This window comes from Triticum urartu, chromosome 7A, assembly GCF_056163025.1.
Source record: "Triticum urartu cultivar PI428250 chromosome 7A, HENAU_Tu73, whole genome shotgun sequence".
NCBI classification, from domain to species: domain Eukaryota; kingdom Viridiplantae; phylum Streptophyta; class Magnoliopsida; order Poales; family Poaceae; genus Triticum; species Triticum urartu.
In genome coordinates, this window is record NC_141879.1 from 555,803,870 (window position 1) to 555,875,958 (window position 72,089).

A 72,089-nucleotide genomic window follows, 5' to 3' on the forward strand; every position below is an offset into this window, starting at 1 on the left:
ATATAATTTATTTATGAAATGATCGTCAGATTATCTCGAGTGAAGAATAACTTATTCTGCACACTGGTGATAAATAGACTTTCTATATTTCATATATATATAGTAACACTATATAGGTCATAAGACAAGAAAATTTGTAGTTTATGTGTATTTTAGACTATGTTTTTACGTTTGTAATTTTACATAACATAAAATATTTTTTACGGCGATTATATATTTTCTTACGGTCTCTTTTTACGTCGGAAATAAGACAAAACTTATGGAACGTAAAATTACGGTGCATTGATGGTAAAATAGAGGGGAGTGAAGAATAACTATTCCTCAACCAGGATGACGAATAGCGCGACCATATATATAAAGATTCCATGATATACACGTTCAAATTTGCAGCGGAACGTCTACATAGGCAAGTTCTATACTATCTCTTCTATATTTCAATATTATTTTGTAACTGCCAATTCAGCTGGCATTTTAACAGAATTCAAACAATTCATAATTGCAGTCCTAACATCTATTTTTCAAACGACTGTATTTCCAAACAACTAGTTTTCAAATGGCTATATTTTCAACAATTCATCCTCCTGGCGGCGTCCACATACGCGATGGTGGCGTGCCTCTTCCTGGTCTCGGCGGGAAGGAGAAACCTAGCCTTCGGTTCGGCTTTGGACAACGCCTTCACATCGCCCACCCGCGGACGTCACCAAGGCTGATTTGGACAGTGTGTAAATTCGCATGCCCATTTAGACCAGTTGTTGGACGCCAGTTTTTGGATCTCATCGTGCAAAACGGATATACACGTCCGTTTAGACGTGCTATTGGAGATGCTCTCACCGGCAAAGATTTTGCCTCCGTTTTGAGAATAAAATGAATATGTGTGTGACATTTTTTGTAGATGCGTACTTCAGAAATAGTGTCTGGGTATCAAAATAGCTATACTATTAATTTCATGGGATGAGGCTTCGGGTCGACATTGCTTGAGTGGCAGTGTCGTCGATTGTCGATGCATCCCTGAGGGTGCTAGGGGCGGCGGCCCCGACGTGTTGGCACGACGACAATATGAGCAGCCTGCTACCTATATGAGCATGCATTATGTAATGAGGGGTTGCTGCCATAAATTCATCGTGGTGATAATATGAAGCCTGATAACTACAAAAACTAAAATAGTTTGTAGCTAAAAATCGGACTACGGTTACATACATGTTCATGCTACCAGCATGATAACTACAAAATTCAAAATAGTTTTTAACCACTATTTTCGCCGGACGAACACCCATTACGTACATGCGTTAAATTTTTTGCACCATCACTCATTATATACATGCATTAAACGTCCTCCTCAGTTTTAAAAATTCAAAATAGTTTGGTGCTCAAATCGTTGATCCAATTAAAAAATCCATTTTCATCATTAATTTCGTCACAGACAGGACCTCGAAAAGTAGATCCATGTTGCTATGTTCCGCGATTTTTTTAAGGTTAAAAATAATCAAGCTGCAGTATGTAGGTTACTACAACAAGTTTTGACCGGCTCCAGTAAGGGAGGGTCGATGACAGCGGCGCGCCTTCGGCTCGTTTCAGTACTTGTAGTCGTCGTTAGGTGATCCATGAATCTGAATATAATTTTTATTATTTCTGATGTTCATTGTATTGTCATGATTGAAGATTAAAAAATCAAAAACTTTCCCATAAAATAAAAAAGTTACAGGCATTGTCCTGGAACACAATTCGGGACCATGTCCTCGTGTTCCAACATTAAGAACCGATCCCGCTGCTAGGCACCTAGTATTGGACTTAGGACCGATCGACCAGGAACCAGATGGTCCTGATCCCAGACAAAAAGTGAACACGATAAAGGAGTTTCATAGTAGGCAACTAAGGCCCTGTTCGGCAGCCCTTCGCTCCGCAGCCTAATTTTTCAGAATTGGCAAACTGGCGCTCCGTGCGCTCCCGTATTCTACGGAGCCGGATGACTGCCGAAGGGGCTCTAACTGTCCATGCCCGAGACAAAAAGCTCCCTAGTGTACTGTACCACTCCGTCACAAGCAAGGCTAGTACTAGTAGAGTAGACAAAAAGGGTAGTATAGTACGTAATCACGTTGAGGAAACTGCAGGGCGCCGTCCTGTTGCGGCCCCGCGCTGTCTGCCGCGTAACAAGCAGGAAGACAGAGGGTTGAGAACGAAACAAAAACGGCAGAGCACGAACGCGGACGGACGGAGGAACTGCGCACGTCCAAGAGTTCGGCCCCGGCACGGTGGATCGGCGGGCCGCGGGTCGGGCGCGATCCTGTCGGCGCCGGTGCGCGTCGCCGTCGCGGGACGAGGCCGGTCGACGCTTGCCCCGGCCGGCCGGGAGGTTTCGTGCGGATCCGTCTCGATGGCGTCGCGCGCTGATTCGGCTGCGCCTCGACGCACGCACGCGCGCGCGCGTTCGCTGTATCTGGTGGTAGTTGCAACGGCATCCGGGCCTTAACCAGACCGACCGCGGCGATTTGGCACGCGGTGACGCAGAGCTGGCACACGGCAACGTGCATACAGGTTACGTACGCCGTCGGTGGCAACCACGCGTGAACCGTGCGCCCGCCAATAAACATGTCCGGCGAACTGACCTCCGTATATATATATTTAAAACCGGAGTACGATAAATTCCATTGTTATTGACGGGTAGAAACACACGTGCTCCTTCCAACCAGATTGCACCTTCAGCTAGCTGCGCCTATGTTGGAACACGTAACTATGTCCCAGTTACATGTTCAAAAAGAGAGAATGTTACATTGGCCTTACGTACGTGTGGGGTCATCATGTATGAACCAATTCTTTCGTAATAAACAAATAAATAAAATGTATGCTCGCCTCAAGTGGCAAGAGCATCTACAGACAACCTCCTCAAACGCCTCTATATGTTCGAGCGAATGACTCGGTCAGCGACCGGTCACAAAAAACGTGACCGAGCCGGGCGCCTCAAAACGATCATATACGTCTGGGCAGACCGGCACCACTCATATCCAGGGATGGATATGAGGAGGCCCGAACGCGTCTGTAACTTCAAACTAACATGCGGGACCCACACGGACACCCGTCGAAACCAAAAGCGGTCCAGTGAGAACGCCGCTCCAGCGCGCTGCCCGAGGTGCCAAATTCGGATATTTAAGTTGGAAGGCGGCACCCCAATCCTAGCCCGCTCCACTTCCCTCCCCCTTCCCCGGTGCCGCCATCGTCCAATCCGCTCGCCCTCTGTCGGTAGTCATGGCTCAGTGGTGAATCTCCATTTATGTCATGCTCACCTCGAAGCGGCGGTTGGAGCTGCTGGAAGAGATCCGGGCCAGGTGCGAAGCTCGGATGCAGTCGGACTGCCTCCAGACTCGTCGGAGGAGAAGCAGGTGCGAGATGCGGCCATGAAGGACGCGGAGCCGGAGGAGGAAGAGGATGCAGGCGAGGTGATTCCGGCACCTCCGGCCGCGAGCTTCGCCATGACCGACGCGCTGGTGGAGTACGAGGTCGCCCAAACGGAGGTGGCGACTAAGCAGCAAGACATCCTCGAGTCCATTCAGTTGGAGCTCTAGGTGGAGACTAACTGCCGTTTTCTTAGTCAGGCAGTCGCGGAGCGCGACGAAGTCTTTACGGCTGTGGATGAGATGGCCACCGAGCAGGAAGCTGGTCCATCCGGCACAGATGTCGTCTACATCTCCGACGACGAGTAGTACTAGTAGTCTAGTTCATATATCTATGTAGTGGTACATGAGTTATTTTGTACTCTGAGTCACTTATTTTGGGACGAGGGGAGTAGTATATATGGATTGGAGGGTGTAAATTTATGGTATGTGATTGTGGTGGATGGAATATGAGGGGTGACCTCGCCTCGTCCGAAGACATGCCCACAGACATATAAGAGCAACTCTAGCAGACCCCGCAAAACGCCCCGGCCCGCAAAATAACCGCCAAATTGCGGGTCGGGGCCAGAAAATCTGCACGAGCAGACCCCGCATCCCGCCCCGCCCCGCAAATTTTTTTGCGGGGCGCGGCAAATCTTCTCCCCGAACCTCTATCTTCACGGGCTGGGAGGCCGACCCGAGCTCAACCCCTATCCCGTGCGAGATTTGGCGGGAGGGACATTTTCGCGTGGCCCTTCCCGCTCCCCGCACCCTCTGCCACCATTGCCCCCACTCCGCAAGCTCCGGTTGATCTTCTCCGGCCGTCCGTCGCCGCCATGGACGACCCCCTGCTGTCCCCCGTCACCGTCGAGGTCGACCACGCCCCTTCCGCTCGGGCGGATCTCGTCGCCGGCCAAGTTGGCCCCGCCGCCGTCGCCCAAGCCCAAGCCGCGCCTGCCCGCAAGCGGCAGGGCAACGTTGTCGTGCTGGGCGGGAATCTGGCCGCCCCCGCCACGATGGCCCGCGCTCCGGGCGCCAACGCGACAGCGTGATCCCGGTCAGTGGCGGAGAAGGTCGGTAAAGTCGCGGGTGTAAAGCGGAGGAAGGTTCCAGCTTCAAAGAAGCCACCTTCTTCAACCTCTCGCTCCATCCCGCCGCAAGGAGGTGCTTCGGCGATGCCGTTCAACAGTGCCGCTCCCCCCGCGAGCGAGGTGTTCGACGAAATGGCCAGAAGGTATGCGCCTTCGGTCTTGGCGATCCCCCTTTCATTTTTCGCCATTATTCTCGATAGTGCGTGACTTGTTATCGTTCGCTACAGTGGTGGTTCGAACAATGGAACAACCGAGTTCATGAACTTGTTGGACACGAACGCGGTTGACATTGATCAAGCCCCTTTTGAACCATTCGAGTACAATGAAACGGAGGCCGGCGTGGATGATCATGGTTGTGCGGACGAATTGGAGGAGATCAAAGCGGAAGCGTTTGAGCAATCGCAAGCAAAAACTGGGAAAAGCATAAGATCGAAGAACTACACGATCTTGGAAGATCAAGCTTTGATTCAAGCATGGAGTGCGGTGTTTCTTGATGCATGCACGGGTACATCTCAAACTTCCAAGAGATATTGGCAAAGGATCGAAGATCAATACTTCCGCATTATGGCAAAGTATCCCAATAGGACTCCACGCACATTTCGGTCGCTTCAAGGGCATTGGGAGAACATCAAGCCTATGTGCAGCCGTTGGGCAGTTTTCTTGGAGCAAGTACGCAATGCACCTCCAAGTGGCACCGTGGAGTCCGACTATGTGAGTTTGTTTTGCCTTTGTTCAAATTGTGCATCATCATATTGCATCATGAGAAGTGATTGGATCACTTTGTTCACATTGTGTAGGAAAAGATTGCTCAACATAGATACAAGGCACATGGAAGCTTCGGAAGGCAAAATTTTCAAACTAGAGCATTGCTGGGAGTTGCTCCAAAAATGCGAGAAGTGGAAGTTGATCGACAAAGAATCCCCACCAAAGAGAGGCTCACTTACAAACATGGATAAAGATGAGGATGATGATGGCCCAAGAAATTTGCACAAGCCTGATGGTGACAAGAAGACCAAGGAGAAGATGAAGAGAGAGCAAGAAGCATCAAGCTTGAGGGAGAAGATTGATGCCATGTTGCAATCCAACGAGTCGATGTTGTTGAAATTGTTGGAGATCAAGAAAGAGTTGGCCGAGAAGAAGGCGAAGGAGAAGCAAGAAAAGTGGTAGTTGCTCAAGGAAGAGGGGCTGCGCAAAGCTGCCATCGTGGAGAGAAGAGCACGAGCCGCCGAAAACAAATCTATGTCCATGTTGCTCGCCGAAGAGAACAAGATCATGTCAATGAACCGCAATGACATGAACGACCTCACCAAAACATGGCATGATATGGCAAGGAGGGAAATCTTGAAGATAAGAATGGTGGCGTCGGCCGGTTCGTGCTACAGTTCCGGTGATGTTTTCTCCGCTCCATATGGTGGCAATGTGGATGATTTCGGTGCGGGAGTTGGAACTGTTGGGGAACGTAGTAATTTCAAAATTTTCCTACGCACACGCAAGATCATGGTGATGCATAGCAACGAGAGAGGAGAGTGTTGTCTACGTACCCTCGTAGACCGAAAGCGGAAGCGTTAGCACAACACGGTTGATGTAGTCGTACATCTTCATGGCCCGACCGATCAAGCACCGAAACTACGACACCTCTGAGTTCTAGCACACGTTCAGCTCGATGACGATCCTCGGATTCTGATCCAGCAGAATGTCGGGAAAGAGTTCCGTCAGCACGACGGCGTGGTGATGATCTTGATGTTCTACTGTCGCAGGGCTTCGCCTAAGCACCGCTACAATATTATCGAGGATTATGGTGGAGGGGGGCACCGCACACGGCTAAGAGATCAATGATCAATTGTTGTGTCTATGGGGTGCCCCCCTGCCCCTGTATATAAATGAGCAACGGGGAGGAAGTGCAGCCAGGCAAGGGGCGCGCCAGGAGGAGTCCTACTCCCACCGGGAGTAGGACTCCACCCTTTCCATGTTGGACTAGGACTTGGGGGGGAAGGAGAGAAAGATGGGAAAGGAAAAGGGGGGGCGCCGCCCCCCTCCTTGTCCAATTCGGACATGGGGGGGAGGGCGCGCGGCTGCCCCTTGGCCTCCTCTCTACTTCCTCCACTAGACCCATTAAGGCCCATTAGGTTATCGGGGGGTTCCGGTAACCTCCCGGTACTCCGGTAAAATGCCGATTTCATCCGGAACACTTCCGATGTCCAAACATAGGCTTCCAATATATCAATCTTTATGTATCGACCATTTTGAGACTCCTCGTCATGTCCGTGATCACATCTGGGACTCCAAACAACCTTCAGTACATCAAAACATATAAACTCATAATGAAACTATCATCGTAACGTTAAGCGTGCGGACCCTACGGGTTCGAGAACAATGTAGACATGACCGAGACACGTCTCCGGTCAATAACCAATAGCGGAACCTAGATGCTCATATTGGCTCCTACATATTCTATGAAGATCTTTATCGGTCAGACCGCATAATAACACACGATGTTCCCTTTGTCATCGGTATGTTACTTGCCCGAGATTCAATCGTCGGTATCTTAATACCTAGTTCAATCTTGTTACCGGCAAGTCTCTTTACTCGTTCTATAATACATCATCCCGCAACTAACTCATTAGATGCAATGCTTGCAAGGCTTTAAGTGATGCGCATTACCGAGAGGGCCCAGAGATACCTCTCCGACAATCGGAGTGACAAATCCTAATCTCGAAATACGCCAACCCAACAAGTACCTTCGGAGACACCTGTAGAGCACCTTTATAATCACCCAGTTACGTTCTGACGTTTGGTAGCACACAAAGTGTTCCTTCGGTAAACGGGAGTTGCATAATCTCATACTCATAGGAACATGTATAAGTCATGAAGAAAGCAATAGCAACAAACTAAACGATCAAGTGCTATGCTAACGGAATGGGTCAAGTCAATCACATCATTCTCCTATGATGTGATCCCGTTAATCAAATGACAACTCATGTCTATGGTTAGGAAACATAACCATCTTTGATCAACGAGCTAGTCAAGTAGAGGCATACTAGTGACACTCTGTTTGTCTATGTATTCACACATGTATTATGTTTCCGGTTAATACAATTCTAGCATGAATAATAAACATTTATCATGATACAAGGAAATAAATAATAACTTTATTATTGCCTCTAGGGCATATTACCTTCAGTCTCCCACTTGCACTAGAGTCAATAATCTAGATTACACAGTAATTATCTAACACCCATGGAGCCTTAGTGCTGATCATGTTTTGCTCGTGGAAGAAGCTTAGTCAGCGGGTCTGCAACATTCATATCTGTATGTATCTTGCAAATTTCTATGTCTCCCACTTGGACTAAATCCCGAATGGAATTGAAACGTCTCTTGATGTGCTTGGTTCTCTTGTGAAATCTGGATTCCTTTGCCAAGGCAATTGCACCAGTATTGTCACAAAAGATTTTCATTGGACCCGATGCACTAGGTATGACACCTAGATCGGATATGAACTCCTTCATCCAGACTCCTTCATTTGCTGCTTTCGAAGCAGCTATGTACTCCGCTTCACATGTAGACCCCGCCACGACGCTTTGTTTAGAACATCACCAACTGACAGCTCCACCGTTTAATGTAAACACATATCCGGTTTGCGATTTAGAATCGTCCGGATCAGTGTCAAAGCTTGCATCAACGTAACCATTTACGATGAGCTCTTTGTCACCTCCATATATGAGAAACATATCCTTAGTTCTTTTCAGGTACTTCAGGATGTTCTTGACTGTTGTCTAGTGATCCACTCCTGGATTACTTTAGTACCTCCCTGCTAGACTTATAGCAAGGCACACATCAGGTCTGGTACACAGCATTGCATACATGATAGAGCCTATGGCTGAAGCATAGGGAACATCTTTCATTTTCTCTCTATCTTCTGCAGTGGTCGGACATTGAGTCTTACTCAACTTCACACCTTGTAACACAGGCAAGAACCCTTTCTTTGCTTGATCCATTTTGAACTTCTTCAAAACTTTGTCAAGGTATGTGCTTTGTGAAAGTCCAATTAAGCGTCTTGATCTATCTCTATAGATCTTAATGCCCAATATGTAAGCAGCTTCACCGAGGTCTTTCATTGAAAAACTCTTATTCAAGTATCCCTTTATGCTATCCAGAAATTCTATATTATTTCCAATCAATAATATGTCATCCACATATAATATCAGAAATGCTACAGAGCTCCCACTCACTTTCTTGTAAATACAGGCTTCTCCAAAAGTCTGTATAAAACCAAATGCTTTGATCACACTATCAAAGCGTTTATTCCAACTCCGAGAGGCTTGCACCAGTCCATAAATGGATCGCTGGAGCTTGCACACTTTGTTAGCTCCGTTTGGATCGACAAAACCTTCTGGTTGCATCATATACAACTCTCCCGAACATCTCGGGCAAGTATAATACCGCTAGACAAAGGGAATTGTATACGGGATTGATTAAGTCCTTGACATCGTGGTTCATCCGATGAGATCATCGTGGAACATGTGGGAGCCAACATGGGTATCCAGATCCCGTTGTTGGTTATTGACCGGAGAACGTCTCGGTCATGTCTGCATGTCTCCCGAACCCGTAGGGTCTACACACTTAAGGTTCGATGACGCTAGGGTTATAAAGGAAGCTTGTATGTGGTTACCAAATGTTGTTCGGAGTCCCGGATGAGATCCCGGATGTCACGAGGAGTTCCGGAATGGTCCGGAGGTAAAGATTTATATATATGAAGTCCTATTTCGGCCATCGGGACAAGTTTCGGGGTCATCGGTATTGTACCGGGACCACCGGAAGGGTCCCGGGGGCCCACCGGGTGGGGCCACCTATCTCGAAGGGTCCCATGGGCTGAAGTGGGAAGGGATCCAGCCCAAAGTGGGCTGGGGCGCCACTTCCCTTATGGCCCATGCGCCTAGGGTGAAGGGGGAACCCTAAGGAAGAGTCCCAAGGAGGGAAGGCACCTCCTAGGTGCCTTGGGGGGGAGGGAAACCTCCCCTGGCCGCCCCCCCCTAGGAGATTGGATCTCCTAGGGCTGGCGCACCCCCCCTTGGGCTCCCTATATATAGTGAGGGTAGGAGGGCCTCTTGAGACACACCTTATGCCTTTGGTGCAGCCCCTCCCTCTCTCCTAAGTCCTTCTCCTCTCCCGTGGTGCTTGGCGAAGCCCTGCAGGATTACCACGCTCCTCCATCACCACCACGCCGTTGTGCTGCTGTTGGATGGAGTCTTCCTCAACCTCTCCCTCTCTCCTTGCTGGATCAAGGCATGGGAGACGTCACCGGGCTGTACGTGTGTTGAACGCGGAGGTGCCGTGCGTTCGGCACTTGGTCATCGGTGATTTGAATCACGACGAGTATGACTCCATCAACCCCGTTCACTTGAACGCTTCCGCTTAGCGATCTACAAGGGTATGTAGATTCACTCTCCTTCCCCTCGTTGCTGGTCTCTCCATAGATAGATCTTAGTGACACGTAGGAAAATTTTGAATTTCTGCTACGTTCCCCAACAGTGGCATCATGAGCTAGGTCTATTGCGTAGATTCTATGCACGAGTAGAACACAAAGTAGTTGTGGGCGTTGATTTTGTTCAATATGCTTGCCGTTACTAGTCTTATCTTGATTCGGCGGCATCGTGGGATGAAGCGGCCCGGACCAACCTTACACATATGCTTACGTGAGACCGGTTCCACCAACTGACATGCACTAGCTGCATAAGGTGGCTAGCGGATGTCTGTCTCTCCCACTTTAGTCGGATCGGATTCGATGAAAAGGGTCCTTATGAAGGGTAAATAGCAATTGGCATATCACGTTGTGGTCTTTGCGTAGGTAAGAAATGTTCTTGCTAGAAACCCTTAGCAGCCACGTAAAACATGCAAACAACAATTAGAGGACATCTAACTTGTTTTTGCAGGGTATGCTATGTGATGTGATATGGCCCAAAGGATGTGATGAATGATATATGTGATGTATGAGATTGATCATGTTCTTGTAATAGGAATCACGACTTGCATGTCGATGAGTATGACAACCGGCAGGAGCCATAGGAGTTGTCTTTATTTATTTATGACCTGTGTGTCAACTTAAACGTCATGTAATTACTTTACTTTATTGCTAACCGTTAGCTGTAGTAGTAGAAGTAATAGATGACGTGACAATTTCAAGAAGACACGATGATGGAGATCATGGTGTCATGCCGGTGACAAGATGATCATGGAGTCCCAAGATGGAGATCAAAGGAGCTATATGATATTGGCCATATCATGTCACTATTTGATTGCATGTGATGTTTATCATGTTTATACATCTTATTTGCTTAGAACGACGGTAGTAAATAAGATGATCCCTCATTAAAATTTCAAGAAGTGTTCTCCCCTAACTGTGCACCGTTGCTACAGTTCGTCGTTTCGAAGCACGCCGTGATGATCGGGTGTGATAGATCCTTATGTTCACATACAACGGGTGTAAGACAGTTTTACACATGCAAAACACTTAGGGTTAACTTGACGAGCCTAGCATGTACAGACATGGCCTCGGAACACAGAAGACCGAAAGGTCGAGCATGAGTCGTATAGAAGATACGATCAACATGAAGATGTTCACCAATGTTGACTAGTCCGTCTCACGTGATGATCGGACACGGCCTATTTGACTCGGATCATGTAATCACTTAGATGACTAGAGGGATGTCTATCTGAGTGGGATTTCATAAGATGAACTTAATTATCCTGAACATAGTCAAAAGGATTTTGCAAATTATGTCGTAGCTCGCGCTTTAGTTCTACTGTTTAGATATGTTCCTAGAGAAAAATTAGTTGAAAGTTGAAAGTAGCAATTATGCGGACTAGGTCCGTAAACTGAGGATTGTCCTCATTGTTTCTTAGAAGGCTTATGTCCTTAATGCACCGCTTAGTGTGCTGAACCTCGAACGTCGTCTGTGGATGTTGCGAACATCTGACATACACGTTTCGATAACTACGTGATAGTTCAGTTAAACGGTTTAGAGTTGAGGCACCGAAGACGTTTTGAAACGTCACGAAACATATGAGATGTTTTGAGGGCTGAAATTGGGATTTCAGGCTCGTGCCCACGTCAAGAGGTATAAGACCTCCGACGATTTTCTTAGCCTGCAAACTAAGGGAGAAAAGCTCAATTGTTGAGCTTGTGCTTAGATTGTCTGAGTACAACAATCATTTGAATCGAGTGGGAGTTGATCTTCCAGATGAGATAGTGATGTTTCTCCGAAGTCATTACCACCAAGCTGCTAGAGCTTCGTGATGAACTATAATATATCAGGGACATATATGATGATCCTTGAGATATTCGCAATGTTTGACACCACGAAAGTAGAAATCAAGCAGGAGCATCAATTGTTGATGGTTGATGAAACCACTAGTTTCAAGAAGGGCAAGGGAACAAAGGGATACTTCATGAAACGGCAATTCAGCTGCTGCTCTAGTGAAGAAACCCAAGGTTGAACCCAAACCCGAGACCGAGTGCTTCTGTAATAAGGGGAACAACCACTGGAGCAGAATTATCCTAGATACTTGGTAGATGAGAAGGCTGGCAAGGTCGATAGAAGTATATTGGATATACATTGTGTTGATGTGTACTTTACTAGTACTCCTAGTAGCACCAGGGTATTAGATACCGGTTCGGTTGCTAAGTGTTAGTAACTCGAAATAAAAGCTACGGAATAAACGGAGACTAGCTAAAGGTGAGCTAACGATATGTGTTGGAAGTGTTTCCAATGTTGATATGATCGAATATCGTACGCTCCCTCTACCATCGAGATTGGTGTTTGCGTTGAGCATAGACATGATTGGATTATGTCTATCGCAATACGGTTATTCATTTAAGGAGAATAATGGTTACTCTGTTTATTTGAATAATACCTTCAATGGTCTTGCACCTAAAATGAATGGTTTATTGAATCTCGATCATAGTGATACACATGTTCATGACAAAAGATAGTAATGATAGTACCACCTACTTGTGGCACTGCCACTTAAGTCATATCGGTATAAAACGCATGAAGAAGCTCCATGTAGATGGATCTTTGGACTCACTCATTTTTGAAAAGTTTGAGACATGCGAACCATGTCTGTTGGTGTATATGCATGAAGAAACTCCATGCAAATGGACCGTTCGGACTCACTTGATTTTGAATCACTTGAGACATGCAAATCATACCACATGGGCAAGATGACTGAAAGCCTCGGTTTCAGTAAAATGGAACTAGAAAGCAACTTGTTGGAAGTAATACATTCTGATGTGTGCAGTCCAATGAGTGCTGAGGCATGTAGTGGATATCGTTATGTTCTTACTTCACAGATGATTTGAGTAGATGTTGAGTATATTTACTTGATGAATCACGAGTCTGAATTATTGAAAGGTTCAAGTAATTTCAGGGTGAAGTTGAAAGATCGTCGTGACAAGAGGATAAAATATCTATGATATGATCATAGAGATGAATATCTGAATTACGAGTTTGGCACAGAATTAAGACATTGTGGAAATTGTTTCACAACTAATACAGCCTGGAACACCATAGTGTGATGGTGTGTCCAAACATCATAACTGCACCCTATTGGATATGATGCATACCATGATGTCTCTTATCGAATTGCCACGATAGTTTATGGGTTAGGCATTAGAGACAACCACATTCACTTTAAAAGGGGCACCACGTAATTCCGATGAGATGACACCGTATGAACTATGGTTTAGAGAAACCTAAGCTGTCATTTCTTAAAAGTTTGGGGCTGCGACACTTATGTGAAAAAGTTTCAGGCTGATAAGCTCGAACCCAAAGCGGATAAATGCATCTTCATAGGGCACCCAAAACAGTTGGGTATACCTCCTGTCTCAGATTCGAAAGCAATAAGGGATTGTTTCTAGAATCGGGTCCTTTCTCGAGGAAAAGTTTCTCTTGAAAGAATTGAGTGGGAGGATGGTGGAGACTTGATGAGGTTATTGAACCGTCTCTTCAACTAGTGTGTGGCAGGGCACAGGAAGTTGTTCCTGTGGAACCTACACCAATTGAAGTGGAAGCTTATGATAGTGATCATGAAACTTCAGATCAAGTCACTCCCAAACCTTGTAGGACGACAAGGATGCGTACTACTTCAGAGTGGTGCGTAATCCTGTCTTGGAAGTCATGTTGCTAGACAACAATGAACCTACGAGCTATGGAGAAGCGATGGTGGGCCGGGATTCCGATAAATGGCTCGAGGCCATAAAATCCGAGAGAGGATCCATGTATGGAAACAAAGTGTAGACTTTGGCAGAACGGCTCGATGGTCGTAAGGCTATTGAGTACAGATGGATTTTAAAAGGAAGATGGACAATGATGGTAAATGTCACCATTAAGAAAGCTCGACTTGTCGTTAAGAAGTTTCCCGACAAGTTCAAGGAGTTGACTGCGGTGAGACTTTCTCACTCGTAGCGATGCTAAGAGTCTGTTGGAATTATATTAGCAATTACTGCATTATTTATGAAATCTTGCAGATAGGATGTCAAAACATTGTTTCCTCAACGATTTTCTTGAGGAAAGGTTGTATGTGATACAACCAGAAGGTTTTGTCAATCCTGAGAGATGCTAATAAGTATGCAAAGCTCCAGCAATCCTTCTAAGGACTGAAGTAAGCATCTCAGAGTTGGAATGTATGCTTTGATGATGATCAAAGATTTTGGGTGTATACAAAGTTTATGAGAAACTTGTAGTTCCAAAGAAGTGAGTGGGAGCACTATAGAATTTCTGATAAATATATGTTGTTGACATATTATGGATCAGAAATGACGTAGAATTTCTAGAAAGCATATAGGGTTATTTGGAAAGTGTTTTCAATGGAGAGCCTGGATTAAGCTACTTGAACATTGAGCATCAAGATCTATAAGGATAGATCAAAACGCTTAATGGTACTTTAAAATGAGCACATACCTTTACATGATCTTGAAGGTGTTCAAGATGGATCAGTCAAAGAAGGAGTTCTTGCCTGAGTTGTAAGGTATGAAGTTAAGACTTAAAGCTCGACCACGGCAGAATAGAGAGATAGGACGAAGGTCGTCCCCTATGCTTAAGACGTAGGCTCTACAGTATGCTATGCTATGTACCGCACCTGAAGTGTGCCTTGCCATGAGTCAGTCAAGGGGTACAAGAGTGATCCAAGAATGGATCACGGGACAGCGGTCAAAGTTATCCTTAGTAACTAGTGGACTAAGGAATTTTCTCGATTATGGAGATGGTAAAAGAGTTCGTCGTAAAGAGTTACGTCGATGCAAGCTTAACACCCATCCGGATAGCTCTGAGTAGAGATACCGGATACATATAATGGAGCAACAATTTAGAATAGCTCCAAGTAGAACAGTTATTTGGATTAGCTTCAAATAGAACGTGGTAGCTACATCTAGGAGATGACATAGAGATTTGTAAAGCACACACAGATCTGAAAGGTTCAGACCCGTTGACTAAAACCTCTCTCACAAGCAACATGATCAAACCTAGAACTCATTGAGTGTTAATCACATAGTGATGTGAACTAGACTACTGACTCTAGTAAACTCTTGGGTGTTAGTCACATGGCGATGTGACCTGTGAGTGTTAATTACATGGTGATGTGAACTAGATTATTGACTCTAGTGCAAGTGGGAGACTGTTGGAAATATGCCCTAGAGGCAATAATAAATTAGTTATTATTATATTTCCTTGTTCATGATAATCGTTTATTATCCATGCTATAATTGTATTGATAGGAAACTCAGATACATGTGTGGATACATAGACAACACCATGTCCCTAGTAAGCCTCTAGTTGACTAGCTCGTTGATCAATAGATGGTTACGGTTTCCTGACCATGGACATTGGATGTCGTTGACAAGGGATCACATCATTAGGAGAATGATGTGATGGACAAGACCCAATCCTAAGCCTAGCACAAAGATCGTATAGTTCGTATGCTAAAGCTTTTCTAATGTCAAGTATCATTTCCTTAGACCATGAGATTGCGCAACTCCCGGATACCGTAGGAGTGCTTTGGGTGTGCCAAACGTCACAACGTAACTGGGTGGCTATAAAGGTACACTACAGGTATCTCTGAAAGTGTCTGTTGGGTTGGCACGAATCGAGACTGGGATTTGTCACTCCATGTAAACGGAGAGGTATCTCTGGGCCCACTCGGTAGGACATCATCATAATGTGCACAATGTGATCAAGGAGTTGATCACGGGATGATGTGTTACAGAACGAGTAAAGAGACTTGCCGGTAACGAGATTGAATAAGGTATCGGTATACCGACAATCGAATCTCGGGCAAGTATAATACCGCTAGACAAAGGGAATTGTATACGGGATTGATTAAGTCCTTGACATCGTGGTTTATCCGATGAGATCATCGTGGAACATGTGGGAGCCAACATGGGTATCCAGATCCCGCTGTTGGTTATTGACCGGAGAACGTCTCGGTCAAGTCTGCATGTCTCCCGAACCCGTAGGGTCTACACACTTAAGGTTCGATGACGCTAGGGTTATAAAGGAAGCTTGTATGTGGTTACCGAATGTTGTTCGGAGTCCCGGATGAGATCCCGGACGTCACGAGGAGTTCCGGAATGGTCCGGAGGTAAAGATTTATATATATGAAGTCCTATTTCGGCCATCGGGACAAGTTTCGGGGTCATCGGTATTGTACCGGGACCACCGGAAGGGTCCCGGGGGCCCACCGGGTGGGGCCACCTATCCCGAAGGGTCCCATGGGCTGAAGTGGGAAGGGATCCAGCCCAAAGTGGGTTGGGACGCCACTTCCCTTATGGCCCATGCGCCTAGGGTGAAGGGGGAACCCTAAGGAAGAGTCCCAAGGAGGGAAGGCACCTCCTAGGTGCCTTGGGGGGGAGGGAAACCTCCCCTGGCCGCCGCCCCCTAGGAGATTGGATCTCCTAGGACTGGCGCACCCCCCCTTGGGCTCCCTATATATAGTGAGGGTAGGAGGGCCTCTTGAGACACACCTTATGTCTTTGGTGCAGCCCCTCCCTCTCTCCTAAGTCCTTCTCCTCTCCCGTGGTGCTTGGCGAAGCCCTGCAGGATTACCACGCTCCTCCATCACCACCACGCCGTTGTGCTGCTGCTGGATGGAGTCTTCCTCAACCTCTCCCTCTCTCCTTGCTGGATCAAGGCATGGGAGACGTCACCGGGCTGTACGTGTGTTGAACGCGGAGGTGCCGTGCGTTCGGCACTTGGTCATCGGTGATTTGAATCACGACGAGTACGACTCCATCAACCCCGTTCACTTGAACGCTTCCGCTTAGCGATCTACAAGGGTATGTAGATGCACTCTCCTTCCCCTCGTTGCTGGTCTCTCCATAGATAGATCTTAGTGACACGTAGGAAAATTTTGAATTTCTGCTACGTTCCCCAACAGTCCGACCTCGCCACCACCGCCGCCCCGCGCCGGCGCTGCCATGCTGCTGCTCTTTTCCCCTTCGGCTGCCGCAGCTGGCTGCGGTGGCCGCCGGCGCCCCGCTGCGCCACAGAGGGCCTGGGCGAGCACCCTGCTGGGCTGGCGCCCACGCACCCAACGCCCGTAACCCACTAGCACCAGCGCCCACTAAAGACCCCATGGCACAATGACACATGGGGCCCGCCCCAGAACGTTAAAAAAAGTATATAAAAATAAATAAAACAATAATTAAAAAAATAAATTTAATTAATTTATTAATTAACTAAATTAATTAAGTTAATTAACCTTAATTAATTAATCTAATTAACCCGTTAGCTTAATTAAACAGTAATTAGTTTAACTAAACCCTAATTAACCTAACAGAGTATGACAGGTGGGTCCCACTGGACCCACGCGTCAGTTCGACCCAGTCAACCCCTGTTGACTGCTGATGTCAGCATGACAGCATGCTGATGTCATAAATCTATTTTGAATTAATTAAGTAATTAATTAAATTTCAGAAATTAATAAAACCTTTAGAAAATCATATCTTTTAATCCGTAACTCGGATTAAATTATTTTCAACATGAAAGTTGCTCAGAACGATGAGACAAATTCGGATACGCAGGCCGTTCGTCCGCCACGCGTCCCTAGCATAGTGAACCTGCAACATTTCACCTCCGGTTCATCTGTCCGAAAACGCGGAACCCCGGGGATACTTTCCCGGATGTTTCCCCCCTTCGCCGATATCACCTATCCCTGCGTTAGGTCACCCCTAGCAACGTATTGTCGCGTCTTGCTTTGTGTTACATTTGATTGCTCTATTATTTATTTTGTTCCCCCTCCGTTACTTCTTTCTGGTAGACTACGAGACTGACGCTGCTGCTGGTACCCCGATCGACTACGGTGTTGACGACCCCTCCTTGTCTGAGCAACCAGGCAAGCCCCCCCCTTGATCACCAGATATCGCTTACTCTTCTCTATACTGCTTGCATTAGAGTAGTGTAGTATGTTACTGCTTTCCGTTATTCCTATCCTGATGCATAGCCTATACTTGCTACTACTGTTGATACCATTACCTGCAATCCTACATGCCTAGTATAGGATGCTAGTGTTCCATCAGTGGCCCTACACTTTTGTCCGTCTGCCATGCTATACTTCTGGGCCGTGATCACTTCGGGAGGTGATCACGGGCATATACAATATACTTTACACAGTTACCTTACCTGTGATACTGTTCGGAGATGGGGGCTGAAGGGGCAGGTGGCTCCATCCCGGTAGAGGTGGGCCTGGGTTCCCGACGGCCCCCGACTGTTACTTTGAGGCGGAGCGACAGGGCAGGTTGAGACCACCTAGGAGAGAGGTGGGCCTGGCCCTGGTCGGCGTTCGCGGATACTTAACACGCTTAACGAGATCTGGGTTTTTGATCTGAGTCTGGCCATTTGGTCTATACGCACTAACCATCTACGCGGGAGTAGTTATGGGCACTCGACGTCGTGGTATCAGCCGAAGCACTTCGTGACGCCAGCGATTGAGCGGCGCGCGCCGGGTTGGACCGCGTAACGTGACTTCCTTTGTAATGGAGGTTGCTAGGTCTGCTCTCCGGCCGCGTACGCAACGTGCAGGTGTGCTATGGGCGATGGGCCCAGACCCCTGTGCGCTTAGGTTTAGACCGGCGTGCTGACCTCTCTGTTGTGCCTAGGTAGGGCTGCGACGTGTTGATCTTCCGAGGCCGGGCATGACCCAGGAAAGTGTGTCCGGCCAAATGGGATCGAGCGTGTTGGGTTATGTGGTGCACCCCTGCAGGGAAGTTAATCTATTCGAATAGCCGTGATCTTCGGTAACAGGACGACTTGGAGTTGTACCTTGACCTTATGATAACTAGAACCGGAAACTTAATAAAACACACCCTTCCAAGTGCCAGATACGACCGGTGATCGCTCTCTCACAGGGCGACGAGGGGAGGATCATCGGTTAAGATTATGCTATGCGATGCTACTTGGAGGACTTCAGTCTATTCTTTTCTACATGCTGCAAGACGGAGGCTGCCAGAAGCGTAGTCTTCGAAAGGACTAGCTATCCCCCCTTATTCCGGCTTTCTGCAGTTCAGTCCACATATAATAGCCTTATTCCAGTTGATACCAATGCATACATATGTAGTGTAGCTCCTTGCTTGCGAGTACTTTGGATGACTACTCACGGTTGCTTTCTCCTTCCCTTTCCTCTATCCTTTCTACCTGGTTGTCGCAACCAGATGTTGGAGCCCAGGAGCCAGACGCCACCTTCGACGACGACTCCTACTACACCGGAGGTGCCTACTACTACGTGAGGCCCGCTGACGACGACCAGGAGTAGTTAGGAGGATCCCAGGCAGGAGGCGTACGCCTCTTTCAATCTGTATCCCAGTTTGTGCTAGCCTTCTTAAGGCAAACTTGTTTAACTTATGTCTGTACTCAGATATTGTTGCTTCCGCTGACTCGTCTATGATCGAGCTCTTGTATTCGAGCCCTCGAGGCCCCTGGCTTGTAATATGATGCTTGTATGACTTATTTTATTTGTAGAGTTGTGTTGTGATATCTTCCCGTGAGTCCCTGATCTTGATCGTACACGTTTGCGTGTATGATTAGTGTACGATTAAATCGGGGGTGTCACAACGACAACTTTGGTTTCTTGCCAAACCACAGTTCATAAGGCGTCGTCTCAACGGATTTCGATGATGTCCTATTTAACGTGAATGCAGTCGTCTCTAAAGCATAACCCCAAAACAATAGCGGTAAATCAGTAAGAGACATCATAGATCGCACCATATCTAATAAAGTACGATTACGACGTTCGTACACACCATTACGCTGTGGTGTTCCGGGTGGCGTGAGTTGCGAAACTATTCCGCATTGTTTCAAATGTAGACCAAACTCGTAACTCAAATATTCTCCTCCACGATCAGATCGTAGAAACTTTATTTTCTTGTTACGATGATTTTCAACTTCACTCTGAAATTCTTTGAACTTTTCAAATGTTTCAGATTTACGTTTCATTAAGTAGATATACCCATATCTGCTTAAATCATCTGTGAAGGTGAGAAAATAACGATATCCGCCACGAGCCTCAACATTCACTGGACCACATACATTTGTATGTATGATTTCCAACAAATCTGTTGCTCTCTCCATAGTACCGGAGAACGGCGTTTTAGTCATCTTACCTATGAGGCACGGTTCGCAAGTATCAAGTGATTCATAATCAAGTGGTTCCAAAAGTCCATCAGTATGGAGTTTCTTCATGCGCTTTACACCGATATGACCTAAACGGCAGTGCCACAAATAAGTTGCACTATCATTATCAACTCTGCATCTTTTGATTTCAACATTATGAATATGTGTATCACTACTATTGAGATTCATCAAAAATAGACCACTCTTCAAGGGTGCATGACCATAAAAGATATTACTCATATAAATAGAACAACCATTATTCTCTGATTTAAATGAATAACCATCTCGCATCAAACAAGATCCAGATATAATGTTCATGCTCAACGCTGGCACCAAATTAGAATTATTTAGGTATAATACTAATCCCGAAGGTAGATGTAGAGGTAGCGTGCCGACCGCGATCACATCGACTTTGGAACCATTTCCCACGCGCATCGTCACCTCGTCCTTAGCCAATCTTCGCTTAATCCGTAGCCCCTGTTTCGAGTTGCAAATGTTAGCAACAGAACCAGTATCAAATACCCAGGTGCTACTGCGAGCATTAGTAAGGTACACATCAATAACATGTATATCACATATACCTTTGTTCATTTTGCCATCCTTCTTATCCGCCAAATACTTGGGACAGTTCTGCTTCCAGTGACCAGTCTGCTTGCAGTAGAAGCACTCAGTCTCAGGCTTAGGTCCAGACTTGGGTTTCTTCTCCTGAGCAGCAACTTGTTTGCTATTCTTCTTGAAGTTCCCTTTCTTCTTCTCTTTGCCCTTTTCCTTGAAACTGATGGTCTTATTGACCATCAACACTTGATGCTCCTTCTTGATTTCTACCTCCGCGGCTTTTAGCATCGCGAAGAGCTCAGGAATAGTCTTATTCATCCCTTGCATATTATAGTTCATCACGAAGCTTTTGTAGCTTGGTGGCAGTGATTGAAGAACTCTGTCAATGACACTATCAACAGAAAGATTAACCCCCAGTTGAGTCAAGTGATTATGATACCCAAACATTTTGAGTATATGTTCACTGACAGAACTATTCTCCTCCATCTTGCACCTATAGAACTTATTGAAGACTTCATATCTCTCAATCCGGGCATTTGCTTGAAATATTAACTTCAACTTCTGGAACATCTCATATGCTCCATGACGTTCAAAACGCCGTTGAAGACCCGGTTCTAAGCCGTAAAGCATGGCACACTGAACTATCAAGTAGTCATCAGCTTTACTCTGCCAGACGTTCATAACATCTGGTGTTGCTCCTGCAGTAGGCTTGGCACTTAGCGGTGCTTCCAGGACGTAATTCTTCTGTGCAGCAATGAGGATAATCCTCAAGTTACGGACCTAGTCCGTGTAATTGCTACCATCATCTTTCAACTTTTCTTTCTCAAGGAACGCATTAAAATTCAACGGAACAACAACACGAGCCATCTATCTACAACCAAACATAGACAAGCAAGATACTATCAGGTACTAAGTTCATGATAAATTTAAGTTCAATTAATCATATTACTTAAGAACTCCCACTTAGAAAGATATCCCTCTAATCCTCTAAGTGATCACGTGATCTAAATCAACTAAACCATGTCCGATCATCACGTGAGATGGAGTAGTATCAATGGTGAACATCAATATGTTGATCATATCTACTATATGATTCACGCTTGACCTTTCGGTCTCCGTGTTCCGAGGCCATATCTGTTATATGCTAGGCTCGTCAAGTTTAACTTGAGTATTCCGCGTGTGCAACTGTTTTGCACCCGTTGTATTTGAACGTAGAGCCTATCACACCCGATCATCACGTGGTGTCTCAGCACGAAGAACTTTTGCAACGGTGCATACTCAGGGAGAACACTTATACCTTGATAATTTAGTGAGGGATCATCTTATAATGCTACCGTCAATCAAAGCAAGATAAGATGCATAAACGATAAACATCACATGCAATCAATATAAGTGATATGATATGGCCATCATCATCTTGTACTTGTGATCTCCATCTTCGAAGTACCGTCATGATCACCATCGTCACCGGCGCGACACCTTGATCTCCATCGTAGCATCGTTGTCGTCTCGCCAATCTTATGCTTCCACGACTATCGCTACCGCTTAGTGATAAAGTAAAGCATTACAACGCGATTGCATTGCATATAATAAAGCGACAACCATATGGCTCCTGCCAGTTGTCGATAACTCGGTTACAAAACATGATCATCTCATACAATAAAATTTAGCATCATGTCTTGACCATATCACATCACAACATGCCCTGCAAAAACAAGTTAGACGTCCTCTACTTTGTTGTTGCAAGTTTTACGTGGCTGCTACGGGCTTAGCAAGAACCGTTCTTACCTACGCATCAAAACCACAATGATAGTTTGTCAAGTTGGTGCTATTTTAACCTTCGCAAGGACTGGGCGTAGCCACACTTGGTTCAACTAAAGTTGGAGAAACTGACACCCGCCAGCCACCTGTGTGCAAAGCACGTCGGTAGAACCAGTCTCACGTAAGCGTACGCGTAATGTCGGTCCGGGCCGCTTCATCCAACAATACCGCCGAACCAAAGTATGACATGCTGGTAAGCAGTATGACTTATATCGCCCACAACTCACTTGTGTTCTACTCGTGCACAACATCCACGCATAAAACCTAGGCTCGGATGCCACTGTTGGGGAACGTAGTAATTTCAAAATTTTCCTACGCACACGCAAGATCATGGTGATGCATAGCAACAAGAGAGGATAGTGTTGTCTAGTACCCTCGTAGACCGAAAGCGGAAGCGTTAGCACAACGCTGTTGATGTAGTCGTACGTCTTCACGGCCCGACCGATCAAGCACCGAAACTACGGCACCTCCGAGTTCTAGCACACGTTCAGCTCGATGACGATCCTCGGATTCCGATCCAGCAGAATGTCGGGGAAGAGTTCCGTCAGCATGACGGCGTGGTGACGATCTTGATGTTCTACCGTCGCAGGGCTTCGCCTAAGCACCGCTACAATATTATCGAGGATTATGGTGGAGGGGGGCACCGCACACGGCTAAGAGATCAATGATCAATTGTTGTGTCTATGGGGTGCCCCCTGCCCCCATATATAAAGGAGCAAGGGGGAGGAGGTGCGGCCAGGCAAGGGGCGCGCCAGGAGGAGTCCTACTTTCCATGTTGGACTAGGACTTGGGGAGAAGGAGAGAAAGAGGGGAAAGGAAAGGGGGGGGGGCGCCGCCCCCCTCCTTGTCCAATTCGGACTTGGGGGGGGGGGGAAGGGGCGCGCGGCTGCCCCTTGGCCTCCTCTCTACTTCCTCCACTAGGCCCATTAAGGCCCATTAGGTTATCGGGGGGTTCTGGTAACCTTCGGTACATCAAAACATATAAACTCATAATGAAACTGTCATCGTAACGTTAAGCGTGCGGACCCTACGGGTTCGAGAACAATGTAGACATGACCGAGACACGTCTCCGGTCAATAACCAATAGCGGAACCTAGATGCTCATATTGGCTCCTACATATTCTACGAAGATCTTTACCGGTCAGTCCGCATAACAACATACGTTGTTCCCTTTGTCATCGGTATGTTACTTGCCCGAGATTCAATCGTGGTATCTTAATACCTAGTTCAATCTCGTTACCGGCAAGTCTTTTTACTCGGTCTGTAATACATCATCCCACAACTAACTCATTAGCTGCAATGCTTGCAAGGCTTTAAGTGATGTGCATTACCGAGAGGGCCCAGAGATACCTCTCCGACAATCGGAGTGACAAATCCTAATCTCGAAATACGCCAACCCAACAAGTACCTTCGGAGACACCTGTAGAGCACCTTTATAATCACCCAGTTACGTTGTGACGTTTGGTAGCACACAAAGTGTTCCTCCGGTAAACGAGAGTTGCATAATCTCATAGTCATAGGAACATGTATAAGTCATGAAGAAAGCAATAGCAACAAACTAAACGATCAAGTGCTATGCTAACGGAATGGGTCAAGTCAATCACATCATTCTCCTAATGATGTGATCCCATTAATCAAATGACAACTCATGTCTATGGTTAGGAAACATAACCATCTTTGATCAACGAGCTAGTCAAGTAGAGGCATACTAGTGACACTCTGTTTGTCTATGTATTCACACATGTATTATGTTTCCGGTTAATACAATTCTAGCATGAATAATAAACATTTATCATGATACAAGGAAATAAATAATAACTTTATTATTGCCTCTAGGGCATATTTCCTTCAGGAACAAGCGCCGGAGGTGGATTCGGTGGCGCCGATGAACTCCAAGGTGGACTCGATGGCGCGGAGTGAAGATCGATCAAGATGATGCCGGACATGGGCGCAAACATTTTGCAGGGCCCTCTTTTGCGTTAGCCGTAATGAACTTGACTTCTATTTACGCGTAAAACTGTTTGTGTCGTTTGAATTTGAACTTGTTTGTGAAATCCTATGTCAAATGCGAGATTTGCAGTTTATCTATTTGCGGGTCGTCACGGTGGTGTCCGAGCAGAATCCGCATAGCCGACCCGTAAAAAAAGCATATTCCGCGAATATACTTTTTTACGGATCCGTTTGCGGGGTCTGCATCTGTGCCAGTCCGCGTCGGCCCGTAAAAACTGTTTTGCGCGAACTGCAAATGCGTTTTGCGGGCCGGCGTCTTGCGGGATCTGCTAGAGTTGCTCTAAGGGCTCATATTTGTCATATGCGACTGTTGATGCTCTCACATGTGTTCCAAGGGCAAACTACATGTTCAAAATCTGGTTCAATGCCGTGCCGAATATAGAACATGATTCAGATCCGATTCAAGTCGTTTAAAAAAATCAGAATTTATACTCTAATCTGTACTCTACATACATGCAGCTTTAGTCAGAGAGACATGCAGGTGCTACGTTAGACGCCCAAAGACTTTTTGTTGAATGGTCAGGGAACAGTGGTATCCACAACCCATTAGAATTCAAATTCTAGATTTGAATTGATGCTCTTAATATTTATGGATTTTTTTTCAAGCTTCTGGTGATGTTTGTTCAGTAAAAGAAGACTTTTCCGTCGATTATGAAGCGTCTTTGATGGCTTTGTAAAATCTCAAGATACTATGACGTTTTAGTCTTTTGGAGATGCTCATAGATTAGAGTATGTGTGCGTGCATTCATAGAAACGAAGACATGCTGGTGTTTATATTATACCGATTTCGATTGCACCCTGTTAGAAATAAAAAAAAGCTCAGCAAGCAGAAGCGCTGGAGCGAGCACACCGCGATTGACCCCATGCAGAGCATGCGTGGACCGCGGAGGCGCCTCCGGAGTCTCAGTCGCCGCACCCGCGACTAGCACCCATCAATCTGCCGACGGATTGTTCGCCTGATTGACCGAAGGTCGAGCGCCGTCCATCCACGTACGTCCGCGCGCGAAGCAGCGCGGATCCCGGAGGCACGTAGTACGTCTTTGCTCCGAGGGTGGCCCGTGGACATCACGCAGCTGCATTCCAGCGTACCCCGGAGACCGGGCTACAGCGACTCCGGCCAAGTGGAGACAGCCACGGCTACCAACCAACCAACCCCCCCAACTAGACTCATCGGCCCTGCCGCGCGTGGCGGCAGCAAGCCAGCAACGACGGCCCGCCCCGCCCGCCCTCATTCAGGGCTGGTTGGAGCGTCGCTGGTCTGCACGCTGTGGCTAACCGATCGACGCACGTTAGTGACGATGCGCGGTTAATCAATCGACGGCACCGCGCGACGGCGACGGCGAGACGGGCGGGTTGACCGTCAAGGGGTGACGCGTGATTAAAAATACTCCGATATAGCACGCGCGGTGTGTGGGGTGGAGACATAGGCCGCGATTTGATCTGAGCTCTGAAGTCAAGGGGAAGGAGTCATATGCTAAGCTGCTGCTAATATCTGGTTTGTTGTTGGTTGTTGCGAGTGCTTAGGTAAGACCGTTTCGTTTGTACGTATGTTGCGTGAACTACCCTTTTTTTTGAGTTATATATATGTTGCATGAACTACTTCCTCTGTTCCAAATTAGTCGTCGTGGTTTCAGTTCAAATTTGGAACGAAGGGAGTACTCATTACATACTCGTCACATGTAAAAGGGCAAAACGAGAAGCCACATTGCCCATTGCCTCCTGCAGATTCTTATAAGTCTGTCACTGCCACCAAAAAAAAAAGATTCTTCTAAGTCAGACTGAGAGAGCCGAGTGACAGAGACAGAAGGTGGAGGGAGTTTACTCAGGAAGCCCAACTCGATAATCACGCCCCCCCGGAAAAAATAAGAAAAAACTCAATAATCACGAGCAACAGCACTTGCACACTCGTGGGCTGAAAAAACAAATCTTGCACATTCGCGGGCTCCAAGCGATGGCTTCGGAGGCCCAACTGCTTCCAAGGCCCAGCAGCCAGCATTTTGTCCCACGCCGCACCCACGCGTGCCGGCGTGCTGCGGCGGCACCCTTCACCTTCACCGGCGTCTCCTTCGTCCCCACCGCGCCCCAAAAGCGCAAAACCCCCAAATCCTCCAACCCTACCACGGACCCCCACCACCCAGGCCCTCCACCAAGCCTCCGCTCCGCCACCGCCGCGGCCGCCGCCCTCCGGCCTCTGCGCCGCCTCACTCCGACGGCACCGAGGTGAGCTCTCCGAGAAACCCGCATTGCGCGCCTACGCGCCGTTTCCCTCGCCGAGCTGTTCGTTCGTACGGTGTGCCAGCGCAACCCTAGTTAACTCCCTTCCGCCATGGACTGGTCTCACCTCTCGGCGCGTGCGTGCGTGTGTCTGGAGTCTGCAGCAGCGCGATGGAGCTCGCGAAGCAGGGGCGGCCGCAATTGCCTTCGGCTGCGCACCGGGCCGCGCAGGTCCCGTACCCCGCGGCGTTCCACCCCGGCGACTGGGGCGCGCGGGCGCCGGCCAGCTCCTACTTGATCGTGCCCATGAGCCAGCACCCGGCGCAGGCTGGCGTGCCCAGGCCCAGCGCGGACCTCACCGGGGCGAGGCCTTTGAGCAGGGTGTCGTTGAGGCCGCCGCAGCAGCAAGTGCTGCCTGTTCAAGCGGGTTTTCCTGGGATGGTTGCGTCGCAGCCGCCGCCGCCGACGCCCTCGGTGGTCAAGAAGACGCCGATGTCGCCCAAGGTCCAGATGCTCAAGTCGCTGCCGTCGCAGGTGTCTGCTGGCAAGCGTTCTGTTCAGAAGGAACTGCCGCCGAAGGCTCATCCGCAGTTGTCTGAGTCTGTGAGATCGAAATTCAGGGAGGCTCTGGCTGCTGCCTTTAGTACGGATTCTGACCAGCAGGTTGGGCAGAAACCTTCTGGAAATGTGTCACCTGTGGGATCATCTGGTGAGAACAGGCAGGCAGACGGTGGTAGAATGCAAGCAATCACAGCCATATTCCAGGATGCAGGTAAAGATGATGGTGGTGATGATGATAATGTCACAAAGGTTGCTGCTATCAGAAGAGAACACGGTGGCATGTTATGTAGCAATTTGGGATCAAACATGACAATGCAGCAACGAACAGAACATGTTCCCTTGGGAAACAAAGCATTGGGCAATAGCGCTGTTTCTTTAGATGATCTTCTGCAAGGTGATGGGCTTTGCTGGACTCCCCACATTGTTCTTGGAGCTTCTGAATCCATGTCACAACCCAATCCAAAAAGGGCCAGGATGTCTGATGTTCAAACTGGGGTTAACGTATCTCAAATTGGTCCGGAGCCTAAAAGAGCAACTACCATGGATGAGGTAATAGAAGGAAAGAAGGTCATGACTCATAAGGCCCAAAGGTTGGCATTTATAATTGAAGAGGAGCTGTTCAAATTATTTGGGGAAGTTAATAAGAAGTACAAGGAGAAAGGTAGATCACTTCTGTTCAATCTGAAAGATAAAAACAATCCTGGGCTGAGGGAACGAGTCTTGTCTGGAGAAATAACGCCTAAATGCTTATGTGCAATGACTACTGAAGAACTTGCTTCAAAGGAGCTTTCAGAGTGGCGGATGGCTAAAGCTGAAGAGCTTGCAAAAATGGTTGTTCTTCCTGATAGAGAAGTGGACGTTAGACGCTTGGTGAGAAAAACACACAAGGGAGAATTTCAAGTTGAGGTGGAAGAAACTGATGTTTTCCCTGTAGAAGTTGAGCTTGGTGGTGATTCACTTTCTTATGTAACATCAGAACCCGTTGCAGTTCAAACCAAATCTGACGATAAAGCAAGTGTACACAGGGAGATCAAGGAATCGGACAATAGTGTGCAAGATGTAGTTGGGACATGGAACAGCAATACATCATGCAATTTAGAATATCCAGAAAATGAGAAAAATTATCTCATGCTAGAACCAATGGTTGATGACTTGAAGGTTATGGAGAATCTTCCACTGATCATGTCACTGGATGAATTCATGCAGGTCCTTGATTCAGAACCACATTCCAAAGATCAGTCCGTTGGAGCCCTGCAAGATGATCCTAATACTAACAAAGATGACAAAGCTAAGTCAGCAAATTTTCTCATAACCATGGACAAGGCCGCTGTATCAGAATTCCAATTTCATTGTGATGTGTCGTCTCCAAGAAGTTATTGTGAATCCAAATTAGAATCACGCATAAACAAACCAGTTCCAGTTTTGGATCCAGTTGAAGAACCAAAGGGAGATGTGTTGGTCAAATCCCCCACTGAAAAGGTGGGTGCTGAAAAATCAGATACTGTTAATGGCTCGATTCCTGAATCTACTATGCAGTGTAAGAAAACTCCTGATGCTGTGCTGACACATGACATTATATGGGAGGGAATAATTGAGCTCAGTTTGTCTTCAATCACAAATATCGTTGCTATCTTCAAAAGGTTTGTTTCATCTACCTTGCTTATGATACTCATGCATGATTAACCTTTATTTTTTTGAGATGTCCAGTTAACGACAAGAAGTACTTTCATTTGTAATTTCAACAATTTTAATGAACAACAGACCATTTCATTATGTAGAGCATCACATGTCCTAGTATGCATCTCAATGTTTTGGCGGCATCCATATTTCATCGTCATGTTGCTTCTCTTTTGCAGTGGTAAAAAGCCATCTACAAATGAGTGGCGCCGCTTTCTTGAAATCAAGGGAAGAGTGAGACTCAGTGCTTTTGAAGAATTTCTTGAACAGCTTCCTAAATCCAGGAGCCGTACTATAACGGTAACTATTATTTCTGTGTGTGGTTTCATATATGCTATTGTTGGTTTGATGACTACGTTGTTAACTAAAATTGGCAATTGGATTCTACCCTTTCTGTTACTGGCACATACACATTCTTGCACTTGTTGCCTTGCAAAACAGTTGTGTTTGTCGCTTTGACAGGATAATAATTGATTGTAAGGACCCATCAAAAACATGTGCTCTTGCGTGTGTTTCGTTGTGGTTACATCATATCTGCATAAACTGAATTTTCTTTATCATGTGAACTCACAGTGTACCCGTTCACAGTCTAGGCCCTGGGATGCCATAAAATGGAAGATTAAGGCTGCGTTCGACTCCTCTCCGCTCCCTCCACTCCGCTCCGGAGTGGACCAGGCTCTAGCTCATTTTCACGGAGCGGCTAAAACTGAGCTCCACAACTCCGCGGAGTCAGAGCGGAGAGTAGGGATTCCGAACAAGGCCTAAATGCCACCGTTATTTAGTGTGTTTGAAGCCTACATGGCAGACCGTGAAGGGATGGGCCTGTGGCCTAGTGGTGGGAGCGTGATTGTTCGTTCCAACCCACCTGGGTTCAGCCCTAGGATTGACAGGGTGTGCGATTTATTCAGGGTGCATCTCATGTTATATGGGATAGTGCATGCCAGCATGTGTGGGAGACCCACACTTGTGTGTAGGTGGGTGGTGTGAATGGTTGTGTGCGTATATCTTGTACCCTCACAAAAAAAAAATCATATACTAGTAGGAAGCGCTTTCCTGTCATGATCCATGTAGAGTTTTTTTTTCTCAACATATGTTGCAGTTGTAGTATTGTCAGGTACTGCGAATTTCATAATCTTTTCGTATGATAAGCCGTCGACTTCGTAGTGTACACAACTGAGTTTCCTGCAACAGATCAATAGAAGCAAGCCATGGATAGACCTAGTCACCTAGTCATCGTATAGTTAGTTAATAGTTTGATACTTCTACATTGTGACATTTGGTACATTTACTGTTACATTAGTGTTATATTGAGCCATTTACTTTCTTGAAGGTCACCTGTGTACGGTTAACAAAGGTGCAGATAGATTTTTATATAGCAAAACAAATAGATTGCTTTGAGCTTTGACATACTGAACTTGAGCATCTTCGTACGATACTGTTAGGGTGCTCTTACCAACAGTATGGTATTGCAAAGCGACCGGGAGAATAAACATTGGACAAGAAAAGAAAGGAAAGGGAAAGCCCTGATAAGAATATATATACATGTTTAGCATTACTGTTAAAGTGTATCGTGGTTCATGCAATGTGTTCTTGTGCCCTTCCAATATGGTAATTTATGATGGCAACTGCAACTGTATGCAGGACCGCGTATTTGAATTATAATTCTATTGCGTGAGGCAAACTCGTGCCTTCACAGGCTTTCTGTGATTGCTCCCAAATCCCGTCAGATTTGATATTTGTGTTAGTTTACGCCACATGCAACATAATTATTCATTATAATATCATGATTTTCTCTTAGTGAGCAACCGAACATACTTAAGCACTAAATTGAAAAAGAATAAAATCACACAGATTGCACACATGCTGTAAGCCTTGTGCTACTGCAAGTAACTGAATACCTGAAATGCCGCTGCAAAACAGACACTCCTTATTTTATCACCACTTCTTAAAATTGTACTGTTTTTGCTAGGGCCGTGGACAGCTGCAAATGCCCAAATTTAGTTATTATTGTACTATCATTTATTATAGATAGACTATTCTTAGATATAGTTTGCTAGTTTTATAGGTAGATGGACTATTTTTCTCTGAGATTGAGATCTAGGTAATCTATCTCTAAACAATAACAAACTCTATAGTGTGACTATTAACTTACGGATATCCTAATGATAACCAAACTTGGGTATTTTCATGTTGTACTTCTTCATAATACCCATCTCGTCCTCATCTTCTTTTTGATGAAAACGCTATTTGTTGGCCCCTCTCTTTGATGCCACACCAAGCCAAACTTTTCTTTCTTCCCCTGTCGGGCACCATACCGTGCCACAGGCTCTGTCAGTGTTTGGCTATCCGCTCTCCTAGGCCCGATCTAGCCATGGTAGCGGCTACATGGCAGGCCTCGCATCTCACTGAACCTTGTTGAAGCTGCTACCACCCTCCTACATGTTGTTCCTTCATTGTTCACCCCCTTGCTGCAATACCATTGTCGATAGCATCGCCGAGACCTTCCCTACCCTTATTGACGCCAAATAAACATTCCTTGCTGCTTGCCCTTCTCGCCATTCTGCCAAGCCTTGCCATTGCCATGCTTCAGCCTCGTGTCATCTCTTCTCTCTCCTTATACCGAAAAAGGCTTCATGGCCCACTTTATAAATAAAGCCATAAGGATACAAACACCGAAGGTTCTCACACAAACACAAGGTTAGAAGGGAAAAAGAAAGGAAAACACGAAAGTTACTTGCTGGGGGCACAGCAAAACAAGCCCACAAAACACACAGAACCACGGTACACAGTACGCTACTTCGCTCTCCTTATGAGGTCCTGCCTCTTGCCATTCCAGCAGCCGAGAGACCTTCCTTCATGCTCCCACCTGCTGGAATTTGCCGCTGCATCGCCAGGCTATGGTCCTAGTCTACCATGCCATGCAGAAGATAACATAAGCTTGGGCTGTTATGACTAGTTGGTTGGGTGGAGGCAGTCTGATCAGAGCCCCAACCCAGGCATCGATGCTGCTTTGGCAGAGATTTGATGAGTAGGCATGGATCAGTGAAAGGGAAGGGGAGATAAGATTGGGATAGTTAGGAAGAGGTTAGCTAACTGGTGGCCCAAGGCTGACAGAACAAGCTGATATGTGGGCCATATTGGATCAGTTCTTTTGTGACGAAGGGCAAATGGTTTTTGCTTACCTGTCACAGCTAGCTCAGGAAGTTTGGTCAACAGTGGCAATAGAGCAAGGTTATTAAAATAGCGGCATATGAATTTTACGGCCCTAAACTGGAACCTTTTTTTTTTTTGAACAAAGAAACTGGAATCTGTATGCTCATTTTAACATCCATATTTTTGTGTGAATTTGAATAACAAATAAACTACTAGTACTATTTAGACTTTGGTAGACTGCCCTGTTCACATTGTACTGAATTCAAATATCGAATATTTCTGGTAATCTGTACCTATTTCACACCTTTCTGGCTACTCTTGAGTTTTGCTCCTGAAAACATTGTTTTTTTTTACATTGAGCATCTGTCACTTGTTTTACAGGTAACTGAGTTACGTTGGAAGGAGGGCTCTCTTGAGAGTGGTCGACATCATCTCTTAAAGGTTCCTCCTTACTATCTCTCAAGTATTTGCTCTTGAGTCGAAGCTTAGCACTGTCACACAGCTCCTGATTTGCTAACAATCTATCATTCTTCTGCAGACTATTGACTCATATATAGCAGATGAGAGAGTAGGGCTAGTGAAGCCTTCTGAAGGGGTGGAGTTGTACCTCTGTCCTTCTCAAGGGAAGGCAGCTCAGATACTTGCTGACCACCTGCCAAAGGAGCACTTGGGTAGTTTTACTGTGCCTGGAACATCTATCATCGGAGTCGTTGTGTGGCGAAGACCCCATGCCTCATCTAGGGTGCCCAACAGGCAAGAGGACTCCAAGAGGCAGGCTGCCACTTCTGGTTCAGCTATGCCCATGATCTCTCAGCCATCATCTCGCTCTTCCAATGCTTCTCATCAGGAAGTTGTAACCGCTGATGTTCCTCCTGGCTTTGGTTCTGGTGTTGTTAGGGATGATGATGACCTACCTGAATACAATTTCGTTAGCGTGTCAAACTCGGCTGCCAATGTGACAGTGCCACAGAGTTACAGGAGCCATCAGCATCTACCTCTCAGTTCTCCTCCGACAGACCGAGTGAGAGAATTGATTCGCAAGTATGGTAACAGATCTGCTGCAGCCCAACCCTGGAACAGCAATGGCGACGACGATGACTTGCCAGAATGGGATCCGTGTTCTCAAGGTAACCTCCAGCAGGCGCGGATTCCACAGCCACGTTACCCTTATCAACACCATGAGCAGCTGCAGTACCATTCCTTGCTTCAGCAATCGCAAAGCTCATTGTCCCAGGCATACCCCCAGCAGCACCAGCATGTTGCCATGCCCGTGCATGCTCAGTCGCTGACCTACAGCCACCCAACGCAGCCTGCTCAGCAATCCTACTTCGGTGTACCAGACGATGGCAGTGGGTCCTACGTCAATGGTGTAACCCATGGCACCGGGAAGGCGGGAGCCAATGGATGATGGCATGGAATCCAGGGTAGTTCTGTGCGTTCTCTGCAAAGCATCCGTTCTAATCGTTTGCAAGGATCTGGCGGTAGTATCGTGTCTGTGTTTGGTCCACCTATCGTAAGTGTCTGCTCAATGCTCACTATGATGGTGTAAGAATCATCCATCTTTATGGTATGGTCTCGTATCTTATTTGCTACTGGTGATTCCTGTGCTATCATTCTGATGTTATTATGAATGCCTTTTAAAACGAGTATAGTAATCAGTACAAGAGCTCCCCTGCTTTCCTTTTTCACTACTCCTAGATTTGATCAACAGATAGACAGATTGTGTATGGATGAAGCTCAGAAAGATCTTGCTTCGTTTCCACCTGAGCAACTCATGAAAACTAATTCAATCTTGAAAAAACAAGCAGCGAGCGTCTACACCAGGGCTGCTTCTGAAATATTCCAAACGGAGTTGATTGAGTCGCTGTTTTTTTTTGAGAGTACGCCAATAGCGTACCATATCTTTATAGAAGACAGAGTTAATATTTACAAGAGCCTAGTGTAGATGGGAACATCTGCGAAGGCACACCCACTCCACACAAAAAACAAGATCACTCTCGCTGTTAAGGTTCAGGACATCCCTTGTGAAGCCAAGTACTATGTCAAAAGAGGTGGTGATCCTCCTACCAGGCACACTGTTGCCTGCAATGTTGCCGAGAAGAAGGCTTTGGTGTGACTGCTGCAGGTTTGCTTTCTCGGCGATATTATGCAGACATGTGCTGGGAGTATTCATTTTAGCTCACATCGACAAGCAATGGACGAAGAAGGAAAATGCAGGGCCAGTGTTTGTTAGACACATCCTTGAAGATGAAAACCGGCACGCAGATTCTGTGACTTGGAGGTCCAATGATCTCGTTGGTGGTGACCCGGTGAGGCGTGGAGAGAAGGGAGCTCTATCAGCAGGCTCCTTCAAATTTGCAGAAGAAGTACCGCACTAAGCCTATAGAGAAATAGATAAACTGACCAAGGCTAGTGCCGGACAAGGCTGTCGCGGCCCACCGGCGCTCTACCGCTGCTGGAGGGACGGCGACGGCGGTGCGGCCGGGCAAGGTGGCCAGTGGACACGCGCATGAGGTGGCCGTCTGGTATAAACTATAGCTTTTTTTAGTTTGTAGTTAAACGACCGGAATATCGGTCATATATGTAAATTATATCCTAACTTGAAATCCGACGGGTTTACTTACATTTGTCTGGTTATTTTAAACCTTATTTGAAATATATATGGATAGCTTTGAATGACCGGTTCCTACATCAATATTCGCGGACTAGTACTCTCTATCCGTGAACAACGGATGCGATGGGTTTACAGGTCAGTGTGGAGATGCCCTTAGGCTGCAGTGCAATTGTGCAAAGAACAAATCGACTGAAACCTGTTTGTGTGAGTCGACTGACCCAAAAATTAAAACCAGTCAACTTGCACGTATTGATCCCATACTAGCATTACTCCTAGTATATTTTAGGGCTCGGCCTAGCTACCTCTCACCGCGTCTCAAGGGGCCAAGAAGAAGAAGAAACTTTCAAAGCAGCCCTCACCCCACGCCTGCATATGTGCCATTCTTAGCTTGCTCTTAATTAATCTGAACCTCTTCTTCTTGCTACCACCGCGAGAAAGCAGCTGAGGCGCTCCCTTTCTCCTTCAAATTTGGACCTTAATTTCCAGCTCCTGCGTCCCATTCTCCAAACGCCCAGCACCTCATACTCTTCGTTGCTTTCCTAACTTTGGTTCACTCTCGGGAGAAGCTAATTAACCATCACCTCATACTCCGCCGATGCCTCCTTCGCCTCTTGCCGTCCGCGAAGAACCATGAACTACACCGGGAGCGCCCTCTCCCTCCTCGTCCCCAAAGCCACCAAGGACATGTCCCGCCTGCACCAAGGCTACGACCGTGGCTAGCTCCGGCTAGCTACTAGTACTTGCAGTATACCTTTTCTGTTTAGATCCTTCCCCGTTGTCAGTTGATAGTTTCTCACACCGATCAGCCATGAAGGAGGTGGGTCAGAAGAAGAACATCCTGGCCAAGACGCTCCAGAAGTGCCGGTCGTTGGGCCACCGGAGGCAGCCGGCAGCCTACGGCGGTGGCGGCAGCGCCAGTGCCCCGGCGTCGCCACGCGCGGCCGATGGCAGGGCGGCGGCGTGGGCCGTGCCGGCGGGGTACTTCGCCGTGCTCGTGGGGCCGGAGAAGGAGCGGTTCGCGGTGCGCGCCAGGTGCGCGAACCACCCCCTGTTCCGGGCGCTGCTGGACGAGGCCGAGACGGAGTACGGCTTCGCCGGCTGCGCCGGCCCGCTCGAGCTGCCCTGCGCCGTCGATGATTTCATGGAGGTGATGTGGGAGATGGAGCAGGGGGGCGGCGTCGCGTCGTCGCCCAGCTGCGCTCGCTTCGCCGGCAGGGGCCACCACCAACAACAACAGCGCCACGGGTACCACATGTTGAGTCCGGGCACGTTCCGGTTCCTCGTCGCCGGCCGATCGTGATCACCATGCACGTGCTTGCTCTTCGCCAACGACGGTCTAAGTCCATCGTTGTAATCTTCCTTTTCTTCCTCTTTTTCTTTACGTGTAGGTTGTTGATGTCGAATGCATGTAGAAGTTAATTCTTCATCGCCTGCTTGATGGACTGCTAGCTTAGGGTGTTGATGTGATAATTTCATAAGTTGCCAACGTTTCTTGGTCCATCAGTTAGTGTGCATTTCGCGTGTTCTCCATGTGAATCAGATATGTATATGGTGCTCATTGTAAATGTAAACTATGGACAGAAGATGCTTCCTTTTGTTTTTGTAGAAGGACAAGTTATGGGCTGTGCAATCTCGATGTATTGATTGGTGCACCAGACACGTATATATAAGTACAGAGGTGGGCCACAACCTCAACTATACAAAGGAAACAGGAGGTGGGCCCTACACACAAATATACACGTACACAATATACTCAACACCCCCCCCCCCGCGCAGTCGAAGCGGCGCCAGTGACGCAAAGACTGGAACGGAACTCCTCGAAGGTAGAAGTCGGCAGTCCCTTCGTCATCACATCGGTGAACTGTTGGGCAGTCGGCACATGGAGAACCCGAATACGTCCAAGAGCCACCTGCTCGCGCACAAAGTGAATGTCCAGCTCAATGTGTTTAGTCCGGCGATGATGAACGGGGTTGGCGGAGAGGTACACCGCAGAAACGTTGTCACAGTAGACAACCGTAGCCTGGGAGACGTCATGATGCAACTCCTGAAGTAACTGTCGTAGCCAGGTGCACTCGGCAACAGCGTTGGCCACAGCTCGGTACTCAGCCTCCGCGCTGGAGCGCGAAACCGTGGGTTGTCGCTTGGACGACCACGAGACGAGTGAAGGACCGAGGTAGACGCAGTAGCCGGAGGTGGACCGACGAGTATCGGGGCAACCAGCCCAGTCTGCATCGGAGTAGGCCACCATCTCCAGAGAAGTAGACGCCGTGAGTGTCAATCCGAGGGTCATCGTGCCGCGGATGTAACGAAGGATCCGCTTCACGAGAGTCCAATGGGAGTCACGAGGGGCGTGCATGTGGAGACACACCTGCTGAACAGCATACTGAAGATCCGGTCTGGTGAGAGTCAAGTACTGAAGAGCGCCGACGATAGACCGGTAGAAAGGAGCATCCGACGCAGGCGAGCCCTCAAGAGCAGAAACCTTGGCCTTCGTGTCAACAGGAGTAGCAACACGGTGACAGTTGAGCATGCCAGCACGCTCAAGAAGCTCATGTGCATACTTCTGCTGATGAAGAAAGAAACCATCCGGGCGCCGAACGACCTTAATGCCAAGGAAATAATGTAGAGCACCCAAGTCCTTAATGGCAAACTCGTCACGCAGCCGGAGAGTAATCTGCTGAAGAAGAGCTGCGGAGGAGGCCGTCAAGATGATGTCATCGACGTAAAGAAGCAAGTATGCAGTCGTGTCACCGTGGCGATAGACAAACAATGAGGCGTCCGAGCGAGTAACGCTGAAGCCCAGTGTCTGAAGAAACCCGGCGATCCGCTGGTACCAGGCGCGGGGTGCTTGCTTGAGCCCGTAAAGAGAGCGGGACAGCAGACACACATGGCCAGGAAGTGAGGCGTCGACGAAACCGGTGGGTTGCTCACAATACACCTGCTCCTCAAGATGGCCGTGGAGAAAGGCGTTGGAGACATCCATCTGGTGAACGGGCCAGCCGCGGGAGACGGCGAGCTGGAGGACGATGCAGATCGTGCCCGGTTTTACAACCGGGGCAAACGTCTCAGTGAAGTCCACTCCAGCACGCTGGCGGAAACCACGGACCACCCAGCAAGCCTTGTAGCACTCGAGAGTACCGTCCGAGCGGGTCTTGTGGCGAAAGACCCACTTGCCGGTGATGACGTTGGCGCGAGAAGGCCGGGGAACCAGTGTCCAGGTGCGGTTCCGTTGAAGAGCATCAAACTCCTCCTGCATCGCCGCAAGCCAGTGAGGATCACGTAGGGCGACGCGAGCGGACGCTGGAAGAGGCGACGGCTCCGCGATGGAGGCTGAGAGGACATACTCGTCGCTCGAGTACCGGAGGCTCGGACGATGAACGTCGGTACGAGCCCGTGTAACGGGGCCAGGCGGCGCCGTCGGAGCCACCGGCGAGGCAGCCGGAGAGGCGGCCGGCGAGGCGGCCGGCGAGGCCGGCGGCGTCGGAGCCGGTGTCAGGACCGGCGAGGTGGCCTGCGTCGTGGCGGCCAAAGAGGCGGCCGAGCCAGCGGCGCCCGACCCCGCGGCGCCCGAGTCGGGGGCGGCGGGTGAAGGAGGGGCGCCAGCCGCGCCGGCAGGGTCGGTCGAGGAGGCCGAGGGAGCGGGTGCCGGCGTGAGGGTGCGAGGACCGCCAAAGCCCGGAGGCGGTCCACGGGCCGAACGAGACCGTCCACCTAACGAGGTCGTCGAAGGGCTGCCGGTGGCCGGCGGTGACGAAGCGATAAGAGGTACCTGCTGCTGAAACAGAAACACCATCTCATCAAAGTAAACGTGTCGGGAGGTGAAAACACGATGGGAGACGGGATCATAGCAGCGGTAGCCCTTAGTGTTAGGTAGGTAGCCGAGAAAGATGCAGGCGACGGAGCGGGGTGCAAACTTATGAGGCGCAGTAGCGGCGATGCTAGGGTAGCAAAGGCAGCTGAAGATGCGAAGCCCATCATAAGAGGGGGGGTGCACCGAGTAGAAGATGATGAGGTGTAAAGTTTCCGTGAGTACGACATGGGCGGATGTTGATGAGGAGAGAAGCGGTGGCGAGAGCGTCAGGCCAAAAGCGTGGAGGCACGTTGGCATGAAAGAGAAGAGTCCTAACGCAGTCATTGAGAGTGCGAAGGATGCGCTCAGCGCGACCGTTCTGCTGCGAGGTGTACGGACAAGTGAGACGAAAAATCGTGCCATGTGTGGTGAGAAGATGACGAACAACGAGGTTGTCAAACTCCTTCCCGTTGTCTGTCTGCAACGCGAGAATGGGACGACCAAACTGCGTGAGAACATAGGAGTAGAAGGCGGCGAGTGTGGATATAACATCCGACTTGCGGCGCAACGGGAAGGTCCACACATAATGCGAAAAATCATCAAGTATGACAAGATAATAAAGAAAGACCGTATTACTTGCAACAGCAGAGGTCCAAACATCACTATGAATTAACTCAAACGGGTACGATGCAACAAAAGAAGAAGCCCTAAACGGAAGACGAGCATGTTTGCTGAGGCGGCATGCATGACACAAGTGATCCTCGTTCTTATTACACGTGAAAGAAAAACTCCGAAGTATGTGGCGAAGGGTGGCAGGATTAGGATGACCCAAGCGAGCATGCCAAAGGTCCACTCCGGTGGCGAGGGCGACAGGGGCGGCGGAAGTGGTGGAGGTGGCGGAGTGAACCGGGTAGAGCTCGTCGGGGCTGTCACATCGATGGAGCACCATCCGCGTGTGAGCATCCTTAACAGAAAAGCCATATTCGTCAAATTCAACGATAACCGGATTTTCACGTGTAAGAGAACGAACGGAAACAAGATTTTTAATAAGTTCAGGGGAAACTAGAATATTAGACATGGATATTGGAGTGGAGTTAGACGGAAAATATGTATGATCAATATGGGTGATAGGAAGAGAAGATCCGTCACCGACGGTGATGCGGTTGGAAGTGTGGACAGGATGGGCGGTGTGGAGGTTACCGGGGTACGCCGCCATGTGAGCGGTGGCGCCACTGTCCATGTACCAATCGCCACCGCCGGTGTAGCTGGACGGGGAAGGAGTGTTGTGGAGAGCCGCCAGAAGAGCCGGGTCCCACGGTGCCGGCGGGAGAGGCGGCGCGGCCGTCAGGGGCAGCAGCGGCGGCCCACCTGCCAGCGGCTGCTGGCCGTAGGGCGCCGCGTAGGGCGGCGACGCGGCGTAGAACGCCTGGTGTGGCTGTGGCCGGGCGCCGAGAAGTCCCGGGGCAGGGGTCCGAGGAATCGGCATGGAGTATGCGTGCTCAACGCCGGTCCATGGGTTCTGGCCAGCGTACCACGGGGCTGGCTGATAAGCCTGCTGCGGTGGGCGGGGTGCTCCTCCCTGAGCGCCGGCGCCCCCCTGCTTGCGGCCACCACGATGGCCGCCGCGACGACCCCCCCCATTGGCCGCCGGCTGGGGCGGCGGGAAGGGGGCGGCCGGGGCGGGCGGGAAGCCTGGCGGGAAGGCGGGCGCCGCCGGCTGTGGCGGCGTCGGGTGCGGCGGTGGCGGGGCTGGACCCCCGCGGGTGCCGGCGACGAGGGCAGTGTGGGTCGCGCGAGTCCGTGCCACCCGCATCCGGCGCTCCTTCAACTTGAGGTACACGACCACCTTAGCAAAGATGGGCTCCGGGATGAGGGTGAGGTTGGAGGCGGCGTTCCCGAAGTCCTCGTTGAGGCTGCTGGAGAGGGTGCTGATGAGGAGCTCGTCACCGATCTTTTTCCCGAGATCACGGAGCTCGTCGGCGAGCTTCTTGAGGCGCATTTAAAAATCATCAATGAAGGAATCAAGTTGCTGACACCCGTAAAACTCACCGTAGAGCAGGACCTTGTGCTGCAGCCGGTTGTCGGTGAAGAGGCCGTTGAGCTTGGTCCAGACCGCATAGGCGTCGTCCTCGTCATCCACCACGGTGTGGAAGAGGTCGCTGGAGATGGTGAGGTAGAACCAGCGGATGATGGTGGCGTCGAGGATCATCCACTCCTCGTCGTTGATTATGAGTGCCGAGTCCACGGTGCCGTCCACGTGGCCGTGCAGGAGGTACTCACGGAACACAAGTAAAAAATACCGCTTCCAGACGAAGTAGGACGCGGTGGTGTGATCAAGCTTGACTGGAACGCGCTCATGAATGTTGAGGTCGTGGACGAGGGTGACATCGGGACCGGCAAACGGGTTGGATACGGTGGACGAGGAGGAGCTCATGGCGAGGGTTAGGGTTTGGGACTCGGCGCGAGCGGATGGAGGCGGGGTGGTGCGGGTTGCGGTGCGGCTAGGAGGTGCGGCGGCGCAAGGGGCAGGGAAGGGTGCGGCGCGGGTGGGAGGAAGGGGTGCGGGCGTGGGCAGAAGCGGAGCAAGCGGCGCTAGCGGCCTTGGGGAGAGGCGGCGGCAGCGGCGGGCTCGGTGGCGGGGAGAGGCGGCGGCGACCAGCGGCGGCGGCGGCAACCGGGAGGGTGGTAGCGGCGGCTGGTAGCGGCGGCGGCGGCGCGTAGAGGCGCGGCGGCGGCGGCTTTAGGATTTAGAATTGTGCTGCAATAGATACCATGTAGAAGGACAAGTTATGGGCTGTGCAATCTCGATGTATTGATCGGTGCATCAGACACGTATATATAAGTACAGAGGTGGGCCACAATCTCAACTATAAAAAAAACAGGAGATGAGCTCTACACATAAATATACACGTACACAATATACTCAACAGTTTTGGACGAAGCGGAGACGAGATCCACCTAAGAGCACTATCCGGAACAATGATCAAAGTCTTTTGCCGGGCAACGGTTTTGTGAACCTGCTATAGGCTAAGGTCTAAACTATTCTCCCAAGTCCAAAACGATCCAACTCTTTGAGTCACTTGCGCCCACAAGCAGCACTAGAAAAAACATTCATCGACAACTCAAAGCGCGACGCCAAGGCTAATCTAAGCGCCATTTAAGAAAAAGGGTTAATCTAAACGCAAGTTGATTACTACCTGATGACCAGATAACCACCCCTCGTGGCAACTGAGCTGAGCTTCGTCAGGCTCGGATTTTTCTGACCTGCCACTTGCAGTCCAGCATGTGTCGTGATCCCGAACCTGTGATGTCAACACACACAATTATTGTCATTATAGTAAAACTACACAATATAGAAATATGAACATGACATAGGCTACCGTCCCAAAATAGAGAAATATCATCATCTCACCACTGGCAAACCATATCGTCGCATATGGAAGGGAAATTTGACAAAGCTTCCATAAAATGAGAAATAAATCACATTCTTATTTTCTCGCACACACTTCTTTTAGAAAAGAAGGATCACTCCTGGCCTCTGCATCAGAGTGATGCATGCAGCCCCACTCTCGCACACACTTAGGGGGGTCTCTCATGATCAATAGTTGTTGCATGGCTTGTCTTATTGATTACATCCTTTGCCATGCTCTAACCATACTATCATCAATACACCTAAAATGGGTAGATTGAAAGTGCATCTGACACTTAATTATATTTTGGTGTGATGACAATATGATCAGTAGAACTAATAACCAATTCTAAAGTTTACCTCGGGTTATTGATTCCCTGGAAGTTTAATGTGGAGATGATTGCCCCGCCCCCACCCCATATTTTGAAAAGATCAAAGGCGTGGTTTTCCGACGGCTCGATGGTTTTCGTTTTGGTTCGATTTGATTCGTAGGACAACCGCACTATTAAGAGGGGTCATTGTGGATTGGTTTTGTGTTCGTACATTCTAAAACATATACACCAATCTTCTTACACCTACCACTTTAAATTACCTTCTTTGTGCTTTTGTGGAGGTATCCATGGAGATGAAATAAAAAGTTTTTGGACACCATGTGTGTTCGGAAACGTAGTAGAAAAAAAATCGCACCTACGATCACCCAAGATCAATATGAGGATGCATAACGAGTTGGGATCACGACCGTTACCGTCACCGAGTTGCAGCGGAAGAAGAACATGTCGGTGTAGATCGTATTTGGAGTCCCTCGAACCGTCGATGAACGACCCCTCGTACCGCCCACGAACAGTCCCTCGAACTGAAGAACATGAACACGAATACAAACGATATTAATTCAATTCAGAACAAATAAGTTTGGGTCGATTCAATATGATCGTACTTCCAACGTCATAATCTAAAAGTTGTTTTAGGACTATCATTTAGCACTTTAAATGATATCCTAAGATCCATAAAATGTGATCACCAACAACACTTGAGCTAGTCCTAGAGGCAAGACTAGGAACCTTTTATTTAACCATTTATTATTCCAGACGTGCATATGTGTTTTCCACTCAATCACATATTCTAGGATCATAGCAGTTGTAGCATAGAATATAAACTCTATAATTATGAATATGGAATTGTAATAATACGAATATTATTGCCTCTAGGGCATATTTCAAATAGTCTCCCACTTGCACTAGAGTCAATAATCTAGTTAGCACTTTTAACTTTTACACCAATGGTAATCTGGTGTCAGTCCATGCTTTGCTTGTGGTATAGACTTCGTCCTATCGAATATGACAACTTCAGATCCATGTGTATCATTTACATTTCAATGCATCCATCATGCTTTCACATAAATTCATAATTTGCGTTAAACGAGCTTAGTATATATTGAATCACCGGCAATACCTTTGATTCCTTTAGATTGAGCTATAGACCCACTATCTGAGAATAATGTTTTATTTGCACAATCATCTAGAAACCAAGTTCATAAATGAACCTTTTGATTCATCACCCTCTATTGTTGCTTCTAAAGCGATAATATACTCAACCTTTTGTTATAGAATTCACCACAGTAACTTTCTTGGATCAATTCCAACTTACTGTGCCACCATAATTCAAAATTCACTTGGAGCACCGACTGAAGTTTTGTCAATGTACTACTTACATCAAGCATGTATTGATGTAACTAGCCGCGACAACAACAATCACCGGTAAAGCTGGCAAAACTAGTTGCGGCAAGTCGATCCTCAAGCCAACGCCGCCCCTCCACGCCTTGGCGGCAATAACGACAACTTTCCTGACGAGAACGTTGGGGGCTACCAGGAGCCTCGCAAGGTGGCGTGCATCCTTGGTGAGGCCTAGACCCCCTCATCCAACCACCACTTGAAGAAGTTCTCTCGCGAGGTGAACGTGGCCCTTCCGGAGGTTGAGGCCTCCATGCCCCTCAAGTGGTTGCGGTACACAATCTCCTTCGACTCCGCCAACCACCCCAAGTACACGAGGGTTGTGGGAACCATCCACATGTCGTGCACACCCACCGTCAACAATGTTGCCGTCACCAAGACACTCATCAATGGCAGCGCGGGCCTCAATGTGCTCTCCGTGGAAGCCTTCAAGAAGCTCCAAGTGCCCTACGAGCGCCTGATGCTAACGAGGCCCTTCTCTGGCGTGACCGACGGCTCCACTCTACCTTTGGGACAAGTGCGCCTTCCAGTCACCTTTGGCACCCACAAGAACTACCACACCGAGTTCATCGACTTTGATGTGGCGCACATCAACCTACCCTACAACGCCATCTTCGGCTACCCCACGCTCATCAAATTCATGGTTGTGATCCACCAGGCTTACAACACCGTCAAGATGGCGGGCTGCAGTGCCACCATCACCATCCACTGCGATGACAAGGACGTGGTGCGCTCCCTCGAGCACGCATGCAAGGCTATGGCCACCACTTACCCCGCTGATGAGGACGACGCCGGGCCTGCCGAGCCTGCACCCGCAAAGAAGAAGCAACTGTTCTCTTAGGCACGCGCCGAGATGAAGAAGGTGTCACTGGACGACAGTGGCTCAAGGCCTGCCCTCAGCATCGACACCGGCCTCTCCCCAAATAGGAAGACGAGCTCATCACCTTCCTCTGGGCAAATGCTAATATGTTCGCCTGGACAATATCAGACATGTACGATGTACTAAGGGAGGTGATCGAGCACCACTTAGCTGTGTGTCACAACACACGGCCCGTGAAGCAAAAGGTACAGCACCAGGCGTCTGAGAAGCAAGAGTTCATCGTTTAGGAGATCGAGAAGCTTCAGGAGGCAGGGATCATCCGCGAGGTGCTCCACCCCGAGTGGGTCGCCAACCATGCATGTCGTCGTGCCCAAGCCCAACGAGAACAAGTGGATGTGCGTCAACTTCACCAACCTCAACAAGGCCTTCCCCAAGGACCCTTTCCCGCTCCCACGGATCAACCAGATCATGGACTCCACCGCAGGGTGCGAGTTGCTATGCTTCCTGGATGCATTCTCAGGCTATCACCGGATCAAGATGGTAGAGGGGGACGAGGAGAAAACGGGCTTCATCACCCCCTGCGGAGTGTATTGCTACATCTGCATGCCCTTCATCCTAAAGAGCGCGGGAGCACCTTCCAAAGGCTGATGCGCATCACCCTAGGGCCCTAGATGGGAAGGGGAACACATAGGCCTACGTTGATGACATCGTCATCAAGATTCATAAGTCAAGCTCCCTCATCGCAGACCTCGAAGAAACTTTCGCCAACATGCGCAAGGTCAACCTCAAGCTCAACCCTGCCAAGTGCGTCCTTGGAGTCTCTCCAGGCAAGCTTCTTGGCTTCCTGGTCTCCCACTATGACATCGATGCCAACCCTGAGAAGAGCAAGGACATTGAGGAGATGCGGCCTCCCCGGAACCTTAAGGAAATGCAGCGCCTGGTGGGATGCATGGCCTTGCTCGGACGCTTCATCTCCAAGTTTGGCGAGAGGCCCTACTGTTCTTCAAGCTCATGAAGAGATTCAGCCCCTTCAATTGTACTCCTAAGGCTGATGCGGCTTTCGAGGACCTCAAGAGGTACCCGATAAGCCCTCCCATCATGGTCGCCCCGCGCCCTCGCGAGCCTTTGCTCCTGTACTTGGCAGCCAACCCCAGACGATCATCACAGCTCTTGTGGCAGAATGAGAAGAGCAAGCCCATGTTAAGAAGAAGCCTGCCATGCCTGCACCTGCCGAGGCTACATCCGAGCCTGCTGAGGCCATGCTGACGCTTGCCGAGGGCCCTCTTTAGGAGGCCCTTGACGAGATGCCTGGTGCAGCCCCCGAAGAGCCAGTTGTGGCTCCAGCAACCACGCGCCTCGTCGAGCATCCCGTCTACTTCATCAGCTCGGTACTGCGAGATGCACGAGAGCGGTATCCCATGCAGAAAAAGCTTCTCCTCTCGCTCCTCATCGCCTCCAAGAAGCTGCTCCACTACTTCCAGGGCCACCCTATCAAGGTGGTCACGTCTTACCCACCGGTGAAAGTCTTGCGCAGCCCCAACGCCATCGACCACGTTGCTGAATGGAACATCAAATTGCAGCCCTTCGAGCTGGAGGTCCACACCACAAGGACAATCAAGGGCGCGGCCATGGGCGACTTCACGACAGACCCGCACCAAGTGGAGCCTCACGAGGAAGAATTCGTGTTGTCTGGAAAGGGCACCCCCGATGGCTGGGCCATGCACTTCGACGATATGTTCTCCTGGTAGGGTGCTAGGGCTGGCGTTGTGCTCACCTCGCTGACAAGTGACAAGCTTTACTACGCTGTGTAGCTTTGCTTCAAGCATAGCGACAAGGTCTCTAACAACATCGCTGAGTACGAGGGCCTCATCGCCGGACTCAAGGCTGCCATTGCTCTGGGCATAAAGAACATCACCATCATGGGATACTCGCAGCTCCTTGTCAACATCTCCAACAAAAGCTACAAACCAAAGGATGAGTACATGGCCGCCTACCTCAAGAAGACGCGCAGACTCGAGAAGTGCTTCCTCGGCATGGAGCTCCAACGTGTCCCTCGCGGCGACAATAAGGAAGCATACAACATTGCCAAGCGGGCATCCCGCCGCGAGTCTCAAGCCCCTGAAGTTTTTGAGGGGAGGATCTTAAAGCCATTTGCGGCGCCACCTATTGTCAGCCCCATGGAACCTCATGAAGATCTCCCACCCGCACATCCTCAGGTGTACCTGACTGCGCTCAGCCCTTAGGCGCTCTCCTGCTGCAGGCGCTATAGCCGCAGGCTAAGAGCTGGCTTGTCAAGCTCAAGGCCTACCTAGAGAGCGGCGCCCTCCTGGAGGATGACACTGAAGCAGAGTGTGTGGGCCGCTAGGATGGACCCTACTGCCCGAAGAATGGCGACCTCGATCGCAACACCCTAATGGAGTCGCGATGCGATGCATCTCTGCGGAGCAAGGGCGCAAACTGATCGCCGACATACACGGAGGAGACTGCGGCCATCAACCCTCATCATGCACTTGCGCCGGCAAGGTCTTCTGCAGCGGTTTCTACTGGCCCGCCGTGCTCCAAGATGCCATCAAGCTGGTCTAGTCGTATGAAGCCTGCCAATTCCACGCCAAGCAGATTCACTAGCCTGCAGAAGGGCTCCAGACCATCCCCCTCTCATGGCCCTTCATGGTCTGGGGGTTGGACATCTTGGGCCCCTTCCCTCACGCTACTGGCAGCTGCCGCCACCTCTACACCGCCATCGATAAGTTCACCAAGTGGGCTGAAGTGGAGCCTGTCCGCACCATCCCGGCAGGATCAGTTGTCAAGTTCATCAAGGGCTTAGTGTGTTGTTTCGGCATTCCCAACCGCATCATCACTGACAATGGCTCGTAGTTCACCAGCGACCTCTTCAAGTCATACTACGCTAGCATCGGCACGCAGATCTGCTACACCTTAGTGGAGCACCCACGGAGCAATGGCCAGGCCAAGCATGCTAATGCTGAGGTCATCATGGGCCTCAAGACAAGGAGGTTCAAGAAAAAGCTCACACCATGTGGCAAAGGCTGGCTTGCGAGCCCCAGTTCATGCTATGGTCGATCCGCACAATAGCCACCAAGCCTACTGGCAAAATGCCCTCCTTCCTTATCTACATGGTAGAAGCGGTCCTCCCCACGGAGCTCAAGCACGGGTCCCCACGAGTCCTAGCCTTTGATGAGGTCCAACAGGACGGCCTGTGTGAAGCTGATATGCTCCTCCTCGAGGAGGCACACAGCCATGCTGCCATCGACGCAACACGATATTAGCAGGCGCTGCGTCACTACCACAACCGCAACATACGTCGCCGCACGCTTGAAGCTGGCGATCTTGTCCCATGAAGAATCATCTCCAGGGAAGGACTCCACAAGCTCTCAACCATGTGGGAAGGCCCATTCAGAGTGGTGCATGTTTCCCGGCCTAGTGCAGCGTGGCTAGAAATGAAGGAGGGTGTTTCTGTACCAAACACATGAAACATCCAACACCTCCGCAAGTTCTACCCGTGAACTCACGGGCACGAACGAAGTGGAGCTGTACATGCTCTGGAGCTTCTCTTTCTGCATTGCCACGAAGCTACGAGAGCTCCCGCTCACAACCCAGTGGGGCCCCATGCTCAGACATGGCATACTGATTACTTGAGGGTGCCGCCTGGCCACTACATCCTCAACTTGCTTCATGCACATCACGACAACATGTATCTTTTCGGTTGTGTAATCAAACTCCTTTATGCACCAGTAAAATTTCATTTCCTAAGTATTATGAGTGCTTGGTAAGAAATTTACTTCAAGAGGCATGCATGCTTGCGATCTCCCTCATGCGTATCACGTGAACGGGGCCTGGATACAGTGCCTGTGCTTGGGTCAGTCCCAATAGCGCCACTAAACCGGAGTAAATGAGATCTGGCTCGCGGGTTTGCTCCCGTATACGTCACCTCACCAAGGTCCTTGGTACTTTTGTCTCCTAGCGTGACACCTACGAGCGACCTCATGAGTGCGCGCCGTTGTACCAGTTGCAAAAACTTGTTTGCACATCTCTGTCACCGATATAGGGCATAGGAAGCCTCACGGGCCGTGGCACATCGCTCCCTCAGGAGGCTCGTGGGAGGCCTCACGAGCGCTGCCTCACGAGGCAGCTTGCGGCGTCATCCCCACCAAGTCCTACTTGGGCCTCACAAGTGTGCACCTCACGAGGCGCATCCTGCAGGTTGTAGCACATTAAGGCCCATACTTTGAAAGAAATAAGTCTAACTTCATGAGCCTCTCTTAGCACATCTCAAACTTCCTTTCCCTCGCGATCTCATTGAACGCCCACGGTCTTTCCATGGCACAAGCCGCTTGCACGTGAAAGGGGGGCTCCTTGAGCATCGCGTCTCAGGAGCCCTTACCGCCTCGCGGAGCCCTACACCCTCTATCCTTGTTAGGCACGCGTCCTAACATACCAGCGACAGTCGTAGTACGCTCAGGGGCTAGGTCCTAGCGACGTAGAGCACAAAGGCACATAAAGGGAAAAACATGCCACACGAGGGAACAAAAATCACAGGAACATTAAAGATCCAAAGTCATTACAAAAATATCGTCTTCACGCCCCCACGGGGTCACATCTACTTGATCAACATGATAAAAAAGAAAGGAGGGCCTAGGTGGGTGAGGCGCTGTCATCACCATCATTGTCGACGACGTCGACATCTTCATCGGAGCCTTCACTGACGTGCGTGAACTGCTGGACGAAGTCCGCCACACGGTCCCACACCTCCTTCTCGAGTTCGTCATGAAGCTCCATTGGACATGGTTCATCACCTTGTCAAAGTCGAAGCTGGCGTCGCCGTAGAAGAGGTTGCTGAAGAGGCGCATCATCGCCTGGCTCAGGAGGTTGTGACACTCCTCTTTGATGGTGTCATCCACCTTTGTGGCCCTCTCCTCCATCTTCCCCACAAGCTTGGTGAAGAAGTCTAGGTAGCTGCCATCGTGGTCATCAAGGGGGTCCACCGTCTTCTCACGGGTGAAGTAGGAGAAAGCGGTGCGCGCACGCTACGCGAGGGTGTAGAATATCTTGCTACGCTTGTGCTGCCACCCCAGCGCATGCGCCACATCTTCCCTGGCCTTCTTGACGCCTTAGAGACGTCACCCACCCGCATCCAAAGGGAGGCCAGCTCCCCCTCGGCGCCAGCCTTCGCCTCCAGTGCCTGCTGTCGTGCGATGATAACCCACAAGTATAGGGGATCGCAACAGTTTTCGAGGGTAGAGTATTCAACCCAAATTTATAGATTTGACACAAGGGGAGCCAAAGAATATTTGAAGGTATTAGTAGCTGAGTTGTCAATTCAACCACACCTGGAGATTAATTATTTGCAGCAAAGTGATCAGTAGCAAAGTAATATGATAGTTTTGATAGTAGTGACAGCAGTAATAGTAACGGTAACAGAGATAGTAGTAATTTTATAGCAAGTGTAAAAGTGATGATAGCAGTAGTAACTTAGCAGGAACAATATAAGATAAATTTGTAGGCATTGGATCGGTGACTTGTTGGATGATATTCATCATGAGACAGTTATAACCTAGGGCGATACGGCACTAGCTCCAGTTCATCAATATAATGTAGGCATGTATTCCGTAAATAGTCATACGTGCTTATGGAAAGAACTTGCATGACATCTTTTGTCCTACCCTCCCATGGCAGGAGGGTCCTATTGGAAACTAAGGGATATTAAGGCCTCCTTTTAATAGAGAACCAGAACAAAGCATTAACAGACGATGAATACATGAACTCCTCAAACTACGGTCATCACCGGGAGTGGTCCCGACTATTGTCACTCTGGGGTTACCGGATCATAACACGTAGTAGGTGACTATAACTTGCAAGATTGGATCTAGAACATGGATATAATGCTGATAACATAAACGGTTCAGATCTGAAATCATGGCACCCGGGCCCAAAGTGACAAGCATTAAGCATGGCAAAGTCATAGCAACATCAATCTTAGAACATAGTGGATACAAGGGATCAAGCCCTAACAAAACTAACTCGATTACATGATGAATCTCATCCAACTCCTCACCAACCAGCGAGCCTACAAAGGAATTACTCACTCTCGGTGGGGAGCATCATGGATTTGGCGATGGAGAAGGGTTGGTGATGACGAAGAACGAAGATCCCCCTCTCCGGAGCCCCAAATGGACTCCAGATCTGGCCTCCCGATGAAGAACAAGAGGTGACGGCGGCTGCATCTCGTGGATCGCGATAATTCTTTCTCCTTGATTTTTTTCTAGAAAAAATAGGATTTTATAGCATCGGTTTCAGGGTCTATGAGGCCACCAGGTGGGGACAACCCACCTGGGCGCGCCAGGAGAGGGGGAGCGTGCCCTGGTGGGTTGTGCCTACCCAGGTGCCCCTCTCCAATGGATCTTGGCTCCAGAAATTCTCATTTATTGTATAAAAAATCCTCGCAAAGTTTTGTTCCATTCCGAGAACTTTTATTTCTGCACAAAAACAACACCATGATAGTTCTGCTGAAAACAATGCCAGTCCGGGGTTAGTTTCATTCAAATCATATAAATTAGAGTCCAAAACAAGAGGAAAAGCGTTAGGAAAAGTAGATACGTTGGAGACGTATCATGCGACCTCCGCATCCTTCAGTCGCTTCATGAGGCGGGAGTTCTCGGCCTTGAGCTCATCCTGTTTCTTGGCGAAGCGATCTTCCTGGAAATTCTGCTTCTGGCGATGTGAAGAAAATATGCCCTAGAGGCAATAATAAAGTTGTTATTTTATATTTCCTTATTCATGATAAAGGTTTATTATTCATGCTAGAATTGTATTGATCAGAAACTTAAATATATGTGTGAATACATAAACAAATAATGTGTCCCTAGTAAGCCTCTACTAGACTAGCTCGTTGATCAAAGATGGTTAAGGTTTCCTAACCATGGACATGTGTTGTCATTTTATAACGAGACCACATCATTAGTAGAATGATGTGATGGACAAGACCCACCCGTTAGCTTAGCATAATGATCGTTCAGTTTATTGCTATTGCTTTCTTCATGTCAAATACTTATTCCTTTGACTATGAGATTATGCAACTCCGGGATACCGGAGGAATACCTTGTGTGCTATCAATTATCACAACATAACTGGGTGATCATAAAGATGCTCTACAGGTATCTCCGAAGGTGTTTGTTGGGTTGGCATACATCCAGATTAGGATTTGTCACTCCGAGTTTCAGAGAGGTATCTCCGAGCCCTGTCGGTAATACACATCATAAGCTTGCAAGAAAATGACTAACACTGGTACAACGAGGTGCTATACAAACGGTTTTTAACCCCTTTCCGCGACGGCGTTCGGAACCGTCACCTAGTGAGTGACTTCGATAGGGGGATCCTTCCTACATGACCCAGAAACCGTCGGGGATATGCCCTTCTGGCACACACGCTCGACAAAATGAGGTCGTGTGCGACTGGCGAGCGACCAAATATGGTTATACGTACAGTAGTGCTAAAAATACAATTATACAGGCGAATTCGTTTCCGGTCGTAAGTACATCACACACAGTCAGTCCCTGCTAAACACTTCCGTTCGTATATATATCCCACACAGTCACTCCAAGGAAAATGATGCACAAGGTGGCGTAACACAAACAGTTTTTAAGAGACTGTCGTGTGTGATTGTTCATTGATTCAACATGGTTTATTCCTAGAAACTGTGTGCGTTGCCTGAGGTCATCGCCCACGGTGTTTTCTCAATAACCGTTTGCAATAGGAAAACCCAATTAGCAGGCTAATTGCCCTATTATTAATAATCCATTTATTAATCTAATTGACATTCATATTAAGCACATAATATATTTCATTTCCATATTAAGGAAGCAGGACTTCATAGTTGAAATACATCCGAGTACAAACATGATATAACTTCTTGCACTCAGCTACCCCATTACACAACTGCACCAACACCAAGTTTCACATGCAACATCTAGAACCTTTCAAAATTAGCATCATAGACGGTACATAGACAAATGCATCTCATCTGGAAAACTGCTGAAGTGGGAAGGCAAATATTGAGCCTTCATTCATGTTGAAGGTCTTTACAACTTTAGGCCAGTGCCTGTGGATGATTGACCATCCATCCTTCGTCCTCTTCAGGAACACTTCAATATTGAACCGTGGGTGCTGTATGAAAACTTTTCTCGCCTCCTGATCATAGAGGTGGTTTGAGAGGTAATCATCAGTGAACTGCTTTGGAAAGGCCTGAAAACAAGGATGTGCATAAATATCTTCTCTATATTGGAAATGGGGCAGAGGAATAAAAAAGGCAAAGTATAATAGTTAGTACCATCTTGTAAACCTCAGTGCTTCCCATTGTTTCCCTGCAACACATATAAGGTAGTTAGTCATCAAGTTAAGTAAGGGCTCGCATGCTATCAGTAAAATATGTTGATGAAAAATAAGTACATTGCAGATTCATCAGACTAATTCAAGCCACATGGAAAACCATTTATCCAAATCAAGCATGATTAAGAACTAGAAAATATAGCACTTGTATATGTTTCTCTTGTATTAAGTGCAGCCAAATTCGATCTATTCCTCACATGGTATACAATAACAGAATTCAACCACCACAATTGAACATCACATTACAGAATTGAACCAAACAGTTAACTAAACACCACAACAAATGAACCAAACGTTAACTGAGCACCACATTGCACAATATAGCATACTCCTAATAGAAGATTAGACAGTTAACCAAACCAAGCATGCTTAACAACTTGGAAATATAGCAATTGTATTTGTTTCTCATGTATTTAGTACAACCAAATTCGATTTATTTCTCACATGGTATACAATAACAGAATGTAGCCACAACAATTGAATATCGCATTGCAGAATTGAACCAAGCAGTTAACTAAACACCACAACAAATGAACCAAACATTAATTGAGCACCACATTGCATAATATAACATACTCCTAATAGAAGATCAGACAGTTAATCAAACCAAGCATGCTTAACAACTTGGAAATATAGCAATTTTATTTGTTTCCCATGTATTTAGTACAACCAAATTCGATTTATTTCTCACATGGTATACAATAACAAGAATGCACCCACAACAATTGAACATCGCATTATAGAATTGAACCAAATAGTTAACTAAACACCACAACAAATGAACCAAACGTTAACTGAGCACCACACTGCATAATATAACATACTCCTAATAGAAGATCAGACAATTAACCAAACCAAGCATGCTTGACAACTTGGAAAATTACACCCTGAAGAATTGAACATCACATTTGCAGAATTGAATCAAACAGTTAACACCACATTGCACGACATATAGAACATATACACTAGAGCAGAAGATTGCATGGTGGAATTAGATAGCACAATTCACTAGAATTTGTTAAGGAAAGGCAGTAGCTAGCAAACTGAACATGGGTCCTTATAGCGAGCTAATAAGACAAGCTACTCCTCATTGTCGGAGATATTGTTGGGGAACGTAGTAATTTCAAAAAAAATTCCTACGCACACACATGATCATGGTAATGCATAGCAACGAGAGGGAAGAGTGTTGTCCACGTACCCTCGTAGACCGAAAGGGGAAGCGTTAGCACAACGCGGTTGATGTAGTCGTACGTCTTCATGATCCGACCGATCAAGTACCGAACGTACGGCACCTCCGAGTTCAGCACATGTTCAGCTCGATGATGTCCCATGAACTCCGATCTAGTAGAGCTTCAAGGGAGAGTTCCGTCAGCACGACGGCGTAATGACGGTGATGATGATGCTACCGACGCAGGGCTTCGCCTAAGCACCGCTACGATATGATCGAGGTGGATTATGGTGGAGGGGGGCACCGCACACGGCTGGGAGAGATCAACAGACCAACTTGTGTGTCTAGAGGTGCCCCCTGCCCCCGTATATAAAGGAGGGAGGGAGAGGCCGGCCCTAGAGGGGGCGCGCCAAGTGTGGGGAGTCCTACTAGGACTCCCAAGTCCTAGTAGGATTCCCCTTTCCTTTCCGGAGTAGGAGAGAAGGAAAGAGGGGGAGAGGGAAAAGGAAAACGGGGCTGCACCCCTTGTCCAATTCGGACCAGAGGGGGGGGGCTCCTTCCTTTTGGCCTCTCTCCTCTATTCCCGTATTGTAGCGACCTGACCCGAATGGATCACGTCTACTGTGCTACGGTATCATCCCTGGATCAGTAATGCTGACACCACACAGTACATCGAGGATTTATAGCAGAGTTGCAATCACACACTTATTACATCGATGGCTCAAAAAGAACTTAGTACAATAAATATGGCTGAAGGCCATCTAATATCGATAACAGCGGAAGACTCGGAAGATAAATGGGTCCATCAACTCTAGCGTCATCACTGAGTATAGAACCACGACCTAAAAGCTCTTTACTCGTCGTCTGAAAAGTCTGCAACATGAGAAGTTGCAGCCCGAAAACGGGTCAGCACATGGAATATGCTGGCAATGTAACACATAGAGAGTAATGGAATGAAACAGCTATACTATATGCATATATGACTGGTGGAAAGCTCTATGGTTACAGTTTTTGCGTATAGCCAGTTTTTCCCTACTGCAAAGGAGTAAGTTTATTTAACTATCATGGTGGTTGTGAAACATTGAGAATGGTTGACAGCATTCTCAATCCCAATTAAAAATAATTAAAACCCAACAACATTAATTAGAAGTAACATGTTGAGATTCACATGATATTCAAGTACTAGATACTCAAGTTGTCCATAACCGGGGACACGGGTAATCATGATTAGTTTGTACACTCTGCAGAGGTTTGCGCACTTTTCCCCACATGACTCGATCGCCTCCGTTTGTTTTCTCGCACTACATGGTGTTTGAGAAACAGATGACCGAGACATAGTCTTTCAGAAGCACTAGCACCTTACATGTGGGGTAGACCGGTACACCTACATCCCCTACATCTGCTAGTCCACCCCGTAAGAGTTCGCACAACTTAGTCAACTATGCTAGAGCCCATAGTAGCATGTGGCTGCACACGGAAGTTTCTAGCATGAATTATCTTATGATCCCTTTGTGCCTGGGTGGCGGTCCAAAAAAAACAGGCAAGTCCTGATAGACATCAGGTGCCTCAATCCACCCAGATGCGTGTTTAAGTTGCCACCTTAGATAAACCATTAAAATTATCAACTCACATCTGTCATGGATATCACTCACCCAATCCACGTCTACTAGCATAGCATGGCATAATAAGCAAACGTAGAAGTAACTCCCAAGGTTTCATAATAATACAGGTAATAGGTACTACCTCGTCTACTTCCCATCCCACAATTTAATTAGATCCTAATCATGCAATGTGAGAGGATTGATCTAATGCAATAAAACATGGGTTGTAGAAAAGGTATGATCAAAGTGTTACTTGCCTTGCTGATGATCCGCGAGACCTAGGGTTTCGAAGTAACAGGCGGCGCAATCCGGGGGATCTATCACAGACAAAAAACAAGCATACAATAAGTACTCATCTAATGCACAGGTAAAACTCGAACAAGAGAACGAACCAGAAAGTTCAATTTAAGAACTCCGGTTGCAAAGAAAGAACGAACTGAACAAACGGCGGAAGAAAACAACTCGGTTCTAGCAAGTTGAATCTAGGTCAAAATTTTACTGTAGCAAAAGCTTCTTCAAGTTGATTAGACGGAACGGCGGTTTCGAGACGAAACTCCAGGCGCTTGAATCACCTGATTCCGTTAAACGAGTGAAAAGAAAGACTAGAAAGAAGATCGGATCTGAGATCGCGATCGCGGAATAAATCCGACGAAAAGAAAAAGAAGAACGGTTAAACGAACGGACGTCGCTAACCTAGAGGAATCCGGTGATCACGTTCGTTAGAACGAACGGTCCAGCGAACGGTCCAAAGGCAACTAAATCGGAGAAGAAAACGAATCCGATCTAGGGTTTCGGAAAAAGAGATCGAAACGAAAAACCGATCTAGAAAACCGGAACGGTTTAGAGAAGAAAAGAATCGGAACGATTAGAAGAAAACGATCCGAGAAAAAGAGACGCGGGGCAACCTCCGGCGAGGTCTCCGGTGAGGGGCTCTGGCGACGGCGGCGTAGGGCGGCGGCGGCGGCGGTGACGCAGGGCGCGGGCGGCGGCTTAGGGCGGCGCGCGGGTGAGGGGTGGCGCGGCGCGGGGTGTGGTGGAGCTCTAGGCTTTGGGTTTGATGATTTAGAGGGGGGGGTGCTTGGGTATTTATATTGGGGAGGGGGAGAGTTTACTTGGGGTAGGGGACAAGAATTAGACTAGGAATAGGAATAACGAAATAAGGAAAAAGGGGCAAGGGGCGCCCTAGAATCCTTTTAGGATTCGGTACAGGAGCAAGAGGCGGCGGCGGCCTCCTGGCCTTGCGCTGGCGCGCCTGGGCACAGGGGCGCAGCGGCGGCTGGGGCGGTGGCCGGCCTGGGCCTTGGCCCGGCTGAGCCTTGGCTCTTCTTTTTTTGTTTTTTTAAATAGTTTCCGCGCGCAGAAAAAAAACAAAAAGAGAACTAAACGAGCTCCGAAAAATCTAAAGTAAATTTTCCCCGACTCCTAAAAATGAGCCGAACAAAATGAACTTTTCTCCGGACCTAAAATGCAATTTTCAAAAACGCGCATTTTCCCTATCCAAATAAAATGCAAATAAAACTCCGGCAAACAAAATTGATCTATTTATTAAATCTTCATTTTTCCTAAATTTTGGGAAAGTCATATTATTCCCTCTCTCATATTTTGATATTGGAAAAATAATTGAAGATAAAATAAAATAAATCAAATGATCCTCTTTTTTCAAAATTTGAGAAAACTCAAATATGAAAATAACGAAATCTCCAACTCTCTCCGGAGGTCCTTAAGTTGCGTGAAATTTCTAGGATCAACCAAAATGCAAGAAAAATATGATATGCATGATGATCTATGTATAACATTCCAAATTGAAAATTTGGGATGTTACAAACCTACCCCCCTTAAGATGAATCTCGCCCTCGAGATTCGGGTTGGCTAGAAAATAGGTGAGGGTGGTCCTTGAGCAAATCTTCTTCTCTTTCCCAGGTGGCTTCATCCTCTGAGTGGTGGTTCCACTAAACTTTGCAAAACTTGATAACCTTGCTGCGGGTAACTCTGCTGGCATAATCGAGAATTTTGACTGGCTTCTCTTCATACGTTAGGTCATCCTTTAACTGAATCGCTTCGAGTGGCACGGTATCTCTTAGCGGTATATCCGCCATCTCGGCGTGACATTTCTTCAGCTGAGAAACATGGAATACATCGTGAACTCCTGACAGTCCCTCTGGTAATTCCAACTTATAAGAGACTTCTCCCATACATTTCAAGATCTTAAACGGTCCAATGAAACGCGGTGCTAACTTTCCCTTAACTCCAAAGCGCTTAACTCCTCGAAGTGGGGATACTCGGAGATAAACTCTGTCTCCGGTTCCGTAAACTGTCTCCTTGCGTTTTGAATCTGCGTAGCTCTTCTGCCTGGACTGGGCTACCTTGAGCCTATCGCGAATCAACTTAACTTTCCGTTCAGACTTCTTAATCAAATCTGGTCCAAAGAATTGACGGTCTCCAACTTCGTCCCATGACAACGGTGTCCTGCACCTCCTTCCGTATAAAGCTTCGAAAGGTGCCATCTTCAAACTGGTTTGGTAACTGTTGTTATAAGAAAACTCTGCATACGGCAGGTTATCGTCCCAGCTAGATCCATAATCTAGTGCACAAGCTCTCAGCATATCTTCCAAAATCTGATTGACTCTCTTGGTCTGTCCATCTGTCTGCGGATGAAAAGCTGTGCTGAACTCTAGTCTGGTTCCTAAAGTTTCGTGCAACTGATTCCAAAACTTTGAGGTAAACTGGGTTCCTCTATCTGATACGATACTCCTCGAAACTCCATGCAAACAAATGATCCTAGTCATGTATATCTTTGCGAACTTAGCACTGGTGTAAGTGGTCTTAACTGGAATGAAATGTGCTACCTTCGTCAAACGATCAACTACTACCCATATCGAGTCATAGCCTGCTTTCGTCCTGGGTAGTCCTGTGATAAAATCCATGCCTATCTTATCCCACTTCCATTCGGGTATCGGCAATGGTTGTAACAATCCTGCTGGCTTTTGATGCTTTGCCTTTACTCTCTGACATACGTCACAAGCTGCTACATATGCTGCAATATCCTTCTTCATTCCGGTCCACCAGAATGTTTCCTTCAAATCCAAATACATCTTGGTATTCCCTGGGTGAATCGAATATGGTGAATCATGTGCCTCTTGCAAAATCAACTTCCTGATCTCCGGGTCATTGGGCACATAAACACGGTCCTCAAACCATAAGGTATCGTGCTCATCCTCACGAAATCCCTTAGCTTTTCCTTTGCTAAGTTTCTCCTTTATAGCAGCAATCTCTTTGTCAGATTTCTGAGCTTCTCTGATCTTATCCATCAATGTTGACTGAATCTCTAATGCTGCTACATAGCCTCTCGGAACTATTTCCAAACATAGCTCATGAAGGTTTTCTGCTAATTCCTTTGGTATTTTCCCCGTCACTAGGGTATTGACATGGCTCTTACGGCTCAATGCGTCAGCTACTACATTAGCTTTTCCGGGATGGTAATGCAATCTCATGTCATAATCCTTGATGAGCTCCAACCATCTCCTTTGTCGGAGGTTCAACTCCTTCTGCGTGAAAATGTACTTCAAACTCTTATGATCCGTGTACACCTCACAATGATTTCCAATGAGGAAATGTCTCCACATCTTCAATGCATGCACTACGGCTGCTAACTCCAAATCATGCATGGCATAATTCAACTCATGAGGCTTCAGTTGTCGTGAAGCATACGAAACAACTCTTCCTTCCTGCATAAGCACTGCTCCAAGTCCTCGACGTGAAGCGTCGCAATACACCTCATAATCCTTGGTCTGATCTGGCAAAATCAATACTGGTGAGGTAACCAAGCGTTTCTTCAACTCCTGGAAACTAGCCTCACACTCCTTAGTCCATTTGAACTTAGTATCCTTCTTCAACAATTCAGTCATAGGCTTTGCAATCTTTGAAAAGTTCTCAATAAATCTCCGGTAGCATCCTGCGAGTCCAAGAAAACTCCGGATCTCTCCAACTGTTGTTGGTGCTTCCCATTCGGTTACGGTCTCAACCTTTGTGGGGTCAACTGCTATACCTTCTCCGGATATAACGTGTCCGAGGAATCCAACTTCCTTTAACCAAAACTCGCATTTGCTGAATTTGGCATATAACTGATGTTCTCTTAGTTTCTCCAAAACCAAATGCAAATGCTCCTTATGCTCCTCTTCATTCTTTGAATAAACCAGGATGTCATCAATGAACACTACGACGAACTTATCCAAAAACTCCATAAACACTTTGTTCATCAGGTTCATAAAATAGGCAGGTGCGTTAGTCAATCCAAATGACATAACGGTATACTCATACAGTCCATATCTCGTGGTAAAAGCTGTCTTTGGAATATCCTGCTCTCGAATCTTCAACTGGTGGTACCCTGATCGCAAATCGATCTTGGAAAACACTTTAGCTCCTTGCAAACGATCAAACAGATCATTAATCATTGGCAGTGGGTACTTGTTCTTGATGGTTACTTCATTCAATCCCCGATAATCTACAACCATCCTTAATGATCCATCCTTCTTTTCCACTAGAAGTACGGGTGATCCCCAAGGCGAAGAACTTGGGCGAATGTAACCTTTATCCAATAACTCCTTAATCTGATTCTTAATTTCCACCAAATCCTTTGCTGGCATCCTATATGGTCGCTTCGATATTGGGCCTGTACCTGGCAATAACTCAATCAAAAACTCAATGTCTTTATCCGGTGGCATGCCTGGTAATTCCTCAGGAAATACATCAGGAAAATCCTTTACCACTGGTACTTCCTCCTGCACAACTCCTGTTAGGCAATTCACTTGTGTCCTGTTTGGCACATGCCGGGATACATACTTGATCCTTCTTCCTTCTGGTGTGGTAAGCAAAATTGTCTTACTGGCGCAATCGATGTTTCCTCCATACATCGACAACCAATCCATACCATGAATCACATCCAACCCTTGGGATTCCAGAATAATTAAATCCGTTGGGAATACATGCCTTCCTATACTCAATGGTACTTGGAAACATCCTTGTCTGGCCATGTATTCTGCTCCTGGCGAGCTTACTAGCATAGGTGTTTTAAGAATCCTAGTGGGCAGGCTATACTTTTCCACAAATCCCCTTGATATGTATGAATGCGATGCACCAGTATCAAAAAGAACGAGTGCAGTAAATGACTTAACCAAAAACTTACCTATTACTGCATCGGGCTGATCTTCAACCTCCTCCACATTAACGTGGTTCACCTGTCCCCTATTGAAAGGGTTCGGCTTCTTCCCAGAGCTTCCATTGCCATTTCCATTCTGGCCTTCGGGACATTCATTGGCATAATGTCCGGTCTTCGAACACTTGAAACAGGTGACTTGACTCAGGTCTCTCTTGGTTGGGGTCGATGGGGTGGTCCGGTTATGGCCGTTGCTTCCTCCATTCCCATTACCATTCTTGTGGCCATTATGGTTGTGCGAGCTACCTCCTCCATGGGTATGCTGAAACTGAAATCCCGGTTTAGGGGTAAAACGGGGCTTCTGCTGGGCTCCAGAGTTATATTTCCCTTGTCCATACTTCCTCTTACGGTTCTCAATCTGCTGTTGCTTCCCTTCAATCATGATGGCACGATCTACCAACTCCTGGTAGTTGTTGAAACTCGCTACCATCAATTTCATGCTTAGTTCATCATTCAGTCCTTCCAAAAACTTCTCATGCTTAGCTGCATCCGTAGCAACGTCATCTGGGGCATAACGTGCTAACTTGCTAAAGTCGTCAACGTACTGGCCAACTGTCCTTCCTCCTTGGCGTAAGTTGCGAAACTCACGCTTCTTTATGGCCATAGCTCCTGCTGAAACATGGGCAGTGCGGAAAGCTTGCTGGAACTGATCCCATGTGACAGTGTCAACTGGGTAAGTGGCTGTGAAATTCTCCCACCATGCTGCTGCAGGTCCGTCAAGCTGGTGAGCAGCAAACTTCACTTTCTCACCATCCGTGCATCCTGCAGTGGTCAACTCCCTTCCTATCTTGCGGAGCCAATCGTCTGCTACTATCGGCTCGGTGCTACTGGAAAACACCGGTGGATTCAGCCTAAGAAAACGGGCTAAGTGGTCAACAGGCGGTGGTGGTGGTGGGTTGTTGTTGTTGTTCTGCTGATTCTGAACTAACATCTGCATCAACTGATTCTGCTGCTGGATCAACTGAGTGAGCTCCGGTGGGAATTCATTGTCACGTCTCGGAGGCATCTGAGGGTTTAGAAAAGACGAGAATTGAGAATAGAGTGAGGTCTAAAGGGAAAACACTACCCCAATGCACATGAGCAAATGCACACAAAATCACTTCAATCAATCAAACAAGGGCTTACAAACGGTCTAACTATCGCAAAAGTGCTCGACTATATGTTTACATGGGGGAATACTACTACTATCTGGTGGTCATCTAGAAATTTGAACCGGTGGAAGACTCCATAATATCTGCTCCAGCCTCGTCTTCAAAGTCGGGTTCACTTGGATCCGAATCGGTGTCGTCGATGATGATGTAGTTGTCCGGACATGCGACGTACTTGTCTTCCTCCATGGATGCTAACTTGCTCTTGAGTTCTTCAATCTCCTGCTTAAGATCGTTATTGTGCCTTGCTAGAGCTACGATCTCGTCCATGTAGTCCTTGCGTGTAGACTTCAGTTCTCCTTCTAGCTCGATGATCCTTGCCTTTGCATTCTTCAACTCTATCATATCATTGCACATCTGGTTCTCGTGGCGTCGAATGTGCTGGTTTAACTCCTGGATGAAAGATGCAATGGATCTATCCTTCTTGGTGCTGACTAACTCCCATTGTTCATCTCGGCGTCCGCAAATCTGGTAGATAGTGTCCTTGAGGTCTTCTTGGTAAACTTCTCCAATGCGTCCTATGGTGATATGAGCTGCCATGCTCTTTCCCAGACTCTAGGTTGGTGCATTGAAAACACTATCTATGGGTTTCGTGATTGGCGCGAATGTCCTTCCCGGAACGTGAGCTTGAATCTTCCAGCGCTCCTCTTCAGGCAGAGTGGCGTTGAAGGTTCCCGTGAAGCTTGGTAATCCAATGTTCAGGTACTTGGTGAGTTCCTTCAGGTGAAATCCAAATGGTGTGCCTTCATCCGGTTGAGCGTACTTAATCTTCGCGTGCGTCATCCTAAAAGAGTAGAAAAGATGAGAAGTTAGAAAATGAGAAGAGAAGGGTGATCTATGGCTTTAACTTAGTGGTCGTGTCCTACAGTCAGCGTGTGCTCTGATACCATCTCTGTAGCGACCTGACCCGAATGGATCACGTCTACTGTGCTACGGTGTCATCCCTGGATCAGTAATGCTGACACCACACAGTACATCGAGGATTTATAGCAGAGTTGCAATCACACACTTATTACATCGATGGCTCAAAAAGAACTTATTACAATAAATATGGCTGAAGGCCATCTAATATCGATAACAGGGAAGACTCGGAAGATAAATGGGTCCATCAACTCCAGCGGCATCACTGAGTATAGAACCATGACCTAAAAGCTCTTTACTCGTCGTCTGAAAAGTCTGCAACATGAGAAGTTGCAGCCCGAAGACGGGTCAACACATGGAATATGCTGGCAATGTAACACATAGAGAGTAATGGAATGAAACAGCTATACTATATGCATATATGGCTGGTGGAAAGCTCTATGGTTATAGTTTTTGCGTAAAGCCAGTTTTTTCCTACTGCAAAGGAATAAGTTTATTTAACTATCATGGTGGTTGTGAAACATTGAGAATGGTTGACAGCATTCTCAATCCCAATTAAAAATAATTAAAACCCAACAACATTAATTAGAAGTAACATGTTGAGATTCACATGATATTCAAGTACTAGATACTCAAGTTGTCCATAACCGGGGACACGGCTAATCATGATTAGTTTGTACACTCTGCAGAGGTTTGCGCACTTTTCCCCACATGACTCGATCGCCTCCGTTTGTTTTCTCGCACTACATGGTGTTTGAGAAACGGATGACCGAGACATAGTCTTTCAGAAGCACTAGCACCTTACATGTGGGGTAGACCGGTACACCTACATCCCCTACATCTGCTAGTCCACCCCGTAAGAGTTCGCACAACTTAGTCAATTATGCTAGAGCCCATAGTAGCATGTGGCTGCACACGGAAGTTTCTAGCATGAATTATCTTATGATCCCTTTGAGCCTGGGTGGCGGTCCAAAAAAAACAGGCAAGTCCTGATAGACATCAGGTGCCTCAATCCACCCAGATGCGTGTTTAAGTTGCCACCTTAGATAAACCATTAAAATTATCAACTCACATCTGTCATGGATATCACTCACCCAATCCACGTCTACTAGCATAGCATGGCATAATAAGCAAACGTAGAAGTAACTCCCAAGGTTTCATAATAATACAGGTAATAGGTACTACCTCGTCTACTTCCCATCCCACAATTTAATTAGATCCTAATCATGCAATGTGAGAGGATTGATCTAATGCAATAAAACATGGGTTGTAGAAAAGGTATGATCAAAGTGTTACTTGCCTTGCTGATGATCCGCGAGACCTAGGGTTTCGAAGTAACAGGCGGCGCAATCCGGGGGATCTATCACAGACAAAAAACAAGCATACAATAAGTACTCATCTAATGCACAGGTAAAACTCGAACAAGAGAACGAACCAGAAAGTTCAATTTAAGAACTCCGGTTGCAAAGAAAGAACGAACTGAACAAACGGCGGAAGAAAACAACTCGGTTCTAGCAAGTTGAATCTAGGTCAAAATTTTACTGTAGCAAAAGCTTCTTCAAGTTGATTAGACGGAACGGCGGTTTCGAGACGAAACTCCAGGCGCTTGAATCACCTGATTCCGTTAAACGAGTGAAAAGAAAGACTAGAAAGAAGATCGGATCTGAGATCGCGATCGCGGAATAAATCCGACGAAAAGAAAAAGAAGAACGGTTAAACGAACGGACGTCGCTAACCTAGAGGAATCCGGTGATCACGTTCGTTAGAACGAACGGTCCAGCGAACGGTCCAAAGGCAACTAAATCGGAGAAGAAAACGAATCCGATCTAGGGTTTCGGAAAAAGAGATCGAAACGAAAAACCGATCTAGAAAACCGGAACGGTTTAGAGAAGAAAAGAATCGGAACGATTAGAAGAAAACGATCCGAGAAAAAGAGACGCGGGGCAACCTCCGGCGAGGTCTCCGGCGAGGGGCTCCGGCGACGGCGGCGTAGGGCGGCGGCGGCGGTGACGCAGGGCGCGGGCGGCGGCTTAGGGCGGCGCGCGGGTGAGGGGTGGCGCGGAGCGGGGTGTGGTGGAGCTCTAGGCTTTGGGTTTGATGATTTAGAGGGGGGGGTGCTTGGGTATTTATATTGGGGAGGGGGAGAGTTTACTTGGGGTAGGGGACAAGAATTAGACTAGGAATAGGAATAACGAAATAAGGAAAAAGGGGCAAGGGGCGCCCTAGAATCCTTTTAGGATTTGGTACAGGAGCAAGAGGCGGCGGCGGCCTCCTGGCCTTGCGCTGGCGCGCCTGGGCGCAGGGGTGCAGCGGCGGCTGGGGCTGTGGCCGACCTGGGCCTTGGCCCGGCTGAGCCTTGGCTCTCTTTTTTTTTGTTTTTTTTAAATAGTTTCCGCGCGCAGAAAAAAAACAAAAAGAGAACTAAACGAGCTCCGAAAAATCTAAAGTAAATTTTCCCCGACTCCTAAAAATGAGCCGAACAAAATGAACTTTTCTCTGGACCTAAAATGCAATTTTCGAAAACGCGCATTTTTCCCTATCCAAATAAAATGCAAATAAAACTCCGGCAAACAAAATTGATCTATTTATTAAATCTTCATTTTTCCTAAATTTTGGGAAAGTCATATTATTCCCTCTCTCATATTTTGATATTGGAAAAATAATTGAAGATAAAATAAAATAAATCGAATGATCCTCTTTTTTCAAAATTTGAGAGAACTCAAATATGAAAATAACGAAATCTCCAACTCTCTCCGGAGGTCCTTGAGTTGCGTGAAATTTCTAGGATCAACCAAAATGCAAGAAAAATATGATATCCATGATGATCTATGTATAACATTCCAAATTGAAAATTTGGGATGTTACACGTATGGCCCAATAAGGCCCAATACTTCTCCCAGTGAATTCCCATAACTCCCCGGTGCTCCGAAAATACCCGAATCACTCGGAACCTTTTCGATGTCCGAATATAGTCGTCCAATATATCAATCTTTACGTCTCGACCATTTAGAGACTCCTCGTCATGTCCCCGATCTCATCCGGGACTCCGAACTACCTTCGCTACATCAAATCACATAAACTCATAATACAATCGTCACGGAAACTTTAAGCGTGCGGACCCTACGAGTTCGAGAACTATGTAGACATGACCGAGACACGTCTCCGGCCAATAACCAATAGCGAACCATGATGCTCATATTGGCTCCCACATATTCTACGAAGATCTTTATCGGTCAAACCGCATAATAACATACGTTGTTCCCTTTATCATCAGTATGTTACTTGCCCGAGATTCGATCGTCGGTATCTCAATACATAGTTCAGTCTCGTTACTGGCAAGTATCTTTACTCGTTTCGTAATACATCATCCCGTAACTAACTCATTAGTTACAATGCTTGCAAGGCTTATAGTGATGTGCATTACCGAGTGGGCCCAGAGATACCCCTCCGACAATCGGAGTGACAAATCCTAATCTCGAAATACGCCAACCCAACAAGTACCTTTGGAGACACCTATAGAGCACATTTATAATCACCCAGTTACGTTGTGATGTTTGGTAGCACACAAAGTGTTTCTCCGGTAAACGGGAGTTGCATAATCTCATAGTCATAGGAGCAGGTATAAGTCATGAAGAAAGCAATAGCAACATACTAAACGATCAAGTGCTAAGCTAACGGAATGGGTCAAGTCAATCACATCATTCTCCTAATGATGTGATCCCGTTAATCAAATGACAACTCATGTCCATGGCTAGGAAACTTAACCATCTTCGATTAACGAGCTAGTCAAGTAGAGGCATACTAGTGACACTCTGTTTGTCTATGTATTCACACATGTATTATGTTTCTGGTTAATAAAATTCTAGCATGAATAATAAACATTTATCATGAAATAAGGAAATAAATAATAACTTTATTATTGCCTCTAGGGCATATTTCCTTCAGTCTCCCACTTGCACTAGAGTTAATAATCTAGTTCACATCGCCATGTGATTTAACACCAATAGTTCACATCACCATGTGATTAACACCCATAGTTCACATCACCATGTGATTAACACCCATAGTTCACATCGTCATGTGACCAACACCCAAAGAGTTTACTAGAGTCAATAATCTAGTTCACATCACTATGTGATTAACACCCAAAGAGTACTAAGGTGTGATCATGTTTTGCTTGTGAGAGAAGTTTAGTCTACGGGTCTGCCACATTCAAATCCGTATGTATTTTGCAAATTTCTATGTCAACAATGCTCTGCACGGAGCTACTCTAGCTAATTGCTCCCACTTTCAATATGTATCTAGATCAAGACTTAGAGTCATCCATATCGGTGTCAAAGCTTGAATCGACGTAACTCTTTACGATGAACCTTTTCTCACCTCCATAATCGAGAAACATATCCTTATTCCACTAAGGATAATTTTGACCGCTGTCCAGTGATCTACTCCTAGATCACTATTGTACCCCCTTGCCAAAAACAGTGTAGGGTATACAATAGATCTGGTACACAGCATGACATACTTTATAGAACCTATGGCTGAGGCATAGGGAATGACTTTCATTCTCTTTCTATCTTCTTCCATGCTCGGGCTTTGAGTCTTACTCAATTTCACACCTTGTAACACAGGAAAGAACTCTTTCTTTGACTGTTCCATTTTGAACTACTTCAAAATCTTTTCAAGGTATGTACTCATTGAAAAAACTTATCAAGCGTCTTGATCTATCTCTATAGATCTTGATGCTCAATATGTAAGCAGCTTCACCGAGGTTTTTCTTTGAAAAACTCCTTTCAAACACTCCTTTATGCTTTGCAGTATAATTCTACATTATTTCCGATCAACAATATGTCATTCACATATACTTATCAGAAATGTTGTAGTGCTCCCACTCACTTTCTTGTAAATACAGGCTTCACCGCAAGTCTGTATAAAACTATATGCTTTGATCAACTTATCAAAGCATATATTCCAACTCCGAGATGCTTGCACGAGTCCATAGATGGATCGCTGGAGCTTGCATATTTTGTTAACACCTTTAGGATTGACAAAACCTTCTGGTTGCATCATATACAACTCTTTCTTTAATAAATCCTTTAAGGAATGCAGTTTTGTTTATCCATTTGTCAGATTTCATAAAATGCGGCAATTTGCTAACATGATTCGGACAGACTTTAAGCATCGATACTAGTGAGAAAATCTCATCGTAGTCAACACCTTGAACTTTGTCAAAAACCTTTTTCGACAAGTCTAGCTTTGTAGATAGTAACACTACTATCAACATCCGTCTTCCTCTTGAAGATCCATTTATTTTCTATGGCTTGCCGATCATTGGGAAACTCAACCAAATTCCATACTTTGTTCTCATACATGGATCCCATCTCAGATTTCATGGCCTCAAACCATTTCGCGGAATCTGGGCTCATCATCGCTTCCTCATAGTTCGTAGGTTCGTCATGGTCAAGTAACATGACCTCCAGAACAGGATTACCATACCACTCTGGTGTGGATCTCACTCTGGTTGTCCTACGAGGTTCAGTAGTAACTTGATCTGAAGTTACATGATCATCATCATTAGCTTCCTCACTAATTGGTGTAGGAGTCACAAGAACAGATTTATGTGATGAACTACTTTCCAATAAGGGAGTAGGTACAGTTACCTTATCAAGTTCTACTTTCCTCCCACTCACTTCTTTCGAGAGAAACTCCTTCTCTAGAAAGGATCCATTTTTAGCAACGGATATCTTGCCTTCGGATCTATGATAGAAGGTGTACCCAATAGTAACTTTTGGGTATCCTATGAAGACGCATTTTTCCGATTTGGGTTTGAGCTTATCAGGATGAAACTTTTTCACATAAGCATCGCAACCCCAAACTTTAAGAAAGGACAACTTTGGTTTCTTGTCAAACCATAGTTCATATGGTGTCATCTCAATGGATTTAGATGGTGCCCTATTTAACGTGAATGCAGCTGTCTCTAATACATAACCCCAAAATGATAGTGGTAAATTGGTAAGAGACATCATAGATTGCACCATATCTAATAAAGTACGGTTACGATGTTCGGACACACCATTACGTTGTGTTGTTCCGGGTGGCGTGAGTTGCGAAACTATTCCGCATTGTTTCAAATGAAGACCAAAACTCGCAACTCAAATATTCTCCTCCACGATCAGATCGTAGAAACTTTATTTTCTTGTTACGATGATTTTTCACTTCACTCTGAAATTCTTTGAACTTTTCAAATGTTTCAGACTTATGTTTCTTCAAGTAGATATACCCATATCTGCTCAAATCATCTGTGAAGGTCAGAAAATAACGATACCTGCCGCGAGCCTCAACACTCATCGGACCTCATACATCAGTATGTATTATATCCAATAAGTCAGTTGCTCACTCCATTGCTCCGAAGAACAGAATCTTAGTCATCTTTGCCCATGAGGCATGGTTCGCAAGCATCTACTGATTCATTAATCAAGTGATTCCAAAAGCCCATCAGCATGGATTTTCTTCATGCGCTTTACACCAATATGACCTAAACGGCAGTGCCACAAATAAGTTGCACTATCATTATTAACTTTGCATCTTTTGGCTTCAATATTATGTATATGTGTATCACTATGATCGAGATCCAACAAACCATTTTATTGGGTGTATAACCATAGAAGGTTTTATTCATGTAAACAGAATAACAATTATTCTCTAACTTAAATGAATAACCGTATTGCAATAAACATGATCAAATCATATTCTTGCTCAACGCAAACACCAAATAACATTTATTTATGTTCAACACTAATCCCGAAAGTATAGGGAGTGTGCGATGATGATCATCTCATTCTTGGAACTACTTCCAACACACATCGTCACTTCACCCTTAACTAGTCTCTGTTCATTCTGCAACTCCTGTTTCAAGTTACTACTCTTAGCAACTGAACTAGTATCAAATACCGAGGGGTTGCTATAAATGAAGGAAATATGCCCTAGAGGCAATAATAAAGTTATTATTTATTTCCTTATATCATGATAAAAGTTTATTATTCATGCTAGAATTGTATTAACCGGAAACATAATACATGTGTGAATACATAGACAAACAGAGTGTCACTAGTATGCCTCTACTTGACTAGCTCGTTAATCAAAGATGGTTATGTTTCCTAACCATGGACAAAGAGTTGTCATTTGATTAACGGGATCACATCATTAGTTGAATGATCTGATTGACATGACCCATTCCATTAGCTTAGCACCCGATCGTTTAGTATGTTGCTATTGCTTTCTTCATGACTTATACATGTTCCTATGACTATGAGATTATGCAACTCCCGTTTGCCAGAGGAACACTTTGTGTGCTACCAAACGTCACAACGTAACTGGGTGATTATAAAGGAGCTCTACAGGTGTCTCCAAAGGTACATGTTGGGTTGGCGTATTTCGAGATTAGGATTTGTCACTCCAATTGTCGGAGAGGTATCTCTGGGCCCTCTCGGTAATGCACATCACTAAAGCCTTGCAAGCATTGCAACTAATGAGTTAGTTGCGGGATGATGTATTACAGAACAAGTGAAGATACTTGCCGGTAACGAGATTGAACTAGGTATTGAGATACCGACGATCGAATCTCGGGCAAGAAACATACCGATGACAAAGGGAACGACGAATGTTGTTATGCGGTCTGACCGATAAAGGTCTTCACAGAATATGTAGGAGCCAATATGAGCATCCAGGTTCCGCTATTGGTTATTGACCGGAGACGTGTCTCGGTCATGTCTACATTGTTCTCGAACCCGTAGGGTCCGCACGCTTAAGGTTTCGATGACAGTTACATTATGAGTTTATGAGTTTTGATGTACCGAAGTTAGTTCAGAGTCCCGGATGTGATCACGGATATGACGAGGAGTCTCGAAATGGTCGAGACATAAAGATTGATATATTGGACGGCTATATTCGGACACCGGAAGTGTTCCGGGTGATTTCGGAGAAAACCGGAGAGCCGGAGGGTTACCGGAACCCCCCCGGGAGAAGTAATGGGCCATATGGGCCTTAGTGGAGATAGAGAGGGGCTGCCAGAGGTGGGCTGCGCGCCTCTTCCCCCCTGGTCCAAATTGGACTAGGAGAGGGGGGCGGCGCCCCCCCCCTTTTCCCTCTCCCTCCCCACTTCTTTCCTACTCCTACTAGGAGGAGGACTCCTTGGCACGCCATAGAGGGCCGGCGGCCTCCTCCCCTGGATCCTTTATATACGGGGGTAGAGGGCATCCCTAGATACACAAGTTGATCCACGTGATCATATTCTTAGCTGTGTGCGGTGCCCCCTTCCACCATAGTCCTCGATAATATTGTAGCGGTGCTTAGGCGAAGCCCTGCGACGGTAGTACATCAAGATCGTCACCACGCCGTCGTGCTGACGGAACTCTTCCCCGACACTTTGCTGGATCAGAGTCCCGGGATCGTCATCGAGCTGAACGTGTGCTAGAACTCGGAGGTGCCGTAGTTTCGCTGCTTGATCGGTCGGGCCGTGGAGACGTACGACTACATCAACCAAACGCTTCCGTTGTCGATCTACAAGGGTACGTAGATCACACTCTCCCCTCTCGTTGCTATGCATCACCATGATCTTGCGTGTGCGTAGGAATTTTTGTGAAATTACTACGTTCCCCAAGAGTGGCATCCGAGCCTAGGTTTTATATGTTGATGTTATATGCACGAGTAGAACACAAGTGAGTTGTGGGCGATATAAGTCATACTGCTTACCAGCATGTCATACTTTGGTTCGGCGGTATTGTTGGACGAAGCGGCCTGGACCGACATTACGCGTACGCTTACGCGAGACCGGTTCTCCCGACGTGCCTTGCACATAGGTGGCTTGCGGGTGACAGTTTCTCCAACTTTAGTTGAACCGAGTGTGGCTACGCCCGGTCCTTGTGAAGGTTAAAACAGCACCAACTTGACAAACTATCGTTGTGGTTTTGATGCGTAGGTAAGATTGGTTCTTGCTTAAGCCTGTAGCAGCCACGTAAAACTTGCAGCAACAAAGTAGAGGACGTCTAACTTGTTTTTGCAGGGCATGTTGTGATGTGATATGGTCAAGACATGATGCTAAATTTTATTGTATGAGATGATCATGTTTTGTAACCGAGTTATCGGCAACTGGCAGGAGCCATATGGTTGTCGCTTTATTGTATGCAATGCAATCGCGCTGTAATGCTTTACTTTATCACTAAGCGGTAGCGATAGTC

At 47.2% G+C, this 72,089-nt stretch overlaps 3 protein-coding genes and 1 pseudogene across 3 annotated transcripts; 3 read left to right on the plus strand and 1 right to left on the minus strand.

Annotated features, from left to right (window-relative positions):
- The first annotated feature begins 26,437 nt into the window (after nucleotides 1-26,437).
- On the plus strand, nucleotides 26,438-33,770 carry LOC125519036 (uncharacterized). The gene is made up of 5 exons (XM_048683917.2): nucleotides 26,438-26,721; nucleotides 26,880-28,916; nucleotides 29,133-29,253; nucleotides 32,488-32,547; nucleotides 32,645-33,770. The coding sequence occupies exons 1-5, from the start codon at nucleotides 26,453-26,455 to the stop codon at nucleotides 33,512-33,514; spliced, it is 3,357 nt and encodes a 1,118-aa protein (XP_048539874.2). The 5' UTR covers nucleotides 26,438-26,452; the 3' UTR covers nucleotides 33,515-33,770.
- A 1,275-nt stretch (nucleotides 33,771-35,045) lies between these two features.
- On the plus strand, nucleotides 35,046-36,328 carry LOC125522666 (auxin-responsive protein SAUR32-like). The gene has a single exon (XM_048687711.2). It carries the CDS (start codon nucleotides 35,529-35,531, stop codon nucleotides 36,018-36,020), a length of 492 nt encoding a protein of 163 aa, XP_048543668.1. The 5' UTR covers nucleotides 35,046-35,528; the 3' UTR covers nucleotides 36,021-36,328.
- A 145-nt stretch (nucleotides 36,329-36,473) lies between these two features.
- LOC147960418 (uncharacterized) lies at nucleotides 36,474-41,051 on the minus strand (annotated as a pseudogene).
- Nucleotides 41,052-45,770: 4,719 nt separating this feature from the next.
- Nucleotides 45,771-46,709, plus strand: LOC147960419 (uncharacterized). The gene is made up of 2 exons (XM_087533341.1): nucleotides 45,771-46,210; nucleotides 46,295-46,709. The coding sequence occupies exons 1-2, from the start codon at nucleotides 45,771-45,773 to the stop codon at nucleotides 46,707-46,709; spliced, it is 855 nt and encodes a 284-aa protein (XP_087389467.1).
- Nucleotides 46,710-72,089: the final 25,380 nt, after the last annotated feature.

Bases quoted from the DNA above. Each gene is read 5' to 3' on its own strand.
- LOC125522666 (XM_048687711.2), top strand. From the start codon at position 35,529: ATGAAGGAGGTGGGTCAGAAGAAGAACATCCTGGCCAAGACGCTCCAG.
- LOC147960419 (XM_087533341.1), top strand. From the start codon at position 45,771: ATGCCTGGTGCAGCCCCCGAAGAGCCAGTTGTGGCTCCAGCAACCACG. The intron at 46,211-46,294 runs GTAGGGTGCTAG...CTTCAAGCATAG, and splicing joins TTCGACGATATGTTCTCCTG to CGACAAGGTCTCTAACAACA.
- LOC125519036 (XM_048683917.2), top strand. From the start codon at position 26,453: ATGGCTTCGGAGGCCCAACTGCTTCCAAGGCCCAGCAGCCAGCATTTT. The intron at 26,722-26,879 runs GTGAGCTCTCCG...TGGAGTCTGCAG, and splicing joins CTCACTCCGACGGCACCGAG to CAGCGCGATGGAGCTCGCGA. The intron at 28,917-29,132 runs GTTTGTTTCATC...TCTCTTTTGCAG, and splicing joins ATCGTTGCTATCTTCAAAAG to TGGTAAAAAGCCATCTACAA.